At 34.5% G+C, this 72,089-nt stretch overlaps 4 protein-coding genes and 1 long non-coding RNA gene across 5 annotated transcripts; 3 read left to right on the top strand and 2 right to left on the bottom strand.

Moving 5' to 3' along the window:
* The first annotated feature begins 13,300 nt into the window (after window positions 1–13,300).
* eif3f (eukaryotic translation initiation factor 3, subunit F) lies at window positions 13,301–19,529 on the top strand. Its single transcript, XM_073842891.1, has 8 exons — window positions 13,301–13,438; window positions 13,625–13,695; window positions 13,929–14,008; window positions 15,480–15,617; window positions 15,706–15,797; window positions 15,958–16,094; window positions 18,148–18,261; window positions 19,409–19,529. The coding sequence occupies exons 1-8, from the start codon at window positions 13,327–13,329 to the stop codon at window positions 19,484–19,486; spliced, it is 822 nt and encodes a 273-aa protein (XP_073698992.1). The 5' UTR covers window positions 13,301–13,326; the 3' UTR covers window positions 19,487–19,529.
* Window positions 19,530–19,796: 267 nt separating this feature from the next.
* LOC141337283 (palmitoyltransferase ZDHHC3) lies at window positions 19,797–28,282 on the top strand. Its single transcript, XM_073843073.1, has 9 exons — window positions 19,797–19,927; window positions 20,660–20,748; window positions 22,100–22,173; window positions 22,417–22,529; window positions 22,637–22,698; window positions 22,805–22,925; window positions 24,399–24,471; window positions 26,198–26,342; window positions 27,310–28,282. The coding sequence occupies exons 1-9, from the start codon at window positions 19,803–19,805 to the stop codon at window positions 27,399–27,401; spliced, it is 894 nt and encodes a 297-aa protein (XP_073699174.1). The 5' UTR covers window positions 19,797–19,802; the 3' UTR covers window positions 27,402–28,282.
* A 2,974-nt stretch (window positions 28,283–31,256) lies between these two features.
* pip4p1b (phosphatidylinositol-4,5-bisphosphate 4-phosphatase 1b) lies at window positions 31,257–37,680 on the top strand. Its single transcript, XM_073842833.1, has 7 exons — window positions 31,257–31,472; window positions 33,010–33,200; window positions 33,332–33,438; window positions 35,112–35,217; window positions 35,336–35,388; window positions 35,493–35,583; window positions 35,676–37,680. The coding sequence occupies exons 1-7, from the start codon at window positions 31,370–31,372 to the stop codon at window positions 35,820–35,822; spliced, it is 798 nt and encodes a 265-aa protein (XP_073698934.1). The 5' UTR covers window positions 31,257–31,369; the 3' UTR covers window positions 35,823–37,680.
* Window positions 37,681–39,248: 1,568 nt separating this feature from the next.
* Window positions 39,249–41,661, bottom strand: LOC141336038 (uncharacterized). Its single transcript, XR_012355677.1, has 4 exons — window positions 41,580–41,661; window positions 41,157–41,208; window positions 40,843–40,892; window positions 39,249–40,064 (listed from the first exon to the last, which is right to left on the bottom strand). It is a non-coding gene; the product is annotated as an uncharacterized lncRNA (long non-coding RNA).
* Window positions 41,662–44,409: 2,748 nt separating this feature from the next.
* On the bottom strand, window positions 44,410–61,543 carry LOC141336945 (FERM domain-containing protein 7). Its single transcript, XM_073842668.1, is given in 13 exon segments — window positions 44,410–46,638; window positions 46,713–46,788; window positions 47,810–47,878; window positions 49,274–49,437; window positions 49,939–50,034; window positions 50,594–50,741; window positions 51,950–52,064; window positions 52,181–52,278; window positions 52,375–52,453; window positions 53,651–53,693; window positions 54,122–54,226; window positions 61,258–61,341; window positions 61,343–61,543. Coding segments are annotated over 13 exon segments (2,325 nt in total). The 3' UTR covers window positions 44,410–45,591.
* Window positions 61,544–72,089: the final 10,546 nt, after the last annotated feature.

The following is a 72,089-nucleotide window of genomic DNA, read 5'->3' as shown; positions in this document are numbered from 1 at the left end:
TTGTCAGTGCTGGGTCAGTGAACGAGCACGACTGCAGCAGCCTGAAGGCAAACCACCTTTAGTCACTCTGCCAGACACACACACACACACACTCACTTAAACATGCTTGTGCACACACAGATATGGATTTACAAATGTGCAAACATTCACACATATGTGTGCACACACGGTGCTCTCCCCTGGCTGACATTCTATTCGCATAAAAAATACATAATCATTTGTTTTCGTATTGCTGACAGAGAGTTAAAAGGTGAGGAGATACATCAGGACTCATGTTCAGTGCATCAGTGCATGCTCTCTGCTTCAACAGATACTAGTACACTAGAATAGAATAGAACAGAATAGAATTTTCAGAAAGTGTGGTGTTAAACAAGTGTTTAACCTGTGCATGCAATTAAACAACGCTACCTGGTATTTTATTTAATGACATTATGGAAGATATAAAATACATCTTTGTTTATTTTACAAGTTAGTACTGTGTTCTGTTTTGTTGTCTTTATGAACTTTACTTCTTTGTTTTCGACCTGTCTCCAAAATCTCAAAGGACCCAACAAATGGCTGAAAATGTCAATTTAACAGTGATTTTTCATAGTTTTGTTTTGGTTTTGTGTCCATTTTACACTTCAAAGACAAGCAAATTATGTTTAGCAATGTTTTGTTGTCTCTATGATGACAAGACAACAAAATACAAATAATGGCTCAATATTTAAGCCCTTTCCCAAAGGTCTGCACTCACCTCCAATTTTGCATGAAACCACAGTAAATGTCCTGCATTAGTAATGGAGCAGCTGAAATTCAGTGCTGAATAAATGTATATATGTATATATATATATATATATATATATATATATATATATATATATATATATATATATATTGAATATAATATTTTTAAACAAATCTCTTTTTTTATAATATTTTTAGTTCTGGTTTATATGTTTATTAATAATAATAGTATTTATTATCATATTAATATGATTATTATTTATAATAATATAATTTGTTAAAAAAATAATACAGTAACAGTATAATAATAAAACAATACAAAAATGTGCAATTATATTAACATTTTCTTATTTAAAAATGTTTTCTGTTTTAATAAATATGTTAAAATATAATTTATTCCTATGATGCAACGCTGAATTTTATTCATTATTCCAGTCTTCAGTGTCACATGATCCTTCAGAAATCATTCTAATATGCTGATTTGCTGCTCAAGAAACATTTCTCATAATTAGCAGTGTTGAAAACATTTATACAGCTTAATACATTTATACAGCTTAATATTAATTGAATCATGATACATTTTACTTTCTTTGTTGAATAAAAAATTCAACATTTAACAATGTAAATGTCTTACGGACCTTTTTTTAATCAGTTTGGTGTTTCCTTGCAGAATAAAAGTATTTATTTCTTTCCCAAAGAAAATTTAAAAATCTACTAAACTTTTGTATATAAATGTTAATTATTTTACCAAAATAAGAGGGATCATACAAAATGCGTTATTTTTTATTTAGTACTGAATAATACATATAGAAGTTCATATAGAAGACATTTACATAGTCAACAAGAGAAAATAATACTTGAATTTATAAAAATGACCCAGTTCAAAAGTTTACATACGCCTGATTCCTAATACTATGTTGTTTTCTTAAATATCCACTACTGTTTTTTTTTTTTTTTGTGATGTTGTTAATGAGTTCCTTGTTTGTCCTAAACAGTTAAACTTTCCACTGTTCTTCAGAAAAATCCTTCAAGTCCCACAAATTCTTTGGTTTTTCAGCATTTTTTGCGTATTTGAACCCTTTCCAATAATGACTGTATGTTTATAAGATACAACTTTTCACACTGAGGGCAACTGAGGGACTCATATGCAACAATTACAGAGGGTTCAAATGCTCACTGGTGCTTCAGAAGGAAACACAATGCATTAAGGGCCTGGGGTGAAAACTTTTGAACAGAATGAAGATGTGTACATTTGTATTATTTTTTTGTATTATCTTTACAGAAGATACATACATGTTTCCCAGAAGACAAAATAAGTTAAATTTACCCTAAACTTCAAATTTTCACTCCCGGCTCTTAATGAATCATTTTTTCTACTAAAGCATCAGTAAGCATTTGAACCTTCTGTAATAGCTGCATATGGGTTCCACAGTTGTCCTCAGTGTGAAAAGATGGATCTCAAAATCTTACAGTCATTGTTGAACAGGGAAAATGCTGAAAAACCAAAGAATTTGTGGGACCTGAAGAGTTTTTCTGAAGAACAGTGAGCAGTTTAACTGTTCAGGACAAACAAGGAACTATCATTAAACAGTTGTGGATCGTCCAGGTAACAACACAGTATTAAGAATGTTAAGTGTATGTCTCTAGTGCATTATATGTAAACATCTTTTATATGAAATATCTTATTCAGGTCAGAACTAAATAAAAAATAACATGCATTTTGTATGATCCCACCTATTTTGATAAAATAACATTTTAACATTTTGTAGATTCTGCAAGGTGTATGTAAAGTTTTGACTACCACTGTATATAAAAAATATAATGTGTTACATACCTTGGGCAGACAAAATTCAATTACATAATGGATTGCTGTGGATTGTGCTAATAGCCTTGTGTTCAAACAATAAAATGCAGAGCTGCTTTTCTGAATGTTTAATTATTTACCGTCAAGCTGTTGCAGAATTGAGCTGTGATGATTGCTTGCAAAATCCAGCCCCTAGATACAATACATAAAGCAAAATTACCCATTGCATTGTAAAAAATTAAAAAGTGAGTCAACTCCTCTTTCTGCACAAAACAATTACCTTTGGCGGCCACCAACCCATTTGGCGCTGCTTTCTGGCATCCACTATAATGAAATGATAAGTCTCATTCTTTAGCACAAACCTCCCCTGCTGTCTACTGGGAATAGCATGCTGCTAATTTACCTAATTCATTGCATTCATTGCAGCAGGCGGTAATTGTTTACCTGTATCCTTATGAAGGTCACTACCAGCAGGCAGGATGTTGACTCATAAAGCCATTCCTTTATAGGATCTAGCATAGAAACAACAAGACAAATGTAAGCATCTCAGACAATCCAGTGTCTTCCAGCCATTATAAGGAAACACAAAAAACACCTCTGTTTCCTCTATCTGGCACTGACTAGCAGCTGTAATCGAAACTAGTCATATGGTGAGTCGTTATTGCGTCACTGATTGTGAAAGTTCAGTCAATCTTTAGAGGTAGATTACTGAATAAAAGTTTTTGAAAGTCTCTTACTCACCAAGTCTGCATTTATTTGATCAAAAATATAAAAACAGTAATATTATGAAATATTACTTCAGAAGGAATTCTTGCCGTGTAAATTTGTCAATTGCTTGTGAGCAGTATTTCATGCACCCAAGGGTTCAGCATTTTCCTTTTGCCAGAGTTTTCAAACTAATATATAATATGTATTAGTATAACTTCAGCTTTCATTGCATTTTTTATTTATACCCACAGCACTTTTTTACCGCCTTGTGTGTACACCTGCACTAGTCTATTCAACAGAGGGTGACTGCGGTGGACTGAAGTGTGCCATCTGTCCTCTGGACAGATGGAATAAATGCCTCCAGAGGCACTATCGTACAATCCGCATTGGTGGGTAGGGCAGCAAGCGAAGCTTTTCTTGGAAGCTTGTACGACAGATTCTCCTGGGTAATGCTACAGGACGGCAGATGGCCACTACCAATGCAGCTGGCAAAAAAAAAAGAAAAGAAAAAAAAAAAGAAAAGAAAAACAGACTGAAGTGAAACCTTGGGAGGTTGTGTTGCTTCTCCTTGTGCTCGAAAACAGCATCAAATTTGATTCTGTTTGCAGATGAACAGATTGGAGATTCCATGATGTGACCCTATTAAACAATTCACTTTTACTGGAAAGAAAAATGAAACTGTTGAGGGATGAGATCAAATAACGACACATTCAACTTGCCCTGGAGCATAAGCCTTTATCACTAAGCTACAGCTTCATCTAAAATATTGAATTTTTAACATGAATCATCACTTAGATAGTTTTAATCATGACCTGGCTGGAAATTGAATGAACACTCATAAATGAAAACTTGTGCTCTGTGATGTCTGTGACTCATACTGATGTACATGTCTTAAGGATTATTGTCCCACATTCATAAAGACTAAAGGATTTTAGGGTCAATAACATGACACTCATGGTCCTATTCATTTCTATGTTCAACAATCAAAAACTTTTCAAATGCATTTCAAAGACTTGAATGCAACTGCTGTTTAATGAGCTTGTTTTACATTTTTTTGAAATGAATTACACATTTAACACTCACTTTTGTGTATGGACTTTATTTAATTAAATGCATTTCGGGCATTCAGACAAATTCATCTCTTCTATGATAAATATGTTTGTCATTTCTGAATCAAATTGGACTTTTTTGTGTTTTTATCATGGCTTAAAGTAACTACATACTGAAAATGTGCATATGCATTTCTTTCTTCAGTTGAAAAGAAGGTTTTTGAGGAAAACATTTCAGGATTTTTCTCCATATAGTAGACTTTACTGGGGATCAGTAGGTTGAAGGTCTAAGTTGCAGTTTCAGTGCAGCTTCAAAGGGCTCTACACAATCCCAGCTGAGGAATAAGGGTTTTATCTAGTAAAACGATGGGTCCTTTTCTAAAAAATAAAATAAAATAAAGATTTATATACTTTTTAACCACAACAAATGCTGTAGTGGATCTTGTAGTCCACTATATGGAAAAAATCCTGGAATGTTTTCCTCAAAAACCTTAATTTGTTTTAAACTGAAGAAAGAAAGACATGAAAATTTTGAATTGGATGACATAGGGGTGAGTAAATTATTGGGAAATTTTAATTCTGAAGTGAACTAATCCATGTAAAACATTTTAGTTGGACATTTAGAACTGGATGCTTTGCATGTTCAGAGAACATTCAAGAATTATGCTTTCATAACGTAAGGCGAGACACTGCAGGTGAATAGGTAAAAAAAAAAACCTAATAGTTATGACCTTACTTACCCAGTTGATTAATTACATTGATAATTGCAAATATTTTTTGTATTACACCTGTTTTTGCCTGCAGTGTCTCCCCTTAACAATGTTAGCAAAACGTTCTTAAAACATATATTTATATCTGGGACTGCCCTAACAACAAAATATTGAGATCATTTGAGGTTCACTATCTTAATATGTTAATAGCAGACCAGTAATGATAAAAAAAAACAACTAGCCTACAACAACAAAATCTACCTGCTCAAATACTCACATCTGTCATGACTCAGGTAAAGCTAAAGATAAGCGTTGAGCTAATGAAGCATTGGAGCGTGATGAGAACATTGGCTTAAAACAAGATAACAGTAAAACTGTCTGATATAGATTTTGACCGGCTGGAAATTATTATTCTATCATTTGTTTGCATGCTGTTCTCTTCAAAACACACTCTTTGCATAATTTACTATGATATTTTCCCTAGACACTTGGTGGAAGTATCAGTAGGTGGTCTGAGATGGCCTTATTATTATACTAATCAAAGCTGCAAGCCTTCCCTGCTTAGTAAATTAGACTGTGCGACCACATTTGCTCACTCATCAGTGCTGTCCTTGAGAGCGGGGAATTTTTTAAGTGGCTATGTATCCTTCAATAATCCTCGTGAGGAGAAAATGTACGTTTGTTGTGAGAGGAAGACAGCAATTTGTTCCACCGAATCAATGTGCCAATAAGAGCTAAGGCGCTGATCTAAAGCATGAATGAGACATTCAGTGCCATTAAAAATACATTAGGGCCAATCTGTGAACCAGCAGGGATTTGCTGGACTGTCTCTAGGCTGCCAATAAGAGCCAGTATTGTAGAGGTAGCCGGACACTTAGTGCATTAAACTGAAAATTGATAATTGGCTCTGACGTGAGTGACAATGACAATTCTTATCAGTTTTTTTGGCTTGGCGATTGGCGGATTGGCCTGGTCCAGAGCCTGGTTACAGCGGTGATAGTGATAACAGTGCAATGCGTGTTCACAGTGATGTTTATTGCGTACATCAAAAGTGATCTAAAGTGTTTCCTGCAGTGTAACTGTGACAACATGGGATGTATTTAGTGTAAGCTTTGCTGATCGCAGCGAGTTTGAAATTGTTAGAAGTTGGCGGGTGGCATAAAATTATAATCACCAACACAAAAGCACATATGGGTCATTCTACAGAATTGGTCCAAAGTTAAAGTTGGAAATGAAAAAAAATATATGTATGTAAATTGTATAATATCCAAGGTATACATTTCTAGTAATTGTGCAGTTAATCAATTCTCAAACTGTATTTTCAGTTTTGCAATATTTGTCCTCTCCTCAAATCTGTCACTACCGAAACACAGTAATAATAATTAGAAGGGTTATATTGACCTGTTAAGATTTATCTTAAATCTACAATGTAAATATATATTTTTGCTATTTTATAAACTTTTTTTTAAATATTAAGTGTGATTTATGAGATTTGTTGTATTTTTAATCCAATTTGTCTTTGTAAAAGGCAAAAAAGTTGATTATACTGATTTTAAAGTTAAGGATTCATTAGTTTGAATATACATTAAACCAAACACTATCATAACATCTTACACTGTTACACTAAAAAGTTTTTACCAGATTCAACTTAAAAACTTAAGTTTAGCAGCTGCCTTAAAATTTTAAGTTAAATCGACTTAAAACTACAAGTCATTTTAACTCATTACAATAAAATGAGTTGATTTAACTTGTGAGTTGAAATGACTTAAGTTGATTTAACTTAAACTTTTAAGGCAGCTGCTAAACTTAAGTTTATAATTTGAAACTGTTGAAAACTTTTTTACATTATAGTTGATAATTCAGTATATTTTTTAAACAAAACATCAAATTTCTTTGGTAGTGACTGCACATTTTTGGTAGTGACTTTTTTGCTTTAGCGACCACATCACATTACAGAATTTTAACTTGCATACTAAAACACTACTAAAACACACCAAAATACAAAAAAAATGACACAACTGTACAAAAATGTTGTTTATTTCCCCCAAATATAAGGATTATGACCCTTTTGTCACTACCGAAACAATAATGATATGTTACGGTCATGACTGTTTCGGTAGTAACAATTTTATGGCATAACATCCAAACAAAACAAAAACGAAGATGTCAATACCGAAACTCCACCAAATGTTTTGGTCATGACTGTTTCGATAGTGACAATTTTAGATACCTTTGAACCTAGTTCAAAGATGCTAATCAGCACCAACTGAAAGTACTCAGTAAATTATGATTTTTAAATATATTAAGCTTACAAATATTTATTGTGTTAACATTATTGTGGGTTTCAATAGATAATATGAGGATCTTAGTAAACATCTAAGATTTGAATACTTAAACACTTTGTACCAATTCTGTAGAATGGCTCATATATTGTCTTCCACAAAAGAAGAAGTCACAAAAGTCATACAGTAAATTATCACAGACTTTTAAGTGAACTATTGCTTTAAGTTATCGAATGCGCATCTGCAATATCTTTGGCTTTTGTTCGTGAAAGTTTCATGAGTTCTACTCACAAAATCCCAGTATGGAAGTGGATGTCTGTTTGGGGTCAATGACCTTTATTGCCTACATTTTGTCTATCCTAGACTGTGATGTCTGACATGCACTTAACTATCAACACACATTTGCTACTATTATGGGTCTTAGAACAGACATTAAGAGGATGACTCAACTAAATGAAAAAAAGGAGACAGTGCGCAGTGAAGCACATTATAGACAGCAACACTGTTTTGTGTGAAAAGAGGTGTGAAGTGTTTATGCACTTTATGGAGTTTTTCATTTATATTTGTGCTGAGAGCATATTTTTTAAGTCAAGTCATTCTTTTCTTTCTTTGTAAAACTTTACTAATTAGGAAAACTACTGTATTGTAAAATTAAATAATTGGAAATAGACTAAACATATATATTTTGAACAAAGTACTGATATACTGCATGCATGAAGAGATATAACAATATAATATAAAATACATTGCATATTTTCAAATAAAATCAGGATCACAAGAGATTTGTGCTGCGAACTGTTAAATTAAAAATAATAAATGTTACCAAGATAATCATAAATTGTGTTAGAAATGTGCAGCAACCTCTTCACAGAGAGATAATTATAGCGTTTCTGTGTTTCTGCTTCTTATAGTCTATCTTTTTCTAGTTTTTAAGTCCTTTTTGGAAATGAGCTGAGCTGTGATGTGTGAAATCTGGAGACCGATAATTGGATCAGACTGACGTAACTCTGCGTGATTTATCAGATCCCACAAGAACGCATATCTCCCAAGACATGATGTGACCCAAAGTATCTAAAACCATAGAAGAACGGGCAGCTGGCAATGCAAAAAGAAAGACTGCCAAATGCAGGATAGAGTTTGTTGTCCAGCAGAAAGAGAAGCAAATGAGTTAGGGACTGTAGTTTGAAACAGTGACAATAAAAAGAAAATATCTATAACTATTATGAGACATTTTACAACCCTGAAAATAAAGAGATTAACCCTTATGAAACTCGCATGTGCTTTGTAAACAGTAGCTCCAGTTACAGTTAGTACCATTTATACAGTGCTGCAGTTACAAGGCGCATCAACTGACATTGTAAATCCATTGGTTTATGCATTTTTGATAGAGACAGAGGTTTAATTGCAGTTCTATTATTTAATATGGCATGTATAAAGAATTATTTTGACTGAATAATTTTACTAATAAACCCATGGACACTCGTAGCTATAATTAAAAAATAATGCATGCTGAAAATAATTGACACAATTCCCCAGAATTAGGTCGATCGAGTATTAAAAATGTTTTTAAACATAATTTTTTATTTGAATTTAGGGCTGTATCTAAATTTTAAATATGAGACTAAATATTTAAATGATATGCAATTTGATGATGCCCCTAAGCTAAACTAATCATCAAATGAACCAATGTGGCTGGCAGATATTAACAAAATCTAGCCAGTTAGATTTTACATTTTTACATTAAGTACTTTTCTGTATAAGTGACTTAACACTGCTTTGGGGAGCGAACATTTTGCTGAGAACCAAGAGGTTGGTTTTTAATAGCTCAGGTTGCCGTATATTGCTGCCTTGCGGCATAATTTCAGTACGCTGACATTTGACACATTTGACTGCCCAGAGGCAGCCAAATTTGCATATTAGCTTTATATTTGAAGATGCTGTAAGCCATTGTTTCCCAATGAGGCCAAAAAGGGATTTGAATAAAATAATGAGTGTTTATAAACAGGTAGCCCGCCCCAAATTTATGCAATTGGTAGAGAGCCTCCTCCAAGATTTCTGATTGGCTAATATGTGTGCAGTCACAAAGATAAGTAATTTCTCAAACTGTTTGATTTTTTGTTTTTGTTTTAAAGGTCAGCTAAAGTATTTAACATATGTAATCTGGATTACGTAATCAGATTCCAAAAATGAAATACTTGTAATCAGATTAAATTGCATTCCTACACTGTAAAATGTTTTCACCAGATTCAACTTAAAAACTTAAGTTTAGCAGTTTAACAAGTCATTTTAACTCATTACAATAAAATTAGTTGATTTAACTCGTGAGTTGAAATGACTTAAGTTGATTTAACTTAAAATTTTAAGGCAGCTGCTAAACTTAAGTTTTTAAGTTGAAACTGGTGAAAACTTTTTACAGTGTAGTCATTGATTAAATGATAACATTATTTACACAATAGCATTAAATTATTGAACATTTAATTAATTCCTCTATTTCATCTTTGAAAGTTTACTCTCTAAAATGGCCTACTGCTTATATAAATTCAGAAAGTCTATCCCCCGGTTTCACAGACACGGCTTAAGCCTAGTCCCTGACTAAAATCTAAGTCTGAGATAATTTAACTGAAATAAACTTGCACGGACTGATCTTGAAATATATCAGTGCCTTTGTTTTGTCTCAAGATGCACACCAGTAATGTTTTTTCGAAGCACGTTTATAAAAATTACTTAAATGTCCTAATTGAACTATGGCCTAATCCTGGCTTAGTCTAAGCCCTGTCTATGAAACCAGGCCTATATGTTTTGTTGACCTTCACACAAAGATCAGTCATTATTCAGGTGGTGACACAGCATTTGACCACTGATTTACAAAAAATATTTCAAATTTAAGAAGTGTTTCAACATTATCTACCACTCAACTTAAAAACTTAAGTTTAGCAGCTGTCTTAAAATTGTAAGTTAAATCAACTTAAAAGTACAAGTCATTTGAACTTATGTTATTGTAGTGAGTTGAAATGACTTGTACTTTTAAGTTGATTTACCTTTAAATTTCAAGGCAGCTGCCGAACTTAAGTTTTTAAGTTGAAACTGGTGAATATTTTTACAGTGATGTATTTTTATGTTTTCGGAAGGCTTCTGTCTTAAAATGCACAAATTGACTAACTTTTTTGTCATCTGACCCTCTTTCACCCAATATATTTACTTGAAGTACCCCTGAGATTTTAAATATATATTTTTTTAATAATTAAGTATCACATTAGCATATTTATTGGTTTTCTGACATTGGTTATGGTCACATGACAGGTAAACAAATAAAATATGTCATTTTTTAAGATGTTTTTCTTTAATTGATGTTAAAATGATTTATTTTAATTTAACATTTTTTTGTGATTTCAATAATTATTAGTTTTTCATTAAACTCATAAGCCCTGTGCAGTTCCTTGACATAATATATTGTTTAATCCACTTCATCTGGTCAGTACTAACAAGTGGAATATATTTTCCTACTCTTTATATTTTATGTCAGTATGGTACAAGATTATCTTATTTAGATCAATTTGATAAACAAGTTATGTCAAAAGTAATCTAAAAGTAGTCTGATTATATTGCCTAAAATGTGTAATGTAATGAATTACGTTACTAACGTCAATTTATGTCATGTAATTTGGAATCGGTAACCGATTACAATTTGTAAGTAATACCCAGCTCTGAATATAAATATGATGTTACTGGCTGAAATATAAGATATGAAATATGAATATGACACTAATTACAATATGTACATTTATAATTAAATTATGTATTAAGACTTATTTTATTTACTTCATTTACTCTCCCTAGTACCTACTGTTGCCATGACTGTTTGCTACTGACACCTTTAACCCCTTATGAAACCGACTACTTTTAAAAAAGACTTTTTGTTTGGACTACTTCTGGCAAAGTAACGTTTTATTTAGGTGGTTCTGATCTATCTAGGAAAACTGGGCAGAAAAATTAATGAACTTTCGCCACCTGCTGGGCATGTTGTACAGTCAAACATCAACCACCACCTCACAACAGCTTCTGATAGACTAGCTAAATGTTAATACCCATTAAGATTTGGAATGAGCTGTGAAGGATTTTAAAAAGACTAATTATCAGACTAATTCATTCTAAACAAAGTAGTCAAATATTACATTAATACATTGGCAACTAACATGTTGTTTGTACTGTAATACATTTTTAAAAAGTTTAGTTTTTTACACCTGTCACTTTTTGTCTTCCTTTAGCCTTGACGTTAAAAGTTGTTTACACACTTGACCTTGAAACCTTATACGTTTAGCACATGTGCCCAAGTTAGTTTGTCACCACAGTTATTTTACAAAGTCCTGTGGAGTGACTCACACAATCTTGTTTTAAAAGAGAATTCTCTTGGGGATTTTTGAAAATGTTGTTCAGGGCCTCATAAGGACTATTTTTACACTGCAGTACTATAAAGTGAACTAGTTTAAGGAAACTTGAGTAAAATTAAAGCTCAAAATCGACTTTGAAAAATTAAAAATTAAAATAAATGGCAACCAGGAACATAATAAATATCTAATTATGATCTAAGTAGAACATAAATTCCAAAAATACAAGACCACTATTAAAAATGCTTAGATATGTTTTTTTTTCAAATGTATTATACTTTTTCATTGCAAATTAAAGTTATCATACACATGCGCAACAAATTTAGTTTTTTCAAATGTTTAATTCTCATTAGTAATGTATTATACTGCAGTTCTTTTGCTAAAAATAGCGTTTAAATTCACTACACAAAATGTATCTTGCGAAGTGAAACATTATTTAGTAACCAACATACATTCTTTAGTAACCAACACACATTCTTACTAAATAAAATTATTTAATATATACCTAGGCTGTTCACAATAAGCACTTATTTGCGCGTACACAGGACAACGTTTGAGGGCGCACATGTAATATCTAAGGCAGTGTTTTTCAACCACTGTGCCGTGGTACACTAGTGTGCCGTGAGAGATCGTCAGGTGTGCCGTGGGAAATTATTCAATTTCACCTAATTGGTCTAAAACATTTTTTGAAACCTAATAAGTTATAAGCTCGGTGTTCATCCAAACAGGCCCAGGTTTCACACTGAGTAGGTAGAAATATGAAAGATCAAAGAAGACTGTTTTCATTGTGCTTAGTTGATTCCTTTTCAAGACACTTTGATAAGAATGACTGTATATTGTTAATTGCACATTTTATTTGAAAGAAGAAGAAATATGAAAGATAAAATACTTTTTTCTTAGTGTTTATTTGATTCCTGTTCAACACACTTCGATAAGAATGGCTGTATATTGGTAATATAAGCTACAGACTTTTGATTGTTGGTGTGCCTTGTGATTTTTTTTTCAATTAAAAATGTACCTTGGCTCAAAAAAGGTTGAAAAACACTGATCCAAGGGATCACAAGGCCTCGATCTCTATACAGGAGATAATCTATATAGGAGAAAATAAAGGTCGAGAATAAAGTCATACAAGCTACAATCCACTTCTTGTTGATTAAAATGAACCGAGAATATCCATGTTTTTCCGTGGGTGCCCGATCATATTTCAGCTCGATTGGCGCCTATGGCAAATTAAGATTTCAAGTGAAAAGCTGAATTTAATGTACTGTTGACTTAGTATTCGTTCTTTGCCTCTTTTGCTATGACAGCAGCACTCATACTGACATGAACTTTGTAAGTTTATCTAAAACCAGATGATCCACGGTATACAACATGATGTTCCAATGAAAATCCTGTGCTTCACTGCAGTCAAAGGCCTTTGAAGGAGTTCACATGATAATGATTATATGTTTGATTTGTGACCTAGAAATTGTGGGAACAAAATATTACAATTTAAAAACATTCTGTTTATTCCTCTGAATAAATAAACCTGGTAAATCTGGCCAATGTGGTCTCAGACTGTATTTGTGGGCCACTTACATCCACTAGAGGGCAGCAGCAGGAATCCCGCGCTCTCTGTCTTCTTCTCTGTTTATCATCATCCTTCACTTCCTCTACGAAAACATGGCGGTCCACGGCCCGGTCGTGAAAATCCACCCGGTGGTTTTGGCATCGATTGTAGACTCATACGAGCGCAGAAATGAGGGAGCAAGTCGCGTGATCGGAACATTATTAGGTGGGTCATTTATTTTCTTTGAATGAAATCTGAGAAGGTCGCGTTTTGTAAAGACAACAGAAGCGACGTTTTGTCTTACGAAGCATGTGTTGTAGTCCAGCAGGTTGGCTGGAGTTGATGAAAGCGCATCCGTACTAAATTAAAAGATCAGCATAACTTAACTGGTTTAATTTGTGTGTCACACAGGAACCACAGATAAGCATTCAGTTGAAGTCACCAACTGCTTCTCTGTTCCTCATAATGAGTCTGAAGATGAGGTAAGAACAACAGCATCATCTCATTTACCACTTACAAAGAAGTACAGTGATGTATTCGTGGTGTACCATGGTATCTGTGATATATTCCATTTGCCTAAATGATAACCATATGCTTACTAAAAATGACCATGGTTTCACCATGTATTTAGACATATCGTACGTAAATATCACAAACACAAAGCGAACAACACAGAAAATTGACCTCATCCTTATTTGCAATGTCTGTGTCATAGGTGGCTGTTGACATGGAGTTCGCCAAGAACATGTACGAGCTTCATAAGAAGGTTTCGCCTAGTGAAGTCATTGTTGGATGGTATGTAATTTTAATAATAAAGTAATTTTTGTTATTTGAAATAAGTATAATATAATAAACATTAGCTGAAATAAAAATGATTTCAGGCAGCTAACAAGTGAACGTTTATCATTTCATTTAGTTCATTAACTTGATGTACTAAAAAACTAAAACTGATATATGAGTTAGTAAAAAGAATATAGACATAAAAACAAATCTTAAACTAGCTAAAACGTAAACTAAAATGAAAACAAATTCAAAATATCTAAAAAAAAATTCAGTAATGTGTCAGTGATATTAATGTGTCAGTGATATTTTACATTTTACATCACAATGGTTTCACTTAAGCCTGTTTCACACATACTCCGTCTGCAGTCCGTGTGCGTTACGTATGCGGTGCAGAAGCAGCATGGCCTCGTTTTGCTTTCACACAGGATGCGTTTGCAGTCCGTTCCTGATCCGTGGCTGTTTATCACAAACACACCATTTATCCGTATAGCTTCCTTTTCTTATTGAAATTGGACTATCACAAATATAACATAATAATAACAGATAACAGACAGAAACAGTCAGCTCTCGTGCCTTTCTTTTGCATGAAATCTTTATTAAAAACAATCCTTTAAAGAACTTTTATACCTGGACAAATGCATCTATTATGTTGCCTTGTTTATTTAAAACTGCGCTTTTCCTTGTTTTAAACCTAACCAAAAAGCCACGTGTTGACTATGAAACACAGTAGACACTATTTATATGTATTTATGGTGTGATCACTACTTTTCAGTGTGAACGCTCTAATCCGTTTACATGTGTGCGGAAAAAAATGCGCAATGCATACGCACTGTAGATGGAGTATGTGTGAAACAGGCGTTACCCTCAGTCCATCCAGGACATAGATGAGTTTATTTCTTAATTAGAACAGAATTATATTACTTGTTTGCCAATCGATCCTTTGCAGTAAATGGGTGCCGTCGGCATGCTGATAAATACATCTCAATAATCCACTCCAGTCCGACAGTTAACATCCTGCATAAAGCTGCATGTTTGTAATAAATCCATCATGAAGACATTTAGCTTTAAACCATGTCTGCCAACTAATATAAAGAGTCCACTCTCTATAATATTGTTATGGCTGGTGAAAATTTTGTCTTGTCTGAATCAGGAAAGAAATCAAGGGTCGATGGATATATGTTGATTAGCTTTTGTTTCGCACAAACAAGCAGCATTTCGCTTCACAAGATGTTAATTGTTGGACTGGAGTTGTGTGGACTGTTTGTAGATCATTATGTTCTTATCAGCCGCTCTTTCTGACGGCACCCATTGACTGCAGAGGATCCTCTGATGAGTGAGTGACGTAATGCGAAATTTCTCCAAATTTGTTCCAGTGAAGAAACAAACTTGTCTACATCTTGGATGGCCTAGAATGAATAAATATTCATTTGGGGTAAATAATTATTTTAAAATGCAAACATAAGTGTAATCTTTTGTTTTGCAGGTACGCCACAGGATTTGACATCACAGAGCACTCTGTTCTGATCCATGAGTATTACAGCCGAGAGGCTCCAAACCCCATACACCTGACCGTGGACACGGCACTGCAGAGCAACAAAATGAACATCCGTGCCTATGTCAGGTAAGATCATCAGGACAAAGGTAGATTATTTTTAATTTGCTGCTGACCTTCTTTCTTAACAGTTTGTATTTGTTGTTTGTGTTGTTAGTTCCCAGATGGGCGTTCCAGGCAAGACAGTCGGTGTCATGTTTACTCCGCTGACAGTCAAGTACATTTACTATGACACAGAGCGCATTGGAGGTTCGAATTTTTTTCACTTATCACCACTTTTGTGTGTTATTCATTCTAAATTGTTTGTACAATATTTAGGATCGGAGTGTTGTTACAGTTGCATGTTTTAAGAGTAGCGTGTTTTGTTGTGAGCACATTCTCATAATGGATTAAATGCGTGTTTCTGTAGTTGACCTTCTACAAAGAACTCGTGCGTCTCCCAATCGTACCAATGGACTGACCACAGACCTGGCCCAGGTGGGCAGTGCAGCAGGACGCGTGCAAGAAATGCTGGCCACAGTGCTCACATATATAGAAGATGTACTGGTAAGTGTCTCTTTTGGACATACTGTTAATACTTTTTGGTGACCTATTGGGTTTCAGAGGTACTTTATTCAAATTTCTATACAAAGAGTTGCTTTTTTTCATACTTTACTAATCACTTTGCGGCACAGAAGACTTTAGTCTTCTTATTTTAATCAATTATAAATGCATATCAGTGTTGTTTTTGACAACCATCTTAGATTTAGTCTTAGTCTTTTGGACTAAAATGCTTCTTAGTTTTAGTCAAATTTTAGTCACTTCTATATGTGATAGTTTTAGTCCAATTTTAGTCACTTCTATATGTGATAGTTTTAGTCCAATTTTAGTCGACGAAAAGTCAAAAAGGTTTTAGTCTAGTTTTAGTCAAGAAAAGGGAAAAAAGTAGTCTTTTAACAAATTAATGTAGGTCAGTAAGTATTTTGCTGTTGGGTAGTGTCACTTATAAGTTCTGAAAATAGCAGATCTATAGTTCAACACAATGTGAGCTTCCGGATCGACTATTTTCACCAATAATTACAATAATGAAGGAATGTTTTAGAACATAAAAGACAAACAAGGATGGAATGCTAAAACGGCTTGCCATACTAGTATAGCAAAGAGTATTTAATGCTAAAACGGCTTGCCATAGCGTCAGATACTTTGTTTTAATTGGCATGCACAATAAGCGGAAATGTCATGCATTTTAAACGTCTGACGGACCACCCACTAACATTTTCGTCTATTCTCGTCTCGTCAACGAAAACTCACGTCTCGTCATGTTTTAGTCATCAACGAGCCATTTTTATCTCGTCATCGTCTCGTTATCGTCATGAAAAAAAGTGGCGTCAACGAAATGATTTCGTCACCGTCATCGTTGACGAAAACAACACTGATGCATATTATAAAGTGTATGATAATACACATATAGAGTATATACCTACAGTTGAAGTCAAAAGTTTACATACATCTTGCAGGATCTGCAAAATGTTGATTATTTTACCAAAATAAGAGGAGGCATACAAAATGCATGTTGTATTTTTTATTTAGTACTGCCCTGAATAAGATATTTCACATAAAAGATGTTCACATATAGTCCACAAGAGAAAATAATAATTGAATTTATAAAAATGACTTTACATACATATGATTCTTATTACGATGTTGTTACCTGAATGATCCACAGCTGTGTTTTTTGTTTAGTGAGTGCCTTGTTTGTCCTGAACAGTTAAACTTCTTGCAGTTCTTCAGAAAAATTGTTTTGTTTTTCAGCATTTTTGTGTATTTGAAGTCTCATAACAAAGACTCAAAGACTGATTTTGAGATCCATCTTTTGACACTGAGACAAATGAGGGACTTGTATGCAATTATTGCATAGAGTTCAAACGCTCATGCTCATTAAAAGCCAGGGGGTAATAAAATTTAAAGATCAGGATAAGTTTAATTTATTTTGTCTTCTGGGAAACATGTAAGTTGCTTAAAAAAAAAAAGTTATTTAGGCAAAATAAAAAAAATAAATGTTCACATCTTCATTCTGTTCAAAAGTTTTCACCCCTGGCTCTTAATGCATTGTTTACGTTCTGGAGCATCAGTGAGCACTTGAACCTTTTGTAGTTGCCTATGAGTCTCAAAATCATACAGTCATTGTTGGAAAGGGTTGAAATACACAAAAAAGCTGAAAAAACAATTTCTGAAGAACAGCGGGCAGTTTAACTGTTCAGGCCAAAGAAGGGACTCATGAACAACTATCATTAAACAAAATAACACCACTGTGGATCATTCAGGTAACAACAGTATTAAGAATGAAGCGTATGTAAATGATTGAACGGAGTCAAGAGCTTATTCAAGTCAGTACTAAATAAAAAAAAATAACATGCGTTTTGTGTGATTCCTCTTGTTTTGCTTAAATTAACATTTTGCAGATTCTCCAAGGTGTATGTAAACTTTTAATCTCAACTGTATGTGTGTATATTAGTATTTATACAACATACAAGAATCCCCATGAGTAATCGACACTTGCCTTGTAACATAATCTCACCAAATCCATTGTTTGATTACTGAAACCTCTTTTATTTTCTAGTCTGGTAAAGCGACGGCAGATAACAGTGTTGGTCGTTTCCTGATGGATCTTGTGAACAAAGTGCCCAAGATCTCAGCAGAAGACTTTGAGAACATGCTGAACTCCAACATAAATGTAAGTGACACGGAGAACAATTTGATATACTACATGTTTTATGTCCTTCCAGGGTTCCCACAGTCACGAAAGCCCAGTTTTTATACAGTTATTTTTCTGTTTACGATATTCAATGGCTACTTATTATGAAAGCCTATTTTCACCACTGAATAAAAAATAAAGGTTATTGCGATTTTATTTTTATTTAAACCACACAATTCTCACTTCATTTTCAGAATTGAGATGTAAACTCGTAATTGCGAGGAAAAAAAGTTACAATTACTTTTTTTTTTTAATTTAGTGGCGAAACGGGCTTCCATAGTTATTGCTCATATGTAGAATAAAACAGTTTAGCAAGCCATAGTGTTTTGAGTGAATTGGGTTGTATGTACTAAGAAAATTATCTTTAATGGTACCTTTGCCAATCTTGTGAAATTGTGAGTTTGTATCAAGAAATTCTGAGAGAAAAAAGTCAGAATTGTGATATATAAACTTGTAACTGCAAGGTATGAAGTCAGAATTGTAAATTGTGAGTTATAAACTTGCAGTTGCAAGTTATAAAGTCCATTTCTGAGGGAAAACATGACTGATATGTTCTCAGAATTGCGAGTTTATATATTACAATTCTGACTTAACTTGCAAATGCGTGTTATAAAGTTGCATCTTAATTCTGAAAATTAAGTCAGAATTGTGTGATATATAAACTCACATTTGCAAGTCAGAATTGCGATATAAACTAACAATTCTGACTTTTTTCTCAGAGTTGCAAAAGTCATAATTGCGAGGCATAAACTGAGAAAAAAAGTCTGAGTTCAGTCACACAATTCTGACTTCATTTTCAGAATTGAGATTTAAACTCGTTATTGCAAGGGGATAAAAGTTGCTATTACTTTATTTTTTAATTTTGAGGTGAAACGGGCTTCCATAGTTACTGCTCATATGTAGAATAAAACAGTTTAGCAAGCCATAGTGATTTGAGTGAGCTGAGTCAGTTCTTTTCAGTGAATCGGTGAAACTAGTCGTATGTACTAAGAAAATCAAAATGTTCCTGAATCAAAATAATTTCAAACAGCAGAACCCTGAAATAAGTGAGTGAGTTCAGAATGAATCATGGTTTTGTTCTAGTGTTTCTCAAGTGATCAGACTCTTGTGTTTTTGTTTTTTTCAGGATCTGTTGATGGTGACCTACCTGGCTAATCTCACTCAAGCTCAGATCGCCCTTAACGAGAAGCTAGTTGTTCTGTGATCAGAAATTAAAATAAATAAAATATGTTTGTCATTCCAAACAATCTGTGTGATTTATTTTATTTTTTTAAACATTGTGCTGGGATATCTGAGAGCTTGTGGGAATATTCCTTTAAACAAAAAAATAAATAAAAAGAGAAAGGAACTTGAAAGTTTGTGCTATATTTCTAACTTTATCATGTTTTTGAAAAGAACAATAAGCAGACACCAAAAAAACGTTCACAGGTGGTCACGACTAATGATGCGGTTGACGGATGAGACGAGATACGTAACGCTCGTCCTTTTATGACGTCATCAGGAAGACCGCAGATGGAAAGATGGCTGCGTTTCGCTGTCGGCGAGACCCGTGCGGCTTTATCTGTCTCATTTTAACTTATTTTAGCGTCTTTTACGCTGACTATGTTGTGATTCAGTATGTCCTGATCCCCGCGTATTCTGGAAGGTGAGTACCGTATAAACGAAGCTTTGAACAGCCTTTCTTTGGTTCACGTAACAGCACCCGCCGCTCATGAGATCATCGCTTTATAACTCTTCCTTTTTAGAATCACCCATAGCAACAGCCGTTCTAAAGCAGAGTGCGTGCCGAATGTTATCAGCGTTCTGATGCGTTTTCCCGCGAAATGTGTTTACATTGTGTTTGAACTGTTTGCAACTAGTACCAGCATCGCCAGACTGCGGTAGCACATCTTTCAACGTGTGTTTACTACTCTTTACGTCTCTGTTACACTATATAGTCTAAGGTTTCAGGTTATCCTACACGAAATTAACAAGCCGACGTGCCTTATACTGTAATATATTGTTATATACCGCTTTTTTGGACGTGTGCTGTGTTATTGTTTGAAGTACTTGGGAGTAAAATGTGTATAGCTTATGTAATGAATATGTAAAGTTCCACAGGAAACTAACATGTCTCACAACTTTATTTGGACATTAGTTTTTAATGTCTCGTATATTAATCAGGCAAACACTAGGCTTCTGCTTTTTTTACTTTTATATGTTATGTTACAACCATTATAACCATTACAACTTCATCACACACATTTTTTAAAGTCCTATTAAGTAGTCAGCAACACCAGAAAACAAAATCACTTCTGCATTTAATGCATATTCAATATTTAAAATTATAATGATTATGAGTATTTCAACATATAAACTCTATTTTCTCTGTGTTTAGTGTATGGTGCACTCTGCATGGATCTGTGTTTAATATTATTCTATTACTGCTGCTGGCGTGCCATTCAAAAGCAGTGTTCTCTGATCCTGGTGAGTGCTCTTATTTAATGGATCAATCTCATTTTCTCTGGGTTTCATTCTTTTTTGCATAATTGTCCACCTTCACAGGTCCGCAAAATATCTAATGCCTTTTATATTAAGTAATAATAGGAATACTTTTATATTGTGGACTACCAGTCAAAAGTACCAGTCACTAAGCCTGCACTTATTTGATCCAAAGTACAGCAAAAACAGTAAATGTTAAAATATTTTTACTATTAAAATAACTGCTTTCTATTTTAATACATTTTAAAGTTTAATTAATTCCCGTGATTAACGCTAAATTGTTTTAACTTTACTCTAGTCTTCAGTGTTAATGAACCTTCAGAAATAATTCTAATATGCTGATTTGCTGTTCAAGAAACATTTATTAATATTATTATCAATATTTCAAACAGTAAGAGTACTTTTTTTATTATTTAAATTCTAGAAATAAATACTTTTATTTAGCAAGGATGCTTTAAATTGATCAAAAGTGATGATAAAGACATTTATAATGTTACTAAAGATTTAAATTTCAGATAAACGCTGTTCATCTGAACTTTCTATTTAACGAAGACATCTAAAAAATTCTATGGCGCTGTTTTCAACATCATCATAATAATAAATGTTTTTTGAGCAGCAAATCAGAGTATTAGAATGATTTCTGAAGGATCATCATGTGACTGGAGTAATGATGCTAAAAATTCAGCTTTAAAAATCACAGGAGTAAATTACATTTTAAAATATATTCAAATAGCAAAATAAAAATATTTAAAAATTGTACTGTTTTTGCTGTCCTTTGGATCAAATAAATGTATAGGCTTGGTGAGCAAAACAGACTTTTTTTTTTAACAAAACATTAAAAATCAAAAACATTTGATGGTGGTCTAAGTATTTTAAGACACAATCTTGTTAAAATGCAAATCAAAAATATGATACAATAGGCTTTTGAGGAACGTTGCATTGCATTGCATTATGTTTTTCCCCACACTATAAAAACAACAGAGCTTTGATCATAAAAACTAAGCATTTTGGAGATACAATGTGACAACTGATAATAATATCCATTTTATGTGAACAGTCTGTTGTACTGTTAAAAAGATCTCATTGATTTATATTAAAAGGAATCAAAATTTCATGTTACCTTTTGGCCATAAAAATAACATCTGAACCTAATTGCCTATTTTTTGGGCCTCTAAATGACACCCCCCCCCCCCTCAAGTGTAAGTTCCATACTTTCACTATATCATACTATATAGACCATAATTTCCTGATGTATTAAATATGATACAAGACCTTACATGTATGCAAACTTTTAGATTTTCTTTTTTGTCTAAATGTTTCCCATTTATTATTACAGGTATGGTTCCTCTACCTGAGACGGCCATTGACTTCTCTGACTTGAGGTCCCAGTCCAACCGTCTAAATGACAGAGTGAGTGTTGCTGATCTGTCTACTGCTGTAATGGTATTATAATTGTATTCATATCACATAAATCTAACAACTATTTTGCAAATGTTATTTTCTAATTTAACTTTTTCCTGTTTATTATTTAGTTATTATATTGATTCATTAGTGGTTCACAGTGTGTATATTTTCTGTTTACTTGCTTTGGACCTTATTTCACAGTGCATTTGCTTTATGGCATGTCTTTAATCTTTGTGTTGTTCTCATCAGGGCTGTGAGGGCTGGACAGTGTGCAGTCGCTGTGAGACGTATCGGCCTCCTCGAGCACATCACTGCAGAGTTTGTCAGCGCTGCATCAGGAGAATGGACCATCACTGCCCATGGTGAACCTCTCATTGTTTTCCATTAGCCAGTGTCTTCAAATTGAATTCATATTCATGTGAGTGGGTGTTTGTAATAAATGCATTTGCATGTGTTTGCTCTTTTATAGGATCAATAACTGTGTTGGAGAACTTAATCAGAAATACTTCATTCAGTTCCTCTTCTACACAGGTGAGTTTTAGAAACTTTTTTTTTCTTCTGTGGAACACAAAAGATGTAACCGAATGTTTTTCATTCCTCTCTTCTAATGCCATGTTGTTTCTGTATGCCTCTGTAGGCATGGCCAGCTTGTATTCCATGGCGCTGGTGGTGTCAGCCTGGGTGTGGAGAATAAGGAGTGAAAGAGAGGGAGATGGAGATAGAGAAGGAGAAGAAGCTCCCAGCAAACATCTCATTGTGTAAGTCACCAATATCTTCTGAGGTCTTATATATATGTTAGGGATGCACCAAAATAAAAATTCTTGGCCAAAGCCGAACAAATTTAAACACTGGGCTGAAGGCCGAAAGCCGATTACCGAACATGTTTTTATCCCCCATATATTTTGCCAATTTTTTCACCAAAAATTAAAAGTAAAAATAAAAATTAAATAGCCAAAATGTGCTTTTTAGTTTTGTCTTGCTTTTCAAAAAGAAAATCAATTATAAAACAACAATTTAAAAATACTTACATAACATTTTAACATTCAAGTAGACATTATAGCCTACCAACAAAGGAAAACTCAAGTTAAAATTAAATAAGTTTGTAAAATAATATTCTTTGGCCATTTTTAGGACCCCCTTCTTGAATCAGGCATGCGTTTTCTTATGTACAAATAAATACAGCCTTGCTGAGCAAAGGAGAATGTTATAATAAATGTATTAATTGAGCTGTTGTGATGATTATTGTTTTTGTCTTTTTTATTTTATTTTACAGTAATCATTAAAATTACAATGCTAACATTTACGAATGTTGTCTTTTATTTTGGCAAAAAAAAAAAAAAACATTACAAGACCTCAATACTACTTTTATCTGACTGCAGCAGATTTATGAATGATTCTCATTATGCTATTTCACCACAGATTTTCCTCACGCTTTGGACTAGCGAGCTCATTCAGAGCTGTCAGAATACATACAACCTGTGCTTGTATTAGACAACATAACATTCTTTAGTTTATTTACTAATGATTTAAAGGAACACTCCACTTTTTTTGGAAATAGGCTCATTCCCCAAGCAAACTTCCTTGACTATTACGCCGGAATGAAAGTGTAGTTCCTAATCTTATCAGCCTAGAAACTCGCAGCTTTGCATTTCCACCGGTCTTAGTACACGATACAACTACAGAAGAGTCAAGTATTAAATACAACAAATATGGAAACTCGTTGGTCATTTTTGAACGCGATGCTATTGGTCTAATAGGATTCAATGATCTATGCTAAGCTATGCTAAAAGTGATATCGCCAGAACAGGAGAACGGCTGAATGGATTTCAAAACGGTAAAACTCAACTTATTAACTCGGGGGGGAGTTGGAGAATGAGCCTATTCCCAAAAAAAGTGGAGTGTTCCTTTAAGGCCATTTTGCGATTTCGGTCATCATACAGTAACCAGCAACAACCACCATTTTCTCTTCTCATCGAAGACATATGATGTCTTTATAAACAGTCTCTTGCTGTTGGTGCTTGTAATGATTTTTGCTACATTAGTGCGCACCTCTATTTTAACGTGCCACGTCATTGTTCGGTATAATTTATTTGGCCTTTTCGCTTATTCAGCTGAACACACAAAGAGCTTTTCGGTGCTATTTCCGGTCAAATACTTTAGGTTGGTATAAAATATATAACGATTATCAATATTGCTTATGTTCTTGTGTTTCTTGGTAATTTGTTCTACAGGGCACATTATATCATTTTGCTGGTGGAGTCGATACTTTTTGGAGTTTTTGTCTTGGTGATATTTTATGACCAGGTATGCATCAATATTATATAGCTTCTAATTTTGGACCATATGTTGATATTAAAACCAACAGCAGTGATATAATTGTAATACTTCATATTGAATTACTACTGCTTGTCATTTTGCATTTATTTAAATTCCGAATTTGATTTTCTTTAATTTATTGAAAAATCTTTAAAAATGCAAATTAATTAATTCACCCAAAAAAAAAAATTTCTGTCATTAATTACTCTTCCTCATGTTGTTCCAAACCCGTAAGACTTTTGTTCATCACAAATGAAGATATTTTTGATCAAATCCGAGAGCCTTTTGACCCTGCATAGACAGCAAGGTTCCTACCACGGTCAAGGTACAGAAGCTCTCGATAATGCCAGCAGACCAAATTTTAATGATCAAAAAGTATATAAGATATAAAGATATAGACTTGCAATTGCGAGAAAAAAGGTCAGAATTGCGAGATACAAACTCACATTTGCAAGAAAAAATCTGAATTGCAAGTTTTTCTCTCACAATTTTATTTCTTGCATTTGTGAGTTTTCATCATGCAATTGTGAGGAAAAAAAAGTCAATTGCAAGAAAAAGGTCAGAATTGTGAGCTATAAACTTGCAATTGTGAGGAAAAAAAGGCAGAATTGTGAAATACAAACTCACATGGTCTTCAGCATCACATGATCCTTCAGAAATCATTCTATTATGCTGATTTGGTGCTTAGGAAAGTCAATACTTTTTGGAGTTTTTGTCTTGGTGATATTTTATGACCAGGTATGCATCAACATTATATGTGACCCTGGACCACAAAACCAGTCTTAAGTCGCTGGGGTATATTTGTAGCAATAGCCAAAAATACATTGTATGGGTCAAAATTATTGATTTTTCTTTTATGCCAAAAATCATTAGGAAATTAAGTAAAGATCATGTTCCATGAAGATTTTTTGTAAAATTCATGCTATAAATATATCAAAATGTAATTTTTGATTAGTAATATGCATTGTTAAGAACTTAATTTGGACAACTTTAAAGGTGATTTTCTCAGTATTTAGATTTTTTTGCACCCTCAGATTCCAGATTTTCAAATAGATGTATCTCGGCCAAATATTGTCCTATCCTAACAAACCATACATCAATAGAAAGCTTATTTATTGAGCTTTCACATGATGTATACATCTCAGTTTTGTAAAATTTAACCTTATGACTGGTTTTGTGGTCCAGGGTCACATATAGCTTCTAGTTTTGGACCATATGTTAAGATTAAAATAAAGCAAATCAAAACTTCATATTGAATTACTACTGCTTGTCAATTTGCATTTATTTGGATTCTAAATTTCGATTTTCTTTGATTTATTGAAAAATCCTTAAAAAAGCAAATCTTATTTATGTAATTAAAGGGATAGTTCACCCAAAAATGAAAATTCTGTCATTAATTACTCATCCTCATGTCGTTCCAAACTCGTAAGACCTTCGTTCATCTCTGTCCCAGGAGAGAAGAAATAGTTGAATAAAGTCATTATTTTTGTTTTCTTTGAGCAGGAAAAGTATTCTTGTGGCTTTGTAAAATTTTTGGATTTCATCAAAAATATCTTAATTTGAATGTCTTTTGGGGTTGGAAAGACAGGAGGGTGAGTAATTAATGACAGAATCTTCATTTTTGGGTGAACTATCCCTTTAATTGTTTAAATTTAAATGATTTTTTTGCACATTGATCTGTCATCTTCTGTCTCTCTGTTGTTTTTGTCCCAAGCTGGTGTCCATTATAACAGATGAGACGCCCATTGAACAGATGAGGAACAGACTAATGAAAGACAAACCCAACAACACCCACCCGTCACACATTACACACACAAGAAAGCCCAAAATTGCATTGCTGAGGGAGGTTTTCGGACGTGGTGAGTTTAACTAACTATCTGTTTTGATCCTGCAAGCTTGTTGTTAGAATTGCATCACTGGTGCTGTTATACATTTTTATGAAAGCCTGTTTAAAATAAAATACTAAAGTAACTGTGATTATATATTTATCACACAATTCTGACTTTCTAACATGCCGTTGCAAATGAACAAGTCTGAATTGTGAGATATAAACTCGGAAAAAAAAGTTTATATCTCACAATTCCAAGAAAAAATCTTAGAATTGTGAGATACAAACTCGCATTTGCAAGAAAAAAAAAAACTGAATTGCGAGTTTTTATCTCACAATTCTGACTTTATTTCTCACAGTTGTGAGTTTATATCATGCAACTGTGAGAAAAAAATCAGAATTGTGAGATACAAACTCGGATTAGCAAGAAAAAAATCTGAAAAGCACATTTTTATTTCACAATTCTATTTCTTTCAGTTGTGAGTTTATATAATGCAATTCTGAGAAAAAAGTCAGAATTGCGAGATAGAAACATGCAATTGCAACAATAACAAAAAATTGCAAGATACATTTGCAAGAAGAAAATGAGAAGTTTTTCTCTCACAATTCTGACTTTTTTCTCGCAGTTGCATGATATAAACTCACAACTGTGAGAAAAAAAAAGTCAGAATTGTGAGCTATAAACTTGCAATTGTGAGGGGAAAAAAGTGTCACACGATCCTTCCGAAATCAATCTCATATGCTAATTTGGTGCTTAGGAAAGATTTATTATTAATAACATTTGAGCTGCTTAATATTATTGTGGAAAACATGATACATTTTTTTCAGGATTTTTTGGTGATTAGAAAATTTCAAAGATATAAATGTCGTTGCTTTCACTTTAACTAAATTTAATGCATCCTTGCTGAATACAATGGAAAAAAGTGACCTCATGCTTTTGAACAGCAGTGTATAGAAGGATACTTGTTTTTCCACTTGTATTTCTCTCATGTTTACAGGTTCTATAATATGTTGGTTGTTCCCACTCCATTCCTCCCCTCCTTCTGTTGGCGGCATCAGTTATTCAGCACTTCCTGATTACGATGTGTAACACTAACCAGTTTTCCATCGGTTCCTTTGAACGTTTCATCAGTATCGCGTCGTGTGTAGGACACTGTGAATATTATGTTACTGAGGTGCAAATATCAGCTATGATGAAGGAAGAGTGCTGCTGTGTGAGTGACTTCTGCTTCCTGCTTCTCTCACACACAGTTACAAATACTCTGTTACAAGGTACTACTTCTACAAACCTGGATCTTTTTCCTTTTTCAGTTCATCTAAATGAGGTGTGTTCATATAACCCAGGACATTTATTGTTTTTTCATTTTTTAATACAATATTAATTATGAGGATTAAGTGTTTTTTTCTCTCAGAAGTATCTTGTTTGAAGTTATTAAGTAAGCAGTATCTTAACCTGTAACCAGTATACATTTTGTTACTTAACCATTGATTGGCTGTAAGAGACGTGAGGGCACATTTGCAAGGTCAGCTGTGTTGACTTTATTTCAGGTAAATGCAATAGGATGCATCGTCATTCATTTTGTTTTTATTGTGTGTGTTTGAGTACATGGACTGTACTCCATTTTACATGAGGATTGTAAATAAAGATGTATTTTATAACTTTAATTTCTGACGAAACGTGTTGCTGCATTTTCAGGGTACTGGACTATTTTTGTTGAAGTGCTTGATTTGCTTTTGTTTGAAATGTTAACGTTTTTGCTGTTTTATGGACAGCTTTGAGGGATGTGTGTACATAACAGATGAACATGTATATTGATAATGTTTACATTGATATTTATTGTAATTTATCTGTGGATTTTCGTGCGTCAAAATGCTGCTCTGACTTACGTGAAGACATCTTTTCATATTCTGGCTTTTTCGCTTAAAAATTACAAGTTTGAGTGGAAATAAACCAGTGGTGTTGAATATAAATTTCTTTCTGTGTTTTTTTTGTTTCAGGAAATCAAGTATATACAGTTAAAGTCAAAAGTTTATATACACCTTGAAGAATCTGCAAAATGTTAATTACCAAAATAAGAGGGATCATACAAAATGCATGATATTTTTTTTAGTACTGACCTGAATAATATATTTCACATATAAGACATTTACATATAGTCCACAAGAGAAAATAATAGTTGAATTTATAAAAATTACCCCGTTCAAAAGTTTACATACACTTGATTCTTAATACTGTGTTGTTACCTGAATGATCCACAGCTGTGGTTTTTTGTTTGTTTTTTTTAGTAATAGTTTTTCATGAGTCCCTTGTTTGTCCTAAACAGTTAAACTGCCCGCTGTTCTTCAGAAAGATCCTTTAGATCCCACAAATTCTTTGGCTTTTCAGCATTTTTGTGTATTTACACCCCAACAATGACTATGATTTTGAGATCCATCTTTTCACACTGAGGACAACTAAGGGTCTAATATGCAGTTATTACAGAAGGTTTAAATACTTACTGATGCTTCAGAAGGAAACACAATGCATTAAGAGCCGGGGGTGAAAACTTTTGAATTTGAAGACCAGGGTAAATGTAACTTATTTTGTATTTTTTGTAGCTCCTGAAGGGCAGTACTAAATGAGAAAAATCTACACATTTTCATTCTGTTCAAAAGTTTACACCCCTGGCTATTAATGCACCGTGTTTCCTTCCGGAGCATTAGTGGGCGTTTGAACCTTTTGTTATAGATGCATATGAGTCCCTCAGTTGTCCTCAGTGTAAAAAGACAACTCAAAACCATACAGTCATTGTTGGAAAGGGTTCAGATACACAAAAATGCTAAAAATGTCTCCATAGACTGCCATTCAAAATCAATTGTTGATATCAAGAATTCAGTTCTTACTAGTAAAAACCTTTTTTTGATATCAGCAACCATGTGGTTACAAGTAAAAATGACTGTTTTTGATAGCAACAATTGATTTTGAATGGCAGTCTATGTATGGCAAGCCATTTTAGCCTAAAATATACTAAGTGTTACTCGTCGTAATTGCATTTTTACTAGTAACAATTCAATTAGAGAGCTCTATATTTCATTTTTTACTAGTAACAATGCCAATTAGAGAGCTCTCTAATTAAATTCTTACTAGTAACAATTATAATTAGAGAGCTCTCTAATTCAATTATTACTAGTAACAATTCCAATTACAGAGCTCTCTAATTCAATTCTTACTAATAAGAATTTCAATTAGAGAGCTCTACAAATTCATTTTTACTAGTCATATGTCTCCATTGACTTCCATTCATTTTAAATTACAGAGCTCTAAAATTGAATTATTACTAGTAACAATTACAATTAGAGAGCTCTCTAAATCAATTTTTACTAGTAATAATTCCAATTACAGAGCTCTCTAATTCAGTTTTTACTAGTAAAAAAAACACATTAAAGATATGTTTAATTGCAGAGCTCCGTAATTGAATTAAAGAGCTCTCTAATTCAGTTCTTACTTGTAACAACTGAATTAGAGAGCTCTCTAAATGAAATTCTTACTAGTAAAAACTGAATTAGAAAGCTCTCTAATTGTAATTGCTACTAGTAAAAATTCAGTTGTAGAGCTCTCTAATTGAAATTCTCACTAGTAAAAATTCAGTTGTAGAGCTCTGCAATTAAAAATGAATGGAAGTCAATGGAGACATGACTAGTAAAAATGAATTTGTAGAGCTCTCTAATTGGAATTGGTACTAGTAGGAATTTAATTAGAGAGCTCTGTAATAGGAATTGTTACTGGTAAGAACTGAATTAGAGAGCTCTCTAATTGTAAATGTAGCTAGTAAAAACTGATTTAAAGAGTTCTCTAATTGGCATTGTTACTAGTAGGAATTGGATTATAGAGCTCTCTAATTGAATTGTTACTTGTGAAAATGCTTTTATGATGAGTAACGCTTAGTATATTTTAGGCTAAAACGGCTTGCCATAGTCTATGGAGACATTTTACTAGTGAAAATACAATTACAGATATTAACAACTGAATTTTTTATATCAACAATTAGATTCTTGATATCAACAATTACCATTTTAACTAGTGAAAATATAATTGTTGATATCAAGAATGAACATTTTTACTAGTGAAAATTGAATTGTTGATATCAAAAATAGCAATTGTCACTAGTGGAAATGTAATTGCTGATATCAAGAATGAACATTTTCACTAGTGAAAACTGAATTGTTGATATCAAGAAGTCATATCCTGAGATGGAATAAAAGTCAAAACGGCTTGTCATACAGGACAAACAAGGGACTCATGAACAGCTAAAAAAAAAAAAAAAAGCTGTGGATCTTTCAGATAACAACACAGTATTAAGAATCAAAAGTGTATGTAAACTTTTGAACGTTTGAACTATTATTTTCTCTTGTGGATTACATGTAGACGTCTTTTATGTGAACTATCTTATTCAGGTCAATACTTAATAAAAAAAAAGTAACATGCGTTTTGTATGATCCCTTAGTTTGGTAAAATAATGAACATTTTGCAGATTCTGCAAGGTGTAGCCTATGTAAACTTTTGACTTAAGATGTAGATTGATATATGTATAGATAGATAGATATAAAAATTCTGTAAGCATAAAATAAGATAGTGACCCATAAACACAATGACGACACATTATCTTTGTTATTACAGAATGATTAAATTGCGTGACTAATAAACAGGATTTCGTTTTGCGCATAATGTATGCCATTCTCTAAAACCGTCAGCTTTTAATAAAGGCGTGTATAGGGAGTGGTGGACATTAATATTTCACTTGAAACACAGCACACCTAAATGAGTGAGAGCTAATTAAAAAGGGATCATATTAATTTTTCAATCTTTCTGAGCTCGTCGCTTACTGGCCCGATTCGTGATCACGTGCTTGTGTTGTTATTTTTGTTGTCGACTTCCTGGTAGCAAAAATCATGTGATCATGTGACGCTTCCTGGAGCTTTACTTTCACGCATCAGTTTTGCTCTCCGCAACAGCATTTGCCAGCAGTAAACCCTACATCCACCGCGGGATTTTGTTGCGGACTTGCGTTTGTTTACGGTATGGCTGACGGTGAGCGATCGCCTTTGCTGTCGGACTGTCGCGATGGAATGAACGGGCTGTCACCGGGAGATGAGACCTACCGACCTCCGACCAAACCACAGAGTGAGTCAAAACTGACCCGGATTGACAGAACGCTTTTAGAGCTGTTTACCTGCACAGCATTTCTGGGCATCATAGGCAAATTCGAATGTACGATTCAATTCTTTTTGATTCGGTTCGGTTCGATTGGAGCGTTCGAACGCGCCTGTGATGCCCACGCTCACATGCTGTCTAGGAAGCGCACTACTTAGAATTTCCTTATTTATTACTTTCATTTTGATTTATTTAGAGCACAGTGTGTGCATATTTTGACCATGTGATTTAACTTGCCTCACTACAAATAGATTAGTGGCAGATTAGACAGTACACCTGAATCACATGACTGATTTTTGCCCTAATACTTATCAGTTTATCAGACTTAAGTATACTTAAGTATTGACTGAGCAATAATACAAGTTGAAATTATTGACTGTTTGACACAATATTGCTCTAGGTAACAAATCCATTTTCTTCACTTTGCTCAAACAATGCATATGAAATGGCAGTGAAATTAATTAAAATTAAAAGTTAATATGATTATTAATGAAGTAATGATGAGGAATAAACCTTTTATTGATGTTAAATATTTATTAATTTGATGTATTTATTAATGTAATATTTTACTTAAAATTGTAAAAGTATCTTACTTTATTAGTAATTTATAATTTATATAAACTTAATTTATACTTTAAGTAAAAAAGTTCAGAGACCATGTCTGTTAGATGATAGTATAAAAAAAGAAAGAAAAACTGTAAATAAAAGGTTAAAATAAAATATTTTTCTTATCGGTTTGTATGGAAGCTTGTTTCTGCCCTGAAATATGTTTATCTTGCATCTTTTTCGCTTACAAATTGTATACTTTTTGTTATTTTTATCTTACAGTTCACACAATTGTGAGTTTATATCTCACAATTATGTGTTTATATTTCACAGTTTTGAGAAAAACTTCCAAATTGTAAGAAAAAGCCTCAGAATTGCGAGAATAAATGTTAGATTTGTGAGATAAAAAAGTGACTCTTGACCACGAAACCAGGGTCGGTGAAATCAAAATATGGAGAAAATGTCCTTTAAAGTTGTCCAAATGAAGTTCTTAGCAATGCATATTACTTATCAAAAATTAGGTTTTGATATATTTTTGGTAGGAAATTGACAAAATATCTTCTTGGAACATGATCTTTACCTTATATCCTGATGATTTTTGGCAGAAAAAATGATCATTTTGACCAATGCAATGTATTGTTGGTTATTGCTACAAATATACCCATGCTACTAAATTAATAAAAAACATAAAATAATTGTCTTTGTCACAGGCAACCTAAAAAGATTTATTTAAATAATGTTTTTAAAAATGAGTTCTATTTGATGCAAATAATATTTTATATATTGAATGCCAGCAAAGGATAATAATATTGCTTATCTCCAATTATTATTATTATTATTATTATTATTATACTTCATTTGTATGTCAATTGTTAAATCTTTTCTTTTCTTTTCTTTTTTTTTGCTCTTTCTCTCTCTGTTTCTTCCTTACGTAATCTCTCCTGCTCTCTCTCCACCCCAGGTTTCCCAGCATTCCCAACAGCTCCTCCCATGTCGGTGCTGGGAGAGGCACCTCCACCATACTCCCCGCTGGGTTCTCCAGAGAGCGGCAATGCTCCTGTCATCAGCTGCAGAGTGTGTCAGTCGCTTATTAGCGTGGAGGGCAAAATCCACCAGCATGTGGTCAAATGTGGTGTCTGCAATGAGGCTACAGTGAGTTAACAAGCACATTCATTTAGGATTCCAATCATAAGACATACCTAATGTTATGTGTAAAAACTTTTTTTTAAAACTGTACTGTAAATTAAACTTCAGATTATAACATCAGTTTCTGTTTTATCTAGCCTATAAAGAATGCTCCAGCAGGAAAGAAGTATGTGAGGTGTCCATGTAACTGTCTTCTCATCTGCAAAGTCACCTCACAGAGGATCGCATGCCCTCGACCTTACTGGTGAGAGACAATACCGTCCTTTATATTAGGAACACACAATGGCACATTGATGGTGTTTGGTTGTGGAAAGAAAGTTAATAAATAAAACAATGGCAATATAAAATATAACATTAAAAAGTGTATAAATCAGTTGTTTTTCTGAAGTAAAACTGTCCAACCCACACCAGCAGGTAAAATTACTTGCCTCCCCTGAGCCCATTGACTTTTAACAGACCCCTTAAAGCATGCAGTGAGTTTGGTGGGGGGTAATTGAGAATGAATGGGGAAATTCATGTAAGAGGAGGCAATGCCTCATTTACGATATGATTGGATATGACTTTATTCTTTAATATCTTTAAAATCTTAATTATCTTTTTACTTACAGTTAAGGTCAAAAGTTTACATACACCTTGCAGAATCTGCACAATGTAATTATTTTACCAAAATAAAAAAGGATCATACAAAATGCATGTTAGTAATGACCTGAATAAGATATTTCAGATAAAAGAGGTTTACATGTAGCCCACAAGGGAAAATAATAGTTGCATTTATAAAAATGACCTCGTTCAAAAGTTGACATTTTTAATACAGTGTTGTTACCTGAATAATCCACAGCGGTGTTTTTTTAGTTTAGTGATAGTTATTCACGTGTCCCTTGTTTGTCGTGAACAGTTAAACTACACGCTCTTTTTCAGAAAGATCCCTCAGGTCCCACAAATTCTATGGTTTTTCAGCATTTTTGTGTATTTGAACCCTGTCCAACAATGACTGTATGATTTTGAGATCCATCTTTTCACACTGAGGACAACTCAAGGACTCATATGCAACTATTACAGAAGGTTCAAACGCTCACTGATGCTTCAGAAGAAGAAAAAAAACAATGCATTAAGAGCTGGGGTGTGAAAACTTTTGAACAAAATGAAGATTATGTACATGTTTCTTTTTTTGACTAAATATCATATTTTTTTCCATTTAGTACTGCCCTCCAGAAGCTACAGAAGATACTTACATGTTTCCCAGAAGACAAAATAAGTTAAATTTACCCTAATCTTCAAATTAAATTTCCCTCTGGAGCATCAGTGAGCATTTGAACCTTCTGTAATAGTTGCATATGAGTCCTTCAGTTGTCCTCAGTGTGAAAAGATGCATCTCAAAATCATACAGTCATTGTTGGAAAGGGTTGAAATACACAAAAATGCTGAAGAACCAAAGAATTTGTGAGACCTAAAGGAATTTTCTGAAGAACAGCGGGCAGTTTAACTGTTCAGGACAAACTGTTCAGGGACTCATGAACTACTATCACAAAAAAATGAACATAGCTGTGGATCATTCAGGTATCAACACAGTATTAAGAATCAAGTGTATGTCAACTTTTGAATGGGGTCATTTTTATAAACTCAACTATTGTTTTCTCTTGTGGACTACATGTAAACCTCATCTATCTGAAATATCTTATTAAGGTCAGTACTAAATAAAAATTAGCATGCATTTTGCCTGAGATTTGAGTCGGATAAGTCAGATTTTTGAAACAAGGTAATTAGATATGTTTGGATGCCCAGAGGCTGTACAATGATGTTGATAGTTTTTTTTTTTTTTTTTTTTTTTTTTGTTAGTTTTAATCATGTTTTTGTGTGTATATGTGTGTTTCTTTCTTTCTTTCTTTCTTTCTTTCTTTCTTTATTGATGGGGATTAGTAAGCGAATTATCAATTTAGGCCCAGTTCATCCTGGTGCCAGTAGTCCAAATCCTCAGCCTAGTGGTGCCAGAGTTTCCTGTGGCCACTGTGGAAACACTTTTCTGGTAAGAACTTTTTATATTAATGTATGTTTACAATATTTTAAAGCTCTTTATCAGTTCATTTGCCTTAATAGTAGCCTTAACATAGCTGTGACTGGGTGTCTCTCTGTTGTTGATTTAGTGGACAGAATTTACAGATCGAACATTGGCTCGCTGTCCACACTGCAGAAAAGTGTATGTTAAACACTATTCACAGACCTTCCTCAATTTAGTACCAACAGTTACATTCACAACAAATAAAACAATAGCACATAATTTAGTTCTTTTTATTCATATAGCTCATCGATTGGCCAAAGGTACCCTAGGAAAAGGAGTTTGATATGTTTCCTGTTGTGCTTGATCTTCGTCATAACGACTGCAGGACTGATAGTAAGAACAAAAGCTATTTAGAGTGCATTATTTCAAAATCCATCATCAATACCAGGAATCTTATTTTCTCTGTTCTGTGTCTCTCTTTGTAGGCTGGAACGTGGCGGAAGGCACTGCAATATAAGGGAATTTATGCCTCGTGGGTATTTTTCATTGTTGTGGTGCTGATCACTTTGGTCAGAGCTTTGCACTGGGCCTGCATGAAAATCAGCGAACCGCTGCACAACTACTCATCATAGGAGTGAGAGATGTGGAGGAGGAGGTAGAGATGAAGTGTAAAAGACAAGAATAAGGAGAAAACAGAGCAAAAAGTGATTAATAAAGTGATGCTCTGTCTAAATGGCTCTGTCAGGAAAATATCCAAGTCATATTTTACCCCTAAATCAATGCTAAGAATAATAATTATTATTCTGGATAATAATAATATTCCTTTTGATTTAGGGGTGAAATATGACCACTTTTTACACAAATAATAGTTTTTTTATCTTTACAGTGCTCTGCTTTTGAACCCTACTCTTCTCTGAACTGATTTCAAACCTAATTTGCTTACATTCCTAATATGAATCTGCTTCCTAAACACTGCAAAATAAGAAAAGGCATAGAAGAACAAATATTTTCAGCACTGTCAGTAGAATAACTTTTAGCTTAGTTGGAAAATCAGTAACCGCTGAAACAGGCCATTTGTGCCCTGTGAATTGATTCTGATATCACTGTGGCGTCACACAAATATATTGAAGTGAAGCATTAGTTAGAATATGAAATTTTGGCTGAATTGCTGACAGAAGTGTAAGTGCCTCATGTGACAGTGTGCTCTGCTGTTATAACTTATAAAGCTATTTTTTTTTTCTCATATATGAAGGCACTGCAACTTTTAGCTTTATTGAAAATTGTACCCTGAACTGGCACATCAAATGAAGGGTATGAGCAAGAAAAAGGAAATGAAAACACACTGGAAAGTTTAAAAGAAAAGAGGAAAAAGCACAAATCTTTTTTTAGACAGTGCATTTTAGTGTGTGTCACATATTATTGGAATGTGCTATAGAATGAATCATAGGCAACAATGAATTGATTATTCTTTCAGTGTAGTTTAATGCTTCTCCGTAGATATTATTCTGTGCACCTGTTGGGTTTTCTTCGATGTCTGTGGCCCGGGTTAAAACCAAACTTTTACCTTCCTGTTCTTACTTTCCTCCTACAATCTTATTGTGCATCTGCACCCTCAAATTCAGCTTAGGCACCAAATTACGCTTTACTTACTAACTAACAATGATCAAATACCAGACACAATGAAATATTACAGAGATTCTAGAGATTTCTAACGATCCTTATGTTACCTTTGTTGATGCTGTTTTTAAACCAGGCAGTGCTGCTCATAATTTGTACCTGTCTGTGGTTATATAGTTATATAGCTGCATTGAAATTTTCACCCTTATGCTATGAATAACTTAAACATTAACTAGTAAAGTAGTACTGAAAGACAATTTTTACAGTTATTACAATTTTGACTATTTAAAAAAATTGTCATTTTCTTTGGCACAATCTGCACATAACAACTGTCAAATGCTAGTGAATGTAAATATTCATCAAAGAAAATTGCTGTGATTAACTTAATATCTACACTGTCAGAAGAAAAATGTGCAAGAATTGTACATTTAGGAGTACAAAGTTGTACCAGTGACAAGCTGATAATACTTTTACATATACATTTTTGCATATTATATAAAAAAGTGTAATCAGATGTACCGGCTGACTAATCGCATAGGCTCGTTTCCAGCTGAAATGAACTCCTTGCACTGCACTCTTGAAGATACAGATATATATATATATATTAATAGATATACTAGTACCTGTACCTGTTGTGAAATGCAGAAGTGACCAGTAATTTTTTTATTTTTTGCAGAGTTTATGATTTGTTTACATGAGTGTGCAGTTGTACTGTGCATTTACGCTTTAATTTTTGTTGAAAATGTTATATATATATTGTTGCACTACATTTTAGCGATTTCGCTAACAGATTCTACCCTTTTCATTGTTGATTTTGTTGTTGATCATTTTTGTATTTTCCTTTGTGACTAAAATGTTTTAACAATCTCTTGAGTATTTGTGTGTGTGTTTGTCTGTTTGCGCAATTATTTTGTTAGACAAACGTAATGGAATACTTTAGTGAGGTGAAACATTTGTTTGGCAAGCTTCCAAACTATAACAAAGATTTAGTCAGTCAAATGTTAATGTTAAAGTAATACCTTTTGACCCTTTGATCCCCTGCTGATTTTGTTAGTTTACGCACTGACAAAGAAATAATCAGTCTATAATTTTAATGGTTTACTTTAACAGTGAGAGACAATAACAACAACAACAACAAAATCCAGAAAAACGCATTTCAAAAAAGTTATAACTTGGTTTGCATTTTAATGAGTGAAATAAGTATTTGATCCCCTATCAATTAGCAAGATTTCTGGCTCCCAGGTGTCTTTTATACAGGTCACGAGCTGAGATTAGGAGCACTCTCTTAAAGGGAAAAGACAACTGTCCACAGAAGCAATCAATCAACCAGATTCCAAACTCTCCACCATAGCCTAGACCAAAGATCTGTCCAAAGTTGTCAGGGACAAGACTGTAGACCTACACAAGGCTGGAATGGGCTACAAGACCATGGCCAAGCAGCTTGGTGAGAAGGTGACAACAGTTGGTGCAATTATTTGCAAATGGAAGAAACACAAAATAACTGTCAATGTCCCTCGGGCTGGGGCTCCATGCAAAGTCTCACCTTGTGGAGTTTCAGTGATCATGAGAATGCTGTGGAATTGGCCCAGAACTACATGGCAGGATCTTGTCAATGATCTCAAGGCAGTTGGGACCATAGTCACCAAGAAAACAATTGGTAACACTCTACGCCATGAAGGACTGAAATCCTGCAGTTGCTGCAAGATCCCCCTGCTCAAGAAAACACATGTACAGGCCCAAAGAACATCTGAATGATTCAGAGGAGAACTGGGTGAAAGTGTTGTGGTCAGATGAGACCAAAATTGAGCTCTTAGGCATCACCTCGCCGTGTTTGGAGGAGGAGGAATGCTGCCTATGACTCTACACTCACAGAAATATTTCACCCAAAATTTAAGATTTATGTAATTTTATTAAATGACAAATTCCCATTTATATTTTTTTCATAATTTTAACACAAATCTACCAAATAAACTTTATACTATTTATTTTCATTAGTATAATAAAATCTATTTATTTTAAACGCATAATCCTCAGATTTATGTAATTAGTTTATGTAAAGTGTAATTATTCTAAATTAATAATAAAAAGTTTATTTATTTAAAATACATAAAGTTTATTGTATAAATTGCATAATAACTAAATCAGGGTAACTAAAAGATTTTTATTTGAATCATTTATTTGAATCATGTTTAATTCTTCCTTCTGTACTAAACCAACTTAAACAATGCACCACATTTATGCAATTGTTTCCCCATCTAATAAAAAAAATAGAGTTAGACCAATTTCCAGATTTCCAGATTTATTTATATTTGTGTTTGAAACAAACATTTGGGAAACCATGAATCCACTTACACAGCACCACTCGAACATCACACTGCTTGGACACCCAAGAAATAAATAAATAAAAAAATAAAACTGTATGAGATCCTTTTTCAGTTGCTACACAAAAAAAAAAAAAAAAAAAAAAAAAAAATGGGTAGGGGCTGTATAAGTTTATTATTGCAAAGCTGAATCACTGGAGCAATTTTAGTTTCAGTGTCTGTACTTTCGGGGTAAGTTTGGTTGAGTCCAGGTCCATCAGGATTTTCTGGTACACCTCAAATGTACATTTCAGGCTTTTTGGGTAGCTCAAATTGAGCGCGTAGATCAGGCCATACAACATAATACATGCATGAGTGACACTCTGCAGGTTGTGAAGAACCTCCACACCTTCCAGCACAACACAGACATCAGTAAAGCGTCCGTCACCCTGACCTTGATCCACTGATTGTACGGTGTAGATGCCCATGGTCTTTCCTGCCATGTCTTCCTCTGCCTCTCTGGATTCAATGTCCTGGAATGTACAAACACACACTTAAAATATAATATCACACACACACACACACGCACGCACACACACTCACATATACATATACATCTTTTCATTAAAGCAGACAGAATATATGCTTTCATGAGAATGGAATGGATGCAAGTTAAGGACAATGACCTTAAGACCTGATGACCCCCTAAAAGCCTGAAAAAAAAAAAGTCACAAGGCTGTGGATAATATGTTAACAACAAAATGCATTTTTATCTCCAGTTGTGCAATTTCCTATTAATGTAACAACAACAATATTATATCTGAAAATTATCCCAGTATTAGTCTTGTTCTTACTTTATTATGGATCAACCTTTCACTTGGGGTAAGCTTTTGTGCTTTAGAACGGAGGGATTTCCGGGTAGACTGCAGAGATTTTTCTGCCAATGAAGCTGTTGACCTGCCACAAAAAATGCAGTTAAAAAAGGTAACTAAAAATGGAGACGCTTCTCATGAATGCTGTGCACCTTTCTGCCAATGTAACAATTTATAATCTGACAATCAAGTCAGGAGTATAATATGTCCATCAAGCCTGAACCTTAACAGGATAGTTCACCCAAAAATAAAATTTTTAATCACCCTCATGTTGTTCCGAATCCATATCACCTCCGTTTATCTTCAGAAAACAAATTAAGATATTTTGGATCTGATCCTCCCATAGACACCACTAAAAGTGCCCATTCAAATTACACAAACCTAATAAAAACGCAGTTAATGTAGTCCATGTGACATAGATCACTCAATTTGAACACGATAAAGCAACAAGAACACTTTTTGGCTGAAAAAAATGAATATAACAACATGTTTGTGGACTTTGAATGTGCATTTTCAGTGATGTCTATGGGAGGATCGGAAAGCTCTCAAGATTAAATCCAATATATCTTAACTTGTGTTCTGAAGATGAATGGAGGTGATATGGTTTTGGAACAACACAAAGGTGAGTAATTGATGACAAACTTTTCATTTTTGGGTGAACTATCCCTTTAATTCTTCCATCTTCTAACTCCCTGATGAAGTGGTTTCTTCAAATGAAATTACTCTAATAAGCCATAGGTGCACCATGATGTCACTTACTGCTATAAAGCACATATCATTACATAAAACGCTAGAGCTTACTCCTCATCCATCATCCCCAAAAGTAAAAAGATTCATGCTTTTAATTGTACTGCTTTATTTACTTTTTGACATTGGGCTTTGGCTTCACTGACTGCCTCAGATCCTCCGCTGCCTTTAGACAGAGAGAGAGAGAGAGAGAGAGAGATGAGAATAATTATCTCCTTGTTTTTCTGTATAGACAGCAACCATAATTATACTAAAATGTGTGCAAATGGATAAAGACAGAAATTACAATATTTTTGTAAACTACATTGTTGAAAATTGTTGGCACATTCAGGTTGTGAATGTGCAAGGGCAGTCTACATATACACATGGATATCTGTAAGTCCGGCTATGGTGTGAATGTCTCAGCCTAATATGTTTTAATAATTCATACCTGGAAGATAACGAACTTTCACACAATTTGCAACACCACATTCACACAGCACCTGTGAATGAAGACAAACACAAAAACAACTATTAGGTTATTTGTGAACTTAGCTGCATTTTCACTTTAGTATTTTGTTAAGAGTTTAACAACATTAATGATGCTCCAAACGTACAAGGTAGCTCTTGTTCAATTGTATAATGTAAAAAAATATCTGGGAAAAAAAAAAAACATTTTCAACCTATTCTTATATCAAAGATTGTAGGCATAATTATCATTTTATATTGTAAATTAAATGCTTCACGTTTTACTCCAAACATTTCAGTATTATATTGAAAATCTATTTTACATTACATTTACTGAACAATTAATTAAAACATTAATTTAATATGTTCTACATTTTAACGTGTACATCTTTTAAGTTATACTTACAAAAATCGATGTTGCCACGTGGAGGTAAGAACACGGCGAGAGGAAAACTAAGAAATTGCCACAGGAGTTAACGTTAAGTTTCTGGGGGGAAAAAAGAACATAAAAATAAGTAGCTTCATTCAACTCTGTAATCTAACTAACAGCAAACATTAGCTAACATATTACAGTGACAATTCTTGACTTCGAATTCATTACTTTTTATTTTCACAAACATAAAAACCGACAGCAATGGGTTAATTTGATGCATTTTAAAGTTGTTTGGCCAAGCTAGCTGAAGTTATGATGCTAACGGGCATCAACATTATCCGGTAAAACGACGTACGATAAAACCGTTTAAAAATCACAAACTACATAAAACTTATCATAAATGGATTAATATGATATACATTCGATGCTAAATAAAATGCATTATTACAACAGGAGCAATACAACAAAGGATGTTTCGGATTACTTACCAACATGTGTAACTGATTCCCACAATATCCCGAGGGCTCGTGTCCAGCGAAAGTGACATCGTTTCCTGTTTCCGAATTGATTGATTTTCATAACTTTGATGAAAACCAATCACATAAACTTTAAATAACAGAATCTTGTTTGTCTTATAACTCTTATTATTTAAACAGTGTTAATAAATATTAACTAATTGCATTAAATAAGTTGTATAATTGATTAAATCTTTTATAGTATATTTACTTTTAATGTATAGATTTTAAAAATATGAGTTTTTAAATAAAATCAAATAGATGTAAATGCATAAAAACTAACTCTGCCATGAATCATTTCTGTGAGTGTAAGAACACCACCCCCACTGTCAAACATGGAGGTGGAAACATTATGCTTTGTGGGTGTATTTCTGCTAAGGGGACAAGACAACTGCACAGCATCAAAGGGATGATGGACAGGGCCATGTACCATTAAATCTTGGGTGAGAACCTTCTTCCCTCAGCCAGGGCATTGAAAACGGGTCATGGATGGGTATTCCCAAAACACACGGCCAAGGCAACAAAAGGAGTGGCTCAAGAAGCAGCAAATTAAGGTCCTGGAGTGGCCTAGCCAGTCTCCAGACCTTAATCCCATAGAAAATCTGTGGAGGGAGCTGAAGATTTGAGTTGCCAAATGTCAGCCTCGAAACCTTAATGACTTGGAGAGATCTGCAAAGAGGAGTGGGACAAAATCCCTCCTGAAATGCTGATGGGGGAGTTGATGGGAAGTAAATGTTGACAGAATTTTCATTTTTGGCTGAACTATATCTTAAACAAGATGAACACAGATGCTCTTTTTGGCTAAAATAAGTAATTAATTTTATCCAAAGTGACTTGCGGTGCATTCAAGGTATTTCAATACATTTTATCAGTTCATGTGCTTCTGTTTGAGCTACAGGAATGATACTGAAAAAATAACACCATTGTGAAATATGTGATTTTTGGCATAAAAAAAAGTGTGCATGTGATTAATTTAGTAGACAGAGAAAGTTGTTTAGTAAGGTTAAAATATGCAAGCGTTCAACTGAACATTGTAGTGTTAGATGAACATGACGTTTTAATAAATGACATATTTATTGACAAAATATCACATTCTTGCAAAAAATGTTGTACATATCACTACAGTAGCACAAATGTCAAATAAATAATTGGTAATGTTTTCCAGTCACACAAACATCTGAAAATCTGTTTTAATTGTCAGCTGAGTTATTATTAGTTACATTATAATGGACTTGGCTTTACTTTTCCTGAAAATGACCATTTACTTTGAATCACCACAGAATGATTATTTACTTTAGTACATTTTATGAAATAATAACTAATTAAAAGTAAACCAAAGTTTACCGAAGAAGAACATTTTAGTCATCATTTACACCCTCCCATGTTTTCAACTTCTGTGAAACAGATTCAAAGAATATCCTGTCCATTCTTTTCATGATTCTCTGATTAATGTGTTGAGTCATTTCACTCAGATCTTTTTTAGTTCTTAAAGCTGTTCTAAATTACGCATTCATGCATCTGATTGATCCAGTTATGAAGTTCGTCCTTTTGTGTGTGTGTATTCCACAGAAGAAAGAAAGTCATATAGGTTTGGTTGAGTAAATGATGACAGAATTCTCATTTTGGGGTAACATATCCCTTTACATAAATTCAAAGCAGCTTAGAACAAAATATAACTTTAGATCAAAGATGCAAATAGACTTGAAATATTTCCCTTTTTTCTTATTTACAGTAATATTACCTCATGTCACCTGACTAATATTGTTGTTACACCCACACTCTCAGAAGAAAATGGTACAAAACCTGTTACTGGGGCAGTACCCTTTCAAAAAGTAATATATGACTCATTTAGGTCAGAGGTGTCCAAACCTGCTCCCAGAGGGCCACTTTCCTATAGAGTTTATCTCAATAACACCTGCCTGAAAGTTTTTAGTGATCCTAAAGATCTTTATTAGCTTGAGGCTAGAACTTTGTTGGAAGGTGGCCCTCCACACACTTTAAAGTAAAGGTTCTTTATTAGCATCTATGGTTCCATGAAGAACCTTTAATATCTATGAAACCTTTCCATTCTACAAAAGGTTCTATGTGTGAAGATCATTTTAAATGAAAAAAATGGTTCTTTTAAGAACAGTTCACTGAAAGATTCTTTGGGAAACTGCAAAACCCTCTTTTGGAACAATATTTTTAAAGAAAACCCTGGGTATTAAGACTTGTATAGCTTAATATAACGTAAATGATGTCTTTTACTGAAATATCTATTAGAAAACCCATGAAAGATTTACCTTATTTAGAAAAATCCACATCGTTTTATACATATTTTGGACTGTGGGGGTGCCATTGTTTCAATGGCATGAAATGGTTGCCCTCGGGGAGCTTCTGGCGCTACCAGTTGCTATTTTTACTGCAACACAACTCTAAATACATAACTATAAATATAATACTGATACGATGACCACAGATACTAAAAGAGCTTACAGGTGGTGATGGATATAAGCATATAGGCATAAACCAAATGGCATGCCATTGATTTCTCCCACAAGGAGTTTAAGACCAAACGCCTCTGGATATCGAGTAAAATCCACGTTGAGAAACTCCTTCAGTGGCTCCAGCATCATGAAAAGTATCGTGAGAAGAACTCTTTCAGTAGCTGCGGTTTACTAAAAGCCTCAAAGACATCAGAGTGAAAGTGGAGAAAACAAAGACTCGGGTCTTGAAGGCCATTGCAAACTGAAAGTCTGAAATTTTCGTTCGAAATTTTTGCACGTTAAAAAATAAATACGACCTCACGTTATGTCAATCGAGTTTACACACTGCCTCCGAAACTTTCGTCCGTCATAAAAAAATTCGGATTAGGTTCGATTTTCTGCATTTTCGCATCTGTAACAAGCATTTTGACAATAAAGAATGACAAATATGGAAAAAAAAAACAAAGACATGCATACGAAATTTCAGACTCAAGGTGCAATGACCTTTAGGAAGTTTTATTCATCCACAGCAATTTTCCCACTCTTTTCTCCTGTTCTTATCGACTTATCACTAGGAAAGCAGTGAAGTACATTGCTTCTACTGTTGCCCTTTGACTGACAATTACAACCAAAAGCTGCACAATGTGGCATTGTATCAGTTATTTATTTTCCAGGTTGTGTATTCCAGGTTGTGTTGTAAAAATAGCAACAGGTAGCGCGAGGGAAACCATTCCACATCATCGAAATAATGTCACCCACATAGTCCAAAATATGTATAAAACAATGTGGATTTTTAAAAATAATGTAAATCTTTCATGTCACTACATATTTCCATAAAAGACATAATTTACCTTATATTAAGCCATACAAGTCTTAATACCCAGGGTTCCCTTTAAGAGTGCAGGAGAAGGATTGGACACCCCTGACCCCTGGTAACTTTAAGATACTAATATGAATCCTTTTGGATTTACTACCACACCATTTTCTGAGAGTCCAAGCCCCAACAGTTTATATTATTTGTTGAGCCCCATCAATCATGTCCAAGGTTCAGGATTCTCCCCATGGCTACAACTTCATCACCTTAACAGTGGTAAGAGTTGTATTCTCCTCATCATTTGTGCAGTCCAAGTCCTCATCCTCTCCATCCTCTTCGTCAAGTTGGAGGCTTCCAGAAGAAAAGCGCATGCGTGCCAGCGGACCAGAATGTACCACTTTACCTAGTGCAGGAAAGTAGGGGTAGAAGGTGTCTGAATCTGAATCACTATAAGTACCTGTGCCGAGAACGCATAAAGAAGTGGGTCTCTCTGGAAGAGGGGCAGGACTTAGAGGAAGGTAGGTGGGCCTGGTAGGAATCTGGTGTCGAGAAAGATGCGGATAATATCCCAGCGGACGATACTCGGATGCGTAGGCAGCGGCGTTTGAGGCAAGTGTAGGTCGCTGGAATTTGAAGTCTGGTTGGCTTGAGGCTCGACGCGGCAAGCCGGTCTGAAAGGTGGAGTCGTCGCTGTAATGTCCCGCTTCCACTCTACTCAGGTCCAGTTTCCTATTCAACCCAGCCCTAAGTCCTAGTCCTCCTCTGGGGTACAATCTTGATTCTCCCTGGCTGGCGAGATGGACCCTTTCCTGCTGCTTCTGTAGTTGTGGCGACAAGCAAGAGGACGGAAAAGACGAGTGAGCAATTTGTCTGGGCAAGTATTGCAGAGGCATGTGGTTGTGATGGGTTTGAGGGAGGCGGTCTAGAGATGAGGACGTGTGGTCTTGCAGTAGGTATGGGTGAGTGGCAAGAGGAAAAGTTGGTAGGACTGGGTGAAACTGTAGATGGGGCGTGTTAGGATAGAGAAGCACAAGATGCTGGGTGCTTGGAGACAATCGTCTCTTCGCCTTTTGTCTCTGAGGTCCTCTACCACGATGTTCGGCTCCTGATGTGGAAAGGGAGCGGAGCTTGGGCGAGGCAGAATTGCTTGAGAAGGCAGGATTTCTTGACAAGGGCCTGGATCGTTCCAGCTCATTAGCGAACATGACTTCCACAGCGGATAGGCTGCGCTTTGCTATGCCTGTCTGTTCGCTGTGTTGCCCGGCAACGGTTGGGTCTGGAGGTAGATGCTCATACAGCTATGTGAGGAAGAAACAAATGTGAGAAACACGATCCAAAAACACATCCGAAATGGAAGTAGCTAGTACAATACCTGCTTAGAGACGTCAGTCAATATGTCAGGAGACGATCTGCACTGTCGAGTGTCATATTCAGACTTGCAATAACTCCTGAAAAAAATGCAAAACAGGCTGTAGATGCAGTGAAAAACAAACCCTTACAGCACTGTCCAATTCCCTAAAGGGTCTATTCTTGTAACTTAAAGGTGAAAATGTTTCACACATTGCAGTTTAAAGTGCAAAGACAACTTTCTCCCAGAAAAAAAGTACAACAGCTATCACCATTTGCACTTATTTGTGACCCTGGACCACAAAACCAGTCTTATGTACCACAGGTATATTTGTAACAATTGCCAACAATACATTGTATGGGTCAAAATTATCGATTTTTCTTTAATGCCAAAAATCATTAGGATATTAAATACAGATCATGTTCCATGAAGATATTTTGTAAATTTCCTACCATAAATATATCAAAACCTAATTTTTGATTAGTAATGTGCATTGGTAAGAACTTCATTTGGACAACTTTATAAGCAATCTTAATATTTGTATTTATTTGCACCCTCAAATTCCAGATTTTCAAATAGTTGTATCTTGGCCAAATATTGTCCTATTCTAACAATCAACGGAAAGCTTATTTATTCACCTGTCAGATTATGTATAAATCTCAATATCAAAAAATTTACCCATATGACTGGTTTTGTGATCCAGGATCACATTAAATATACAGATTTGTACCTGAAGTGTATAAATTAGTACCTAAATGGTACATATTAGTGATTTTTTCTGAGAGTATAAAAATGTAAAATCTGTGTATTTGATATTGCTCTGTTACTTTCTGTCCCAAACTGTGCTACTGATGTGTACTAGTGGTCTAGTGGACTTGAAACGGTCATCACTTGTTTGGTCATGATACTGTAGGGTTAGGTTTCAGATGTGCCTTCACGAGGGCCTTTTTTTGAGTGGTTCAACACAGTAACGTTGATTCAACGATTGTTAGCTCAGGGCTACCCAATTGTCTAATCCAACAACAGATAGCTAGAGTGTTTAGGAAACAATTGTATGATATTTGCTATTCTGATGCACAAATGTATCCCCCCAGCATACAACACTCAGCATAACATCTCACCTTTCAAAAGGCAAATGTTTCTTGTCTCCAGAGCCCACACACTCCAGTAGTTGCTTCTGTGTCCTGCCACTACAATATCACAATTGTAAAAATAAAAAGAGATAACTGTTACTGATATGCAAACAGAAAATACGTATCAAGCCTTGTTCATACAGACAGATATTTGGATTTCCTGCCACCGGATGCCCTAACTTCATTTGAGGGCTGCATAACTGGCCATAGCTTTTTTTTAAATTTGACCTGTTCAAAGGTTTGGGGTCAGTAAGATTTTTAAATGTTTTTGAAATAAGTATTTTATCCTCATAAAGCTGCATTTATATCATCAAATACAAGATGTAATATTGTGAAATCTGAATTTTCAGCATCAATACTCCATGTTCAATGTCACATGATCCTTAAAAAAAATCATTCTAATATGCTGATTTGTTATTCGAAAAACATTATTAGTGCATTTTTTGTGGAAAAAGTGCAACTGTTTTTTTCAGGATTCTTTGATGAATAGAATGTTCCAAAGAATAGAATTCATTTGAAATAGATTTTCTGAAACAATGTCCTAACTGTCATTTTTTGATAGATTTAATGCATTCTTGTGGAACAGCAGTATAAAACTTTTGAACAGTACCTTATATTACTGTAAAAAACAAGATGCTATTCTATTTTGGCAATTAATCAGTTTTTGTGCGGTTGAATATTCTCATTTACATATAAAATCCAGCATCCATCATATGCTGAACATAATCAATGATTGTCAACACATGAATCAAACTCACTCAGAATGCTGACAGTTTCTGACAGTTTTCACACCTCATTTTTATTATACTGCTGTATGTGGGCAGAGATATATCACACAGAAGACTGAAATTACTCACAGTGACATTAACTACTGCATCTTGCCTATCCTTGGTGTTCATTCGCATCAAGTTAAATGTTTCTCAACTTTGTCATATTGTTAGACACACCCACTTTATGTTACCAGTGGTTACTGTCCTCCGTTTCGCCAGTTACCTTGCAGAATCTGCAATTTTTTTATTATTTTATCAAAATAAGAGGGATCATGCAAAATGCATTTTATTTACTATTTAGTACTGACAGTATTATATGTATTATATGTATGTTTAGGTCAGTACTGAATAAAAAATAACATGCATTTTGTATGATCCCTCTTATTTTGGTAAAATAATTAACATATTGCAAATTCTGCAAGGTGTATGTAAACTTTTGACCTCAACTGTATCATTAGCTCTCAATAAAGTCACTGTCAGGGTGAAAGCAATTTCACACACATAAACCAATGACTAATGTCTCTTGTTGTGTTTAGCAAAGAAGATTGGAGATTTAATATTCTCATTACAATTTCTCAGAGGGTTTATGAAAGATGGTTAGGAAGGATAGCACAGTATTAGTAATAAGTATTAGACAACTGGGGCATCTCACTGCATTCCATAAAATCTCTCTTTCATGTACCTGTATCTGAAACTGGATCCTTTACTGGACAGAATGGACTTTTGATGTGACTTGGGCTCTTCGGCAAGTCTGAAGAAAGCATGATACTCCACACACATCTTCCAGAATGCCTTGCACACATCTCTGCTGGCCATGGAAAACTCAACAGTGTCTCTCCTTGAAGGCTAACACAATAAGAGTTGAATGACGGATGAGGATATAACTAAGCATTTCATGCAATATTCATTTTGTTGATTGTTAAACCATTTTCAGCCTGAAATTAAATGTATTCTTTATGCTAGCTTATTAGAAATACATTCCTATATTTATGGAAATTGTGGAAAGAAATTTTACCCTCTCATTGGTGTGGATTATTTAGGATGATAAACAAAAGTAGTGCATCAGCCTTCTCGCATTTTACGTTGTTTATCTTTCTTTTTTTCTATCATGATGTTGTCTCTCATGACGAATTGCTCGTGCTGTTCCTCATTTGTAAGTCTGCCAGCTATGTATATGTGTGTGCTAAATGACTAAATGTAAATCTAGAAGTCAGCACAATCATTGCAGATATAATATATGAAGAAAAAAATTATTTCAAGTGTTGCTGAGGAACTATTGTATACTTTTCCCCACAGATTCCAATGTATTAAACAGCTGTTGCTATGGAGGGATTGTTTGTGTCTCACCCCAGTCTCAGTGTGGAGTTTGATAAGGAAATGTTTCCTCTTGAAGCTTAGCTTTCGAATCTTGGCCCAGCTGAAGGTATTAATCTTTGTGTTTCCCTGATAAGAGTATAAACGTAAGAGAGAGTTTACATTTCTAAGCTGCATTTAAAGTTATTGTGTATAGGCTATATATGTGACACTGGACCACAAAACCATCATAAGGGTAAATTTTTTGAAATTGAGATTTATGCATCATCTGAAAGCTGAATAAATAAGCTTTTCAAGATGTATGGTTTGTTAGGATAAGACAATATTTGGCCGAGATATAACTATTTAAAAATCTGGAATCTAAGGGTGAAAACAAATCTAAATATTGAGAAAATCACCTTTAAAGTTGTCCAAATTAAGTTCTTAGCAATGCATATTACCAATCAAAATTTTTTTGAGTTTTTATATATTTTTGGTAGGGCATTTACTAAACATCATCATAGAACATGATCTTTACTTAATATCCTAATGATTTTTGGCATAAAAGGAAAAGCAATAATTTTGACCCACATGTATTTTTGGATATTGCTACTAATATACCTGTGCTACTTAAGACTGGTTTTGTCATCCAGGGTCACATTTTTCCAATTAGAAAGCTAAAGTGTCCACATATATTTTCGTACAGTACCTGAAAAACGAGTACTCCCATATGTGTGACAGCGAGGTTGATCCTCATGCCTTCTCCATCATGGGCAGGGTGAGGGCGGATCCCATACATGTCCATTTTCCGGGCAACCTCCAGCAAATGCACATCTGATTCAGCAGGAGTGTGACCTCTAAACCCATAAACCAAATTATGTAAATGGCCAAAATTAAAGATTCAGTGACTAAGTCTGTCCTGGCATATCATGTTAGATTCAGTGCTGGGTACTAACTAATTATATGTAAACTGGATTATGTAATCAGATTCCTAACACTAAACACTTGAAATTAGATTACATTTTAAAATACTCATATTCAGACTGATTAATTGCATGATTATTACATGGTATTGTTTATACCATGGCACAAAATTATGAAATAATTAATAATTAGTTTCTCCCTAATTCCTGTTTTTAATCTTTTACATTTTTCTTTCTAAAAAGGCTCATTGCTTATATACACTACCAGCCAAAAAAAAAATTCAAAGATTTTTAAAATCTCTTCTGTGCACCAAGCTTGCATTTATTTGATCCAGCAAAGCAGTAAGGTTCTGACATATTTTTACTATTTAAAACATTATTTCTGTGTGATCAAAGATACATTTTCAGCATCATTACTCCAGTCTTCATTGTCACATGATCGTTCAGAAATCATTCCAATATAATATAATATAATATAATATAATACAATATAATATAATAATTATTATTATTATCAGTATTTAAAACAGTTAACTACATATTTTTTCAGGATTCTTTAATGAATAGAAAGATACAAAGATCAGCATTTATCTGAAATAAAACGCTTTTGTAACATTGTACACTATACCAATCAAAAGCTAGAAGTCTGTATAATTTTTTTTTAATTATAGAAATTTTTGTTTAGCAAAGATGCTTTAAATTGGTCAACAGTGATGATAAAGACATTTATAACGTTACAAACGATTTTAATTCCAGATAAAAGCTATTCATCAAAGAAACCAGAAAAAAATTTACTCAACTCTTTTCAACAATAGTAATAATAATATTTTTTTGAGCAGCAAATCAGGATATTAAAATGATTTCTGAAGGATCATGCAAATGGAGTAATGATGCTAAAAATTCAGCTGTGAAATCACAGGAATAAATTACCTTTTAAAATATATTCAAATAGAAAACAGTTATTTTAAATAGTAAAAATATTTCAAAATTGTACTGTTTTGCTGTACTTTGGATCAAATCAAAATGCAGGCTTTGTGAGCAGAAGAGACTTCTTTAAAAACATTAAAAATCTTACGGTATATATGCATGTTAATCGAAATATTATCATTCTGGTATACATGCATGGTGTGCAGCATTGTTACCTGTGCTTTTTGTGAAAGCGAATGATTTTGTGGTCCAAGTATTCTTGGTTTGGCACATATTGCTTATTTTCAAGATGATGAGCATCCAACTCATCGTCATAATCCCCGATTTCTGCTACAAATGGGGAAAGAGGAAAAACTGTAAAGTTTACATGAAAATCAAACAGATAAGACATGAAAGCTTTGCATTTTGATAGCATGCAAACTTTTAAATGAAATGAGAGGAGCTACCTTGCAGTATATGAGACACCAGCAGGGCGGCGCTGTTGTCATTACAGGTAAGGCTGCCATTTGACAGATCCTGTTTGATCTGAAGGGCAAACAGATACCTGTATAAAAGAGGCAGCAGTCAGACTGAACGCTTATTACCTATCGCCATCTATTTATCTGTCTATATATCAGATCATCATATGCATGTAGTTTACCTGGTTAAGCTTCTCTGCAGTTGTCCAGGGTCAGGAGGGAAAAACTTCACTATAAAATGGAACGCCATATCACTGGTATCTATAGGTTGAAAGCAAATTACTTATTTGACCCATAAAATGGGTATTAAAGGTGCAATGTGTAATATTTAAGAGGATCTCTAGACAGAAATGCAATATAGTATACATAACTATGTTTTCAGGGATGTATAAAGACCTTACTTAATGAACCATTATGTTTTCATTACCTTAGAATTATCAGTTTATATCTACATACACCGCGGGTCCCCTCACATGGAAGTCGCCGTATTGTTTCTACAGTAGCCCTAAACGGACAAACTGCTCTACAGATCGCGTTTCATCAATGTTGTTCTAGCGGAAAAACACTGACACAATGATGAACAAGTAACTGAAATATTCACAATAACATCGTTTTAGTTAATTATTAAGTAAATATAATTACTTAATTTACGTTTTAAAAGAAACCTCATTACTCTTTGCTGTCTAAAACGACGACATCTTAATCCCGTGTGGGCCACCGTAGCTTCTGTAAAGGGAGGGGTGAGCGGTGGACGGGAGCAGTTGGTTGCAATTCACAATCTCACCACTAGATGCCGCAAAAATCTACACACTGCACCTTTAAGGCTACTTCATTAATAATCCTAAATGCAAAGGATGAAGTGGATGAAGATAATCTAATGGTTAAGCATCTGTGATTGTAAATAAAAGGTTCAATCCAAAACAGAACTGAATTATTAATTGGCGAATACTGACTTCTGAGATTACATATTCTTACTAGGGTCTACAGTAAGCATCTAGTGTAGGGAAAAGTGGGGTAAGATGCATATACAATAACCCGCAGATCTATACAGGTGGAGCTGGGGAAGGTGAAGGGCTGCGTATGCAACATGAGCCAAACAGCTTGTGCCAAGTAGTTTAACACTGATGAATATCATCAGTTTTCATTAACAACCCATCAACCTGCACCATCTGTTGTTTTATGACAGAACTTGGCATTTATGTCAAAGTATTTGGTGGAAAAAATGGACCACTAAATTATTGAATTACTTTTTATGAAAGCTATTTTATAGCTTAATGAGATGCTTTATAATGACAGCAGATACCCTAAAATATGGCTTTTCTCCATGCCTAAAATGAAACCTAAACAAAACTGGCACATCATTACCCATTCACCACTAAAATAACAAGCATTTGCTGAATAAATAATGATTAGGCCTAAAAATTAACCCTGTTACAAGATGACTACTATGAAACTTACTTTTGATTTGCTTAGCCACTGGTTTCAGGAGTTCAAGCCAGACCTGTAGAAGAAACATTATCTGATTTCATTTGACAAGTGGATAAAGCAACATTTTCAAGTGACAGTTCACCCCGAAAGGAAAATTCTGTTATTTAGTTTTCAACCGTTCCAAATGATCTTTTCTTTCAAAATCAAATTTGAAGTCATTTTCACTAATAATTTCGCCAAGCAATGAGCTATTAACAGCTGCGATGAGATCAATGACACAGTGAGGTGATCAAATCAGTCCGAATTGCTTCTGACTCACTGCAAAAAGTCTGGCGGATGTCTAATTTTCAGTGAGTAATGACTATATTTCAATTTGGAATATCGTATGGACCACTTTATGACATCTTTTTTGTGATTTCACATCCTTGAAAGGCTAGACTCTGTTGTTTAGAATCAAACTCTGTTATTGACGTCATTGACAGGTCAAAGGTTTTGACTCACATAGCTGCCAGTATGGTGACGGAACTCCAGGCCAAAGTACTCTTTCTCCAGCAGCTTTAGATGACCACACACCTTATTGAAGAAATCAGAGCCCTGAATCTTTCTCTGTGGGAAGATGAAAAAGAATAACTCACAGAACAGAAATGGAAATGCTTCCAAATTGATTGCTGCCTGCATCAGTGTTAATTTTGAGTGATGCGACTGCAATGTCACTGTGAAATTACTCCCCAGATTTGCTTCTTTCTTCCATCTCTATTACTTGATGCGGGTGGTAATGAGATGAGATTTGAGCAGAATGTGACTCTTAGAGCAACTTTCTCTGGTAATTGAATCTGCAGCAACTGAAAAGCTCAAACAGAATTATGGGAAAGTCAGATGCTCACTGAGTCAGCCTCAAAATACAGGGTTGGTATCTGATGAGTGTGTTTGTGGGCACATATGTGTGTGAGGATGTGTTCTTGAACCCTGTATTTACTGTGACAGCGGGGCATTGAACCTCCCCATTATCTTGTCAAAGACAAGGAACATGAGAAGAAGATAGAGGGATAAAGTCTGGAACAAACATGAGATAGAGAGGTTGAAACATAGACCACAGTATAAAGATAGATCTGTGACTCTCACGGCAGGGTAAGATATACAGACTTTGTAAATACTTGTGAAGACATAATGAATACTTTCTTGCTCTGTTTATTTCGAACAAATAGGATTTTTAACTTGGAATCATCATTGATCACACACTTTAATTCAGCGCTAGCTTTACTTGGAGTCCAGGGAATACATTCTACATGAAAACACAGAAAATGTGGAGTGGTGTTTGACTGTGCAAAAGCTGACACCATGATGCCAGGTAGCAGTGTTATTTTAGTATTACTTATATACTATTATAGTATTTGAATTATGTTTTTGATTTCGTTTAATATTTGTTTTAGTAATTTTGTTTTTAGCATTTGGCATTTTTATTAGTTTAAATATATATATAAAATTAAATTAAATTAAATTAAAATAAAAATATATAAAACTAAATATGACTTAGTTTATTTTCTAGTAGTTTTAGTACTTCAACTTACTGCATTTTAATGCAATGCAACATTTAAAAGTTTTGTTTAAGTTTAAGTGTAAGTATCTTCTAATATTCAGATTTATTTCAATTAACGAAATTAAGGGGCTTTCTAAGCTATTAAAACAAATGAAAACAGCCTACCTACCTGGTTGGAAAAAAAAAACAGCATCTGCTGGTTAGATATGTTTTGAAGCATGTCAGCTGGTTTTAGCTGGTTTAAGCTGGTCCTGAGTAGGAGCTAGTTACAGTTTAAGTCAAAAGTTTACATACACCTTGCAGAATCTGCAAAATGTTAAATATTTTACCAAAATAAGAGGGATCATTCAAAATGCATGTTATTTTTTTATTTAGTACTGACCTGAATAAGATATTTCACATAAAAGACGTTTACATAAAGTCCACAAGAGAAAAAATATAGTTAAATGAATAATAATGACCCTGTTCAAAAGTTTACATACACTTGATTCTTAATACTGTGTTCTGAATGATCCACAGCTGTTTTTTTATTTTGTTTTGTTTAGTGATAGTTGTTCATGCTCATGTCTTTTTACACTGAGGACAACTGAGGGACTCATATGCAACTATTACAGAGGTTCAAACGCTCACTAATGCTTCAGAAGGAAAAATGATGCATTAAGAGCCAGGGGGTGTAAACTTTTGAGCAGATTGAGGATGTGTAAATTTTTCTTATTTTGCCTAAATATCATATTTTTTTTCATTTAGTACTGCCCTTCAGAAGCTATAGAAGATAATTATGTGTTCCCAAGAAAACAAAATAAGTTAAATTTACCCCCCGGCTCTTAATGCATGGTTTTTCCTTCAGGAGCATAAGTCAGTGTTTGAACTTTTGTAAACCTTTTTTTTTTTTTTACTGTTTTCTCTTGTGGAGTATATGTAAACATCATTTATGTGAAATACCTTTTTCAAAAAATAACATGCATTTTGCATGATCCCTCTTATTTTGCTAAAATAATTAACATTTTGCAGATTCTGCAAGGAGTATGTAAATTTTGACATCAGCTGTACTTAGGACCAGCTTAGGACCAGCACATGACCAGCTTAAACCAGCTCAGCTGTTTTTTCAACAGGGTAGTCCCTAGTTGTTTTCCTCTTTTAATGTAAATTAATTAAATGTTCCACCTGTTTTTGAGCTAATCCCTGCTGAGTAAAAAAAAAAACAGCTAAAACCAGCCCGTGGTTGGCCGTAAAATAAACATAGCTGGTTTAAGCTGGTCAAGCTGGAGTTCAGTTGGTTTTAGCTAGCTGGTCAGCTGCTCTAGCTAAGACCAAGCTGACCAGCTAAACAAGTGGTCAAAGCCCCCTCTGAAGGAAGACTTAAAACCAGCCAACCTTCGGCTAGTTTCAGTTTGTATTTTTAGCAGGTATACAGCTCTCCTCCACAAACCACACAAATCTGTGGTGTCATTAATTTCCATATACTACTTAGGCGTAGGAAAAGCATTAATAAACATAACCTTAGTGTTAAAAATAATCATAGCAAGCACCACTAAATATGCTGAAATTACATTCTCTTGGCCAAGTATCGATTGAAATAACAGATAATCGCTCTACAACCTCTTTCCCTCTGATTTCTTGTATTTTTCACTACCTCTTTACTAATTGCCTGTTTCGCCTGAGGATGTAGGGGAATGCTGGCATGCTCTCTGGAATGAGGCCAGGACAAGCTTCTGTTCAGTGCTGGCCACGATATTTACCCCTATTCAGACACACACATGCCTCACGGCCACTAACTAACTCACTCACTCTCTGTCTTTTTTTCTGTCTATCTCCCCAACCCCCTGATTTTATATCTCACCTGCTTTTTCCAATTGGTAGGACAAGATTGTGCTGTGTAAAAGCAGTGAAAGCCCCCAGGCATGTACACACACATACACACACAGCATCCCCCATGAAGCAGAAGCAGCAAGCGGATAATGGGACATCAAATGATGCTCCTTTACAAGGAAAACACAGCTGGACCAAAAGTAAGACACATACTCACACACACATGTTGTGCCCTACACCTACCCTACACCTAAACCTAGCCCTCACAGGAGATTGTGCACACTTTTACTTACTCAAAAAAAATAAAAAACAAAAAACTCATTGTGCATGATTTATAAGCCTGTTTCCTCATGGGGACCTAAGAAATGTCCCCACAAGGTCAACATTTACTAGTATTACTATCCTTGTGGGGACATTTGGTCCCCATAATGTGATAAATACCAGGTACACACACACACACACACACACACACACACACACACACACACACACACACACACACACACACACACACACACACACACACACACACTCAGTTATGTGGTGACATAGAATATATAGGCCTAAATGAATTACTTATTTAATGAGGAAACTTTTATTTAAAGTAAATAAGTGGTTGTGTATTGCTGTGGTATAAGCTGCACCATACATTTATACATTAAAGAAACTCTTACACTTGTGATTCATACAGATAGGAAAAGAAACATTACAAAATGTAATTATAGGGTGGACTTGTTGTCACACTTTTTTACTTCAATGAATATTTCACAGGGTAGGGTTATTTTTGAACATCAGCTACAAAAAAAAAATGTTCACTGAAGATATTCTGCTCTTTTGTGACACAGTATATGGGCTAAAACAAAACATTTTTGAACAATCTCTCAAACACAAGTGAAAAAGGCAACATAAATAGTCGGGAAACAAGTAAATATTTATGTGACAACTTGCCCCAACCTGGTATTTAAGAGAACCACTGCTATTGAAACAAGCATTTGTGAACCTTATAGTCCCCATGTGACAACTTGCCCCGGTGTGTGTATATATATATATATATATAATTTCTTACCTCCACCTCGAAAACTCTCTCGCTGTCGTCTAAAAAGATAACGCGTAATCGCAGTTTCTCATTCTTGTTCTTCTTGAGCGCAGCTGTTCTATTGACAGGTGTCTTTAGCAGCTCGAACTTATCACCCATCTTCTATGCGTCCGTTTAGGGTTTTAGCACCACACTTTACTTTTACATCAAGGATAGAGGGTCCATATTGTGAGATATTATCCGTTTGATGCTGTAGTGAGGGAGTTGTGTGCGGCTGTCTCGTGACGAGTGTCCACGCATCCTGTTCTTAAACTGAGCAGCATCAGCAGCACTACTGTATCTGATCAGCTACACCACAAGCGTCACAATAAACGCGAGTCTCTCTAACGCATAATCGCCGGGTTTTTAATGCTGTTAACACAATTGCTGGCGTAAAATGTTCGTTTGGTTAATTAATTAATCGTTGCAGACGCTGAATACAGTAATAGAAAAAGTAAACGAAAAAAATGCACCACATCATTTTATATAACATAAAATTATATTTTGTATATGAAACAAAAATGTATATATGGAAAAAATTGATATAGTGTCAGGTAAACTTGCAAAATTTGGGCTACAAAACAACAAATGCACGCAGAACTTGTAAATGATTACATCTGGATTACGTAATCAGATTCCAAAAATAAAGTACTTGCAATTAGATTGCTCTTAATCAGATTACAGTTACTTTTTACTTATTTATTGATTACATGATTACATAATATTCCCACTGTATCAATAAATTATTTATATAATTTATTTTATAAATTATTCTTGTAATAATGTATTGATGTATGATACATCAATAAATTATTTATAATTTATTGCTTCCCTCTAATTGTTATTTTCAACTTTTAAATGTTTCTATTTAAATTAGCCTACCGCTTATATAAAACTTAAAATGTCTTCCAATTTTGTGGACATTCACACAGAGACCTGTCAGTCAGGTCATTTCAGGTTTAAGAAGGGTCATTCTGTGTCAAATCAACCAAATTTTAGAAATGTGCCAGGCTCAAATTTATGATTTTGCTCATTTTTTTTTCTGAAGAAAGATAAACATGTATAGTGATGAAAGCCAAAATATTAAATGTCACGAATGAATTGTTCTGATAGAAGTAAACAAGATATAATTCTAATTTCAATATTATTTATTTTTCAGATATTGTTCTTTAAATAAAATAAGTATCTGCTTTACACAAAGTGACCAATATTTTGTTTTCAACCACTGAAAATTGGTCAAATTTAACAATCTGGACATACAGCCTCATTGACATCCCCCATATCTCACGGGACAAGGACAAAGAAAAGTTAATTAAGAACTAGAATCTAAAATCATATTGTGATATATTTAATACTTCTTGAGTTATAGGCACGCAAACTTTGGGAAAAAAAAATTCATTGGACTCATTGCACAGGTATGTTCAATGCAGTTGTCTTGACAGATGAAAACGAGATACATCTTTAGTTTCAATGTTATTTGTTCTTTTTTTGTCTCATATTTTTGCTAATTGACCCACGTTTGGTTTTTGACCACTATAAATGTGTGCAATTTAACAATTTACTCCTGGAGCCATAATAAAATTCCAACATCTCTGGAATTCAAATTCTGTTTCCCCAATTTTGAATGGTCACCATTGGCACATAATGCAACAAAGATTGTTAAAGTCAACAGATTTTACTAATAGAACTACCATTTTGTGTGTAAAAACATTTGATCCTTCCATCTTTCTAAAGTCATTTTTACCTCTTTGTAATTTGGCTCTGAATCTCAGGTGAAAATTGTCATTTTGGCCTCTCTCTACAAGATAACTCAGTAAATATACATCTATGACATTTCATATTTTAGCTTTCATCACTATCTGTGCACGCCACTGCTTTTAAACACAATAAAATTCACACATTCATGTTATTTCTTATTATTATCTACATGTAGATAATTTCTTATTAGTATTTACATGCAATGCAAGCATTCCCAAACTCTCCAAAACTCTATTCCCAAATAGGCTATATTTACTTGAAGTACTCCTGAGATTAACAAAAAAATCTTATTAAGTATCATATTTGCATGCTCACAGTTCCCAAATAATTTATTTTAATCTTACCTTTTTTAGGATTTAATTAATTATTTAATACATTTAACTCCCAAACCCCCTGTAGTTCCTTTATGAACCCCAAATTCGGAAACCTTGTTGTTAATTACAACGAATAGAATATATTTTCTTAGTCTTTGTATTTTTATATCAATGTGGTACAAAATTATCCTATTTAAACCAATATGATAAATGAGTTAGGTCAAAAGTAATCGAAAAGTAGTTAAAATGTAGTCTGATTATATTGCCTAAAATGTGTAATGTAATGGATTATACTAACTACAATTTTTGTCATGTATTTTGGAATCAGTAACAGTCTACAATTTGTAAGTAATCTACCTAGCTCAGTATGCAGTTTATTAATAACAATATTTGTTTGCCTAAATTATTAGGTTTTTTTTCTTGGTAAATGGCTTCTTTTTCATTTTTTTGTTTTTGTTTTAACAATACACCTACCTTGAGAAATATTTAATGGAGTGAAATGTGACAACTAGCCCTATTCTTCCTCAATGCAAAAGTAAGCTTATGTGTGAGACTTCCGGTTCATTATCCGCTTTGTAAGAAATAATGAGAAGAATAACAACATGGTAAAAAACGGTAAAAGTGTTTGCACTACAAACCAGTTTGCTCATAATTGAGTTAACACATTAAAATGATATGGATAGACACACCAATTTGCAATATCAAGTAGCAAAACAAGCTATTTTGGACAGCTAAAAATAGCTTGAGGCGGATGGCACCTGAAGCCTGAACAATTTACAAATGGCTGCGCCCACTCTTATGGGAAAGAAAAAGACAGATAAGACCTGTATAATCTGTAGCATGAAAAAGACGGTAAAAGCCATTAATTTCTCCGTTTACGACAAGATCTTTAATAGATCTCTTAACTAATTCTAGTTCAGAGAAACCTCGTCAGCTGCAACTCGTAATATGCACCAGGAGGTGGCAGTATTTCCTAATGAATTCCAAAGCAACGACTCCAGTAAAAACAAATGCTGTAGGCCCAACTGTAGTTTCATGTGTGCAAATAGCGTATACAACTGTGCGAGGAGAGATTTAACAAGGTATTAAATATGTCAACCTCTCAAAAAACGTCACACAACGGATCTGTTTCTCTCGTCCGCACCTTTTGTGCTCTGTATTCCTCGGCAGGTGAATGTAATCTCTTGTTTTGATACGGCAGAGCGGAACCTGTAAGGGGAGCTGAAGCTGGAGCTCTGCTGACCAGCTGCTACTGTTCCATCACACATCATCATCATCACCGGCCCTGTTTGATTTTCCGAGCACCTGTCGGTCTGTGTGTTTTCCACCGTGTACGGCGGCTGAGAGGTTATCTGTCTCTCCGACCACCTTAACCTGTAAACTACAACATCTGGAGAAATGCTGATTTCTGCTATGATTTTTACAAACATTTTGTCACAGAACAGCAGCCTAACGGTGCATTCACACTGGCACGTTGCGAGCGGGGCGAAGCGAGCGTTTTCAATTCATTCACATGGAAGTTGCGCGTAAACGGTCGCGTGGTGCATTTTGGGATTGGAAGCGGCGCGGAGAAAGCGTTGAGAGCAGCTGAGAGCGTCAAAAGGTTGGGCATTCCTCAACTTTATGCAAATTTCGAGCGCAAAACGCCGGCGACAACCAATCGCTGTGAAGAGTAGGCAAGGCAAGATTATGACGCGTGTTTCTGAAACTGGTGGATTACTGAGCTGAAATCACATATTATTGAAAAAGTCAAGCAAAAGTAAATGTACTTTGCATGTTTTCATTATGTGCTACAGTTTAGTTTTCGAACCGCCGTTAAAAGAAGACAATGGAACATAAATAGGGTGTGAACATTGTTTTTCAGAGGTGTGCTCAGCCCTAAATTAGACACTCCCCAAAGCAGTGGCGTTGTAGCGTTGCCAGCGGCACTGAGCGTGGATTTGACGCTGTAGTGTGAACGCACCGTAACGTTAACGGTAATTTAGGGCTGAGCACACCTCTGAAAAACAATGTTCACACCCTATTTATGTTCCATTGTCTTCTTTTAACGGCGGTTCGAAAACTAAACTGTAGCATATAATGAAAACATGCAAAGTACATTTACTTTTGCTTGACTTGTTCAATAATATGTGATTTCAGCTCAGTAATCCACCAGTTTCAGAAACGCGTCATAATCTTGCCTTGCCTACTCTTCACAGCGATTGGTTGTCGCCGGCGTTTTGCGCTCGAAATTTGCATAAAGTTGAGGAATGCCCAACCTTTTGACGCTCTCAGCCGCTCTCAACGCTTTCTCCGCAACGCTTCCAATCCCAAAATGCACCACGCGACCGTTTACGCTCAACTTCCACATGAATGAATCGAAAACGCTCGCTTCGCCCCGCTCGCTTCGTGCCAGTGTGAACGCACCGTTAGGCCCCGATCACACCGAACGCGTTTTTGCAGTTGGAGGCGCCTCTTCGCTTCGCGTCGGGCGGTTATTAGCCTCCACGTCATGCATTTAAAATCCTTTAACGCACGGCAAACCGTTGATTATCCCTTACATAGAAAACAGTTATTTTAAATAGTAAAGATTTTTCAAACTTTTACTGTTTTTGCTGTACTTTGGGTCAAATAAATTCAGGCTTGGTAAACAGAAGAGACTTCTTTAAAAAACATTAAAAATCTGTCCAAAAACCCTTGACTGGTAGTGTATTAGTTTTAGGTGTCAGAGAACATTCAAAAGTAATATTCCCATAATGTTTGCAAAATTATCAAATGGAACATTCCTATACTGTTGTCTCTAATGTTCAAATTTTTATTCTTTATTTTAAGTAAATAAAATATTGCAATTGTAAAAAAATATATAAAATCAGAAATAAGGGTTTCCTAACTTAATAAGATAAGACAGAAAACTTTCTTAGAACAATTTTTTGTTAGCTGGAGATTGAGTTATATGACAGCTATGAATGCCTTTTCACTTTATCAGTATTGCACGACTGTTTCAAACACCTACTTCACATGCCCTGTCTCTGGGTTATGTTCTCCCAAAAATTTTGTACAGTGAGACTATTTTTTTTTCCTTGACAGTAATGGTGGAAATGTTAAAGATCTGTTTGTATAGTCAAGATTTTTAAAGGGGTATTTACACATAATGACTTCACATTATGTTGATAAGACAGCTGGCCAAGTGTGAATGCCCTCCAAGACTTCTGCAAGATATCTGTAATAGAAGTGCATGTAGATCTAGTTAAAAAAAATAACCCTATCCTAAAAAAACCTTCACTGAAGTAAAAAGCTTGCTTCACCTATAGCTATCTATTGATGTGTGTAAATGGCAAATTGTCTAATCCATTTGTTTCTCCAATCTTAAACTTTTTATTCCTTGTTATTACTCATTTTCCACTTGAAAGATATAAAAGCACAAATGCCCAGAAAGAGTTACTACAAAATGTCAAGGGTGTCATTTGGAAAATGTCATACACCGCCTGGCATGAGAAGGGTGATATATTTTAGAGCTCTTCTGTTAATTTAGTAAGCAGTCAGTGGTCCTCTGGTTCATCTCACCCTGGGGGTCTGAGAAAAAATAGACACTGGAAAAGGTCTAAACCATTCCAGCCACTTTGCCCTTGATGATTCATTCACCTACACACTCAAATCCACGTATTTAGCCAAACATCTGCCTTAAACTGTCTTCCCATTAGCTAATTCCCTATGGTTGCTTTTCTTCCCATTTGCACAGATGTCGTTTAAAGTTTAAGACCTGCATTTTCTCTTGCTTCTGGTGGTTCAGTTTGCGTGGTTTATCATTCTGCTTCTCAAATTCACACTGGGTGTTTGACATCTAATGTTACTGGACTGAAACATTAATTCATGCGTTCATGACCTCAAGGATAGATTATTGTAATGCTTTATTGGGTGGTTGTTCTGCACGCTTAATAAACAAACTCCAGCTGGTCCAAAATGCAGCAGCTAGAGTTCTTACTAGAACCAGAAAGTATGACCATATTAGCCCGGTTCTGTCAGCACTGCATTGGCTCCCTATTAAACATCGTATAGAATTTAAAATCTTGCTAATTACTTATAAAGCCCTCAATGGTTTAGCTCCTCAGTACTTGAACGAGCTCCTATCGTATTATAGTCCTTCACGTCCGCTGCGTTCTCAAAACTCTGTCAATTTGATAATACCTAGAATATCAAAATCAACTGCCGGCGGCAGATCATTTTCTTATCTAGCGCCTAAACTCTGGAACAATCTACCTAACACTGTTCGGGAGGCAGACACACTCTGTCAGTTTAAATCTAGATTAAAGACACATCTCTTTAACCTGGCTTACACATAAAATCATTAACACATTTCTATAATTCAAATCCGTTAAAGGATTGTTAGGCTGCATTAATTAGGTCAACCGGAACCGAAAACACCTCCCATAACACCTGATGCACTCGTTGCATCGTAAAAAGAATGGCATCTACGCTAATATTAGTCTGTTTCATTCTTATTCCGAGGTCACCGTAGCCACCAGATCCAGCCTGTATCTGGATCAGATGGTCACTCCAGTCCCCCGGATCCAGTCCGTACCCAGCTTAGATCGTGGATCACCACCTAGAGATGACTTCAATAGCCGTGGATGTCAACCAGATGAGCTCCAAGGCGGATCATCAATAAAGACCCCGCCAACCTTGACGGCCATCGGCACTACACCACAGGATCCTGATGAGTTCTCTACAATCAGACATTGGTACAAACTGTTGTTTGGTCTGGCCAGAGGAGAACTGGTCCCCCGACTGAGCCTGGTTTCTCCCAAGGTTTTTTTCTCCATTTCTGTCACCTGTGGAGTTTTGGTTCCTTGCCGCTGTCGCCTCTGGCTTGCTTAGTTGGGGACATTTTCCAGCGATATCGTATACTATTTGAACTGAACTGACGATGATATCACTGAATTCATTGATGAACTGCCTTTAACTGAAAATTGATTGTTACAATAATGCGTTACTTACACACTATTGTGCTGTTTAAATACTGTGCAGTTGCTTTGACACAATCTGTATTGTAAAAGGCGCTATATAAATAAAGGTGACTTGACTTGACTTAAAACATTCTTTATGTTAAAGTCAACAGTTCGCCTTTGCTTGCGGATAATGTTGTACCGTAAATGCACAAAAGCATCTTTCATTTACAGCCTTTAAAAAGTATTTTAATGACTTTTTTTGCAAGAAACATTCACTATTCATACATTCACTAAAGTTTGGAATTGCTAAATTAATACTTTCATTCAGCAAAAATGCAATAGATTGATTTAAAAATAAAAGTAAAAACAATGATAGTGTTAAAAAGGAAAATATTTCTACTTTCAAATAAATTCATAATAAATTAATCAAAGAATCCTCAAAATGTATCTCTTTTTTTAATCATTTATACAGCCTTGGTGAGCATAAGAGACTTTTTTTTTTTTTAAATATTCACACACCAAGTATGTGTATTAGAACAGTAAACCGTAAGTTAGTGAGTTAAATAAGTGATTTATGAGTAAGCCATGTTACATATCTCTTAACGTTCCTTCCCTGAAGAAAGAAACCTCATCTATGTATGGAGAAAATTTCCAGCTAATGTATATGCAGCCCTCAGGTATGACATGTCTTACAACAACAAAAAGGATATGAAAGTGTCTTTGAGTTCTTAATAACTTGTTCACTTGTCTCACGAGACAATCGCAATTCTTCTCCAACCCCCTCAGCCCTCTGGGGTCCATGTCTCATGAGAAGTCTTCCTGTGTCTTCACTCTCCAGCTGATGTCATGACCAAGGACAATGTCACAGCCTATTAAAATCGTCCACACTGCTGGATCAAACTCCGTCTTTGCTTCATAAAAGAAGTAGGTGGAGAGGGAGAGATAGGGAGAGCAATCCCTTTATCCACACCGAAATGAAATTTAAACCCCTACTGTTTTATACCGTGGAACGAACGTTAATGTGGATTCATTCTCTTTTGATTTTTAAATCTCCTTCTTCTCTTGTGTTTTAAATGAGATTACATGTCACAGCTTAAAAGACTAGACAGAGGAATTTATATGGAGAAAGAGAATCTGTTGTATGTTAATTGGAATGTTTAATGGTTCCTTTCCTCAAAACTCAGCCATGTAATAGCAGAACTTGGTTAGTTTTAAGACAATGTTTGGACAGTAACGCTTTCTCTCAAGTTGAAATTCAAGAAAATGTGTTGTCTTCAACATAAGACACATTTACTTTTGCAGTATCAAGACTACAGAAGAAGGGCCTTGGTCAAAACTTTGGTAACAGAATCAATAAAAACATTGCAGACAACATACAATATGGAAGCCCGTTTCTGCCACTAAAGAAAATTGTGACTTTTTATATCGCAGTTCTGACTTTTTTTTTTCAGAATTGCGTAATACAAACAGGCAATTCTGACTTTCTTTCTCACAATTGTGAGATACAAACACACAATTGTGATTTATAAAGATAAATTCAGAACTGTGAGTTTATATCTTGCAATTCAGACTTTTCTGATCAGTCTTTTTTCCCCCTCAGAATTGGACTTTATAACTCACAATTGTGAGTTTATACTGTATCTCACAATTCTGAGAAAAAAAGTCAGAATTACAAGAAAAAAGTCAAAATTGCAATTGCGAAAAATGGCAATTCATCTTGCAATTCTGACTTTTTCTCACAATTACGAGTTTATATTATGCTATTTTGACTTTATTTAGTAGAATTGCGAGTTTATTTCTCAGAATTGTGAGTTTATATCACAATTCTGAGAAAAAAAGTCAGAATTGCGTCATGTAAACTCGCAGTTGGAAGTTATAAAGTCAGTATTGCAAGATAAATTCAGAATTGTGAATAGTTTATTTCTTGTAATTCTTACTTTTCTTATGCAAGGAATTTTGACGCAATTGTGAGTTATTTAGTCAGAAGTGATAAAACTCACCATTCTGAGAATATATCTGTCTTTTTCCCCTCAAAATTGGACTTTATAAATGTTTATATCTCAATTCTGAGAAAAAAAAAGTCAGAATTGCAAGAAAAATTCTGAATTGCAAGATATAAATTTGCATTTGCGGAAAAAGTCAGAACTGCAAGCTTTGGATCTTGCAGTTCTGACTTTTTTCTTGTAATTCTGACTTTTTTTCTCAGAATTGTGATATAAACTCGCAATTCTAAGAAATAAGAACTGTGAGCTTTGAATTTTGCAGTTCTGACTTTTTCTCGCAATTGCGAGTTTATATTATGCTATTCTGACTTTATTTCTTAGAATTGCAAGTTTATTTTTCAGAATTGCAAGTTCATATCACAATTCCTAGAAAAAAGTCAGAACTGCATCATATAAACTCGCAGTTGGAAGTTCAGAATTGCAAGATAAATTCAGAATTGTGAGTTTATATCTTGTAATTCTTTCTAACGCAGTTGCAAGTTTAGTCAGAATTGATAAACTGACAATTCTGAGAACATAAGTTTTTTTCCCCCTTAAAATTGAACTTTACAACTCGCAATTGCGAGTTTATATCTCAAAATTCTGAGAAAAAAAAAGTCATAATTGCAAGAAAAAGACAGAATTGCAAGATATTAAATTACAATTGTGAAAAACGTCAGAACGGCGAGCTTTGCATCTCTCATTTCTGACCTTTTTCTCGTAATTGCAAGTTTATATTATGCTATTCTGACTTTATTTATCAGAATTGCGAGTTAATACCACAATTCTGAGAAAAAACGTCAGAATTGTGAGATATAAACTCGCAATTCTGAGAAATGAAGTTAGAAATATGTGATATAAACTTGCAATTGGAAGTTATAAAGTCAGAAATGTAAGATGAGAAAAAAAATCTGAATTGAGAGATGTAAACTTGCAATTGTGAGAGAAAAAGTCGCAATAACCTTTTTTTCTTTTTTTATTCATTGATGGGAACGGCTTCCATAGTACACTGCCATTCAAACGTAAAGAAATGTATACATTTATTTAGCAAGGATGCTGTAAATATATCAATAATGACAGCAAAGACATTTAAAAAAACTTTCAATTTATGAAAGAATCCTAATAACAAAATGTAGCAGAGCTAATATTAAGCATCATAACCTTTTTTTACATTGATAATGATAAATGTTATTGAGCATATCAGCATTAGAATTCTGACAAATCATGTGACACTGAAGACTGGAGTAATCACATGAAAAAAATACATATTAAATATATATTCAAATAGAAAATAGTTAATATACATTGTAGTTATTTCACACTGTTTTACAGCATTTTTGTCTAAATAAATGTAGCCTCGGTGGAGCATAAAAGACTTTTAATACGTAAAATATAAATATTTGACCCAATATTTGTGTGTGCTTTGTAGCTATGTGTTTTTATGCTTATAAAAGTATTGTGGAGTTAACTTATGGGAATTCTAATATCAAACTCCACTGAAATCTATTGTCTTATGAGGTTCCATTTCCGTTTGTGGTTATTGGTAATGTATGCTGTTGTCCATTATATGGAGGGCACAATAATCTGCCCTGAGGATGTGGATTGTATTTGCATAAGATCTGTCTCAGTCTGTCTCACCCTTATCTGAAGTGCAGGTCTGTGTTGTTTCATTTTTAAGTAGAGATGTTGCCAACAAGAAACAGAGAGTCGAGTACCTGCTGAAAGCTAAACTTTTGGCAGGATACTCCTGAGATGATTAATGGCTTTGCTTATGATTTCATTAATCTATTAATACCACTGATAAGTTTCCTGCTGCAGAGAGAGAAGGTCAGTGTCAGAATAAATCTGGACACTCATTAACCCCTCGAGCCAAACCTCTGATCTTCAGAAAGGTCTGCAAAGAGAGGCAGGAGAAATTGCATCTTGGCTTGATAGAATGCTTTGAAAGAAATGTCTTAAGTAGCACGGGTATATTTGTAGCAATAGCCAAAAATACATTGTATGGGTCAAAATTATCGAGCTAGCCAAAAATCATTAGTATATTAACTATAGATCATGTTCCATGAAGTTATTTTGTAAATTTCCTACCAAAAATATATTAAAACTTAATTTTTAATTAGTAATATGCATTGCTCAGAACTTCATTTGGACAACTTTAAAGGCAATTTTCTCAATATTTTGATTTTTTGCACCCTAAGATTCCAGATTTTCAAATAGTTGTATCTTGGCCAAACCATACATCAATGGGAAGCTTGTTTATTCAGCTTTCAGATGATGTATAAATCTAAATTTTAAAAAAATTGACCCTTATGACTGGTTTTGTGGTCCTGAGTCACAAATAGTCTAATGGTTGATCCAGTTCACAAAAGCCAGTGTGAATAGTTTGTAATTTGAACTTGATCCGCATTGAACTTAAATTCTTGGCGATGTAACAGTAATGCACACTACCATCCAAAAAATGGGGATCAGTATGATTTTATTTATATATATTTATTTGATCAAAAATACAGTAAAAACAGCAATATTGTTAAAAAGCATTAGAATTTTAAAAAACTGTTTCTATTTGAATATATTTTAAAATGTAATTTATTCCTGTGATGCAAAGATGAATTTTCAGCGGTAGTTACACCAGTCTTCAGTGTCACATGATCCTTCAGAAATAATTCTAATATGCTGATTTGATGGTTGAGAAACAGTTGTGCTGCAGTGCTGGGCAATATACTGGTTCAAACAGTAAACCAGTTTGTGGCTAAGCAACCTAGACCTAGACACCGATCGTGAATTGAGAAGAGATCCCTGTAAACTGCATACACTTCTGACTAATGGTTAGAGAACTAATAATAACAAACAGCTAATTCTATAACTGGGCAAATAAATCTGTAAACAGCCATTAATAGAAGCCAGAGATGCTGAAGACGAACACAAAGAGGAGAAAATACTGTAGCAGGCAAAGCACCTCACTGTTCACAATGTGCAAAATACAGACAGAAAATCTTACTGAATTAGGGTGGGGTTTTTTTGTCTTTAGAAAAGTTTAGATGGTATTTTCTTTTCATCTTACCTCCATATAATGCATATTAATGTAGTCCCCATGAAATCAAAATGGATGTTTTTTGGCTATTAGTGTGAATATGTTAGCCTTAAGGTTATCTATAAACTAGTTTGCTCCAAAACAATGACAAAATTCACATTTACTAAATTCAAGCATTCAAAACTTACAGTCTCTAACTTCCACTAATATGGATCAATGATTTTGATGACATTACCGTGCACTTCAGCTTCTCAAACATTCTGTCCAATCAAATGCTTTCTAGAATCTGAAGCGTCCCGCCCCCTACACTATAAATAGATTATAAAGCTAGGGTTAAAATTGATCACTTGTTCACAGAATTAGTATTTTCGGTATGGTGAATGGCACATAGCGCACTATATAGGGGACAAGGAAGGATTCAGACAGTGTAAATATGCTTTCCATTAGTGTAAATGAATTCTGGTTTTGAGCTGTTTCACACGAACCGCAGCAGTGCGCACAGTCTGCTCTGGTCCAGTGACATGATAGCATAGATCATATGCACGAATCAGCGTGGATCACAAAATGTATCAGACCAATTTGGATTCTACACAGCATGCTATATTTTATAGCGATATGGATGAGATTAGAAGAAGAAATGGTTAGACAAACAGCACTGAGGACCAGAACAGACAACACACATTTTAAACTACACATCCTCAGCATGATTATGATCACCATTTTGCTTTAGTAATAGTTTCATATTGAATCTAAAGGGGTAATCTATTAAACTGTGGCTGTCATATGCTGTCAAATGTGGCTTAACTGAGCTCAACAGGCTCTGGCCCAAGCTGTGATATAAGTAACGCTATTGGCTATTTAAAAAAGGAGGCGGGGCTGTTTGATATGTCCCACCCTGTCTTCCTGTTTCAGTTCAAATTACGTCAACACATAGAATAACGCTGTATGCTTTGTTTACAGCAGTAATCAAGGAAATGCTGTATTGCTGCTGTTCCATAAGCGCCACCTGCTGTCAGAGAGTGAATTTGCATTCTCATTCAGCCCTTCTGCTGTTTTTGTTTCATGCAGATATGTTTGAATTTCAGTCAGACCAAATGACCGTTCTGTTTTTGCTTTTACATTTTTTAATTATACAATCTAATTTACATCAAAGCTTAAAATGCAGTGGTTCTCCAACTGTTTCAGGCAATCTGAATTTTGTAATCTGAAATCTAAATTTCATGCAATTTGGTCAAACCCCCCAGCACTACCTTATATACATTTTATCAGGATTCTTTGATAAATAGTTCAAAAGAACATCAAGAACATGCATTTATTAACATGCAAGGACTTCTCTAACGTTATACACTTCTTTACTGTCAATTCTGATCAATTTACTGCATGTTACTGAATAAAAGTATCTTACTGACCATAAATGTTTGAATGGTGGTGTATTTAAAAACTAAAAATATTAGCAACAGGTCAGTGACAGCACCATCGCAATTGATTGATTGTGGTACTTTTGGATCAAGCAAAAAATAAGTGCTTTCATAAGGTACCCATAAATCCAGGTGTATACTTGATAGACAGTCTAGATTAAAACAAGACAAGACAAGGTTTTTTAGATCTGTCCTATGATTGATCTTTTGGGGAATTTGAGGTTGAATACAGATGAAAGCGGCTGAAACTGTAGGTGTTTTCTCCATTATCTCATGGATCAACTTTTTCCTTCAAGTTGACTTTTTCATTTCTTCACCTTATCTGGGTGGATTTCAGCATTTTTGGCCCTGTGCCTGCACCATGCTGAAAATAGATGCTTGTATGCATCACGCATTTATTTAGCTCAAAATCACATCCTGTTCTCTGTTTGGTAAGATCGTTTCTTCATACTGCATTAGACTTTCATTTGAATTTAGTTTGATGCAGGAGCAACTAATATTTATAGTCACAATTAAAACCTCTAGCACTTTTTGCTCCTTTTTAATTAAGGCGATAGCACTGATGGCATTGGTCTGTCGAAGATTGTAACTAAAAAGGTTTTTAGTGTTTAATCAATGCT

This window comes from Garra rufa, chromosome 6 (assembly GCF_049309525.1).
Source record: "Garra rufa chromosome 6, GarRuf1.0, whole genome shotgun sequence".
In the NCBI taxonomy this organism is placed as follows: Eukaryota; Metazoa; Chordata; class Actinopteri; order Cypriniformes; family Cyprinidae; genus Garra; species Garra rufa.
This window is presented reverse-complemented; position numbering and strand designations above follow the sequence as displayed.

Coding starts and splice junctions, on each gene's coding strand:
- eif3f (XM_073842891.1), top strand. CDS start 13,327: ATGGCGGTCCACGGCCCGGTCGTGAAAATCCACCCGGTGGTTTTGGCA. Junction 13,696..13,928: donor ATAATGAGTCTGAAGATGAG/GTAAGAACAACA, acceptor TCTGTGTCATAG/GTGGCTGTTGACATGGAGTT. Junction 15,618..15,705: donor AACATCCGTGCCTATGTCAG/GTAAGATCATCA, acceptor TTGTGTTGTTAG/TTCCCAGATGGGCGTTCCAG.
- LOC141337283 (XM_073843073.1), top strand. CDS start 19,803: ATGGCTGCGTTTCGCTGTCGGCGAGACCCGTGCGGCTTTATCTGTCTC. Junction 20,749..22,099: donor AGCAGTGTTCTCTGATCCTG/GTGAGTGCTCTT, acceptor TTATTATTACAG/GTATGGTTCCTCTACCTGAG. Junction 22,699..22,804: donor TCAGTTCCTCTTCTACACAG/GTGAGTTTTAGA, acceptor ATGCCTCTGTAG/GCATGGCCAGCTTGTATTCC.
- pip4p1b (XM_073842833.1), top strand. CDS start 31,370: ATGGCTGACGGTGAGCGATCGCCTTTGCTGTCGGACTGTCGCGATGGA. Junction 31,473..33,009: donor ACCTCCGACCAAACCACAGA/GTGAGTCAAAAC, acceptor TCTCCACCCCAG/GTTTCCCAGCATTCCCAACA. Junction 35,584..35,675: donor TAACGACTGCAGGACTGATA/GTAAGAACAAAA, acceptor CTCTCTTTGTAG/GCTGGAACGTGGCGGAAGGC.